The sequence below is a fragment of the Pagrus pagrus genome (assembly GCF_965226575.1).
Source record: "Pagrus pagrus genome assembly, chromosome: 2".
Classification (NCBI taxonomy): domain Eukaryota; kingdom Metazoa; phylum Chordata; class Actinopteri; order Spariformes; family Sparidae; genus Pagrus; species Pagrus pagrus.
Window position 1 is genome coordinate 32,990,492 of NC_140186.1, and position 72,089 is coordinate 33,062,580.

The following is a 72,089-nucleotide window of genomic DNA, read 5'->3' on the forward strand; positions in this document are numbered from 1 at the left end:
GTGTGTGTGATTGGTTGCAGGTGTGTTTGAGTGATTGTAGGTTGTCCAGGGAGCTGATTGGTTCCTGTCTCGAAGCCAGGAGTTTAAAGGCCGGATCTTCCAGTTCCTGTGGGCTCTCCTCTCTCAGCCAGACAGCACCATGTCTGTTTGTGTGTGAGATGTGTTTTTAAATAAAACCTTTTAAAAATGCTTCTCTGCTGGTGGTGCTTGAGGGATGGGAAGAGGGGAGTCTCATTTTCATGTTGCGCCAGGGTTTCTCCTAGGTCCTGGTCGTAACACCCATTTGTGACCAAGAATCAAGTGATTGATTTGGAAGTTATGTTACATAAATAAGTCAACATACTTAAATTATGCAACTTGCATTACATGAGTGGCATGCTTATGTCACTTACTGTATGTAACTTCTGTTACTTAAGTTACCAGAGTGAACATATATTTCAAGGAAAGGCATGGTATTTTACTTAAACCTTACCCAATCCCTAATGTTTGATGTTAATAACGGTCCAAAAGTCATAATATGTCATATGTGAAGTCACGGGCGTTGCAGCCATTTAAAATTATTAGTTTTAACAAGTTGATGCTAGAATGGATGGGCCAGAGAGACGGGGGACGGACACTCTGCTGTGAGCTCTGCTGTAATTGGTTGTTACCTCACAGTGACACAACTAATCACAACAGTGTTAAAGAGTTTGCGGCAGAGATTTCAGCAGAGAGAATTTCAATTATATCTGACTGCACTGTCGCTAAACAAATATTCTCTAGTGTTGTCTGTGATTTTGTGGCAGCTGGTTTGTATTCCAAACAGCCAGCAGTGGTGGTGATACAGTGGATTGCCAGATGTACTTTCCCCAGAAAACACCTAGTCCTCGTTGGCTTGGCGAGAGAGCTCGCTAGGCAGAGCAGACAGACTGGGTGTAATGTGCTGCAGATCACAATCCCTGTATGAGTACTGCCGCTGCTAGTTGTTAGTTTTACAAACCAACCTCAAGCAAAACATTGACATAAATTACACTTTATACATTCTCTATGCCTGACTCAAACTGTTAAATCATAAGCTTACGTTAACAACTAATCACAGCAGAGCGCACAGCAGAGTGTCCCTCCCCCATAATGTTGCCTGCTGCGCACACTCCCCCCTACGCACAACAAGCAGCGCTGTCCATGACCCTGAAAACAACAGCTAATCATTTGTATCTCTGAAAAACATTTTGTTGTTGGGGATATTTTTCTGTCAATGGTAAAGCTCAAACAGAGCCCCCTCCTGGTGCCAGGGCTGCCTGTAGTTTCCCCCTTAAACATGGTGCCTTTTTTGGCTGTCGCAGTTTCTCCTGAATGACTTGCCACTGCTCTTCTTTCGGAGCTGCTCTTCACTCCTGGAGTGTCTCTGGCCTGGAGAGAGCAGACAGGCTGGGTGTCTGAAGGGCAGGCTGCACCTCCATGAGCAGCCCAGTGGCAAAACCCACCTTGGCAAAGCCAAGTGGCATTTCCTGTGTCCAAGATTGGTGGCCTTGGTGGGGCAGTCCGTCATGCATACACCTAGTCTGTCCGCTCTGCTTAAACCAGAGACACAGCTGCAAGCGAGCTTAGTTAGTGGAAGAGGACAGTGTGTTTGTAATACAAACCAACTGCCGCAAAAACCCAGACACAACCTTTACCGCGCAGTCAGTTACAGTCTTGTCTGAACAAGTGAGTCTTGAGTCTTTTGCGGAAGGCAATTGACTTTGCTGTCCTGATATTGGTTGGGAGTTCGTTATACCACTGAGGCACCAGAACAGAGAAGAGTCGTGACTTCGCTGAGCGACCTTTGTTTGCTCTCTGCGATGGCGTTACCAGCCGGCCAGCTGATGTAGTGGAGCGTGCTCACGCTGGGGCGTGTGGTCTGACCAGTGTTTGGAGGTAGATGGGTGCAGTTCTGTTAATGGCCTTGAAGGCAACTACCATCATCTTGAATCGGATGCAGGCTGCAACAGGAAGCCAGTGGAGGTCACGGAGGAGGGGGGTCACATGGGAGAATTTGGGTAGATTAAAAGTGAGGCATGCTGCAGCTTTCTGGATACGCTACAATGGTTTGGTCGCAGAGGCTGGGAGTCCAGCCAAGAGCGAGTTTCACGGGTGTGTGTGACGATAAAACTATACAAGAACTTTATGAGGCCTCTACTGGTGAACCACTGGTCAGAAACAACAGACAGGCGGGGGTTAACAAAAGTTTCACACTATTTATTTAAAAAATGAACACAGAATAAGCTGAAATACTATAAAACAATAGCAGCAAATACTCTAAAAGGATTATTATAAAAAACAATAAAAAAAAGGTCCACTGGGGGACGATGGGTGGGAGGGGCTGGTGGAAGAGACGGGGTCCAGGTAGCAGTCCAGCTTATTAAGTCCAACACAAGTCCCTTGCCACCTTCACGCTCTCTCTCTCTCGTCTCCAGCTGCAGCCGCACCGTTCCTGCCTGTGACACCTCCAGCTAACGTGTAGAAGATACAACCAGTCAATACTCTGATCACACTGAGAGACCCCTCAGAAAATAACACTAACTAAACTAAAAAACACATGCAGTTCAACAAAAATAACCAAAAGGGAAAACTAAAAAAATATACAAAAGGCATGCAAATAAAATCCAAACAAATGATTGCAAACAAAATTAAGGGGGTTTCTTCTGTCCTTCCTCTATATCGGTCTGTATTGATATTACAGGAAGGGAGTGAATAAAAGCAGCACTTTCGGTGGAGGGGCGTAGCCTGCCTCAACCCCTCCACAATTCCCACGATGCGTCTCCCTTTATCCTTTCCACAGCTGCGGGCGCTAGCTGCGACCTCCTCCTTGGCCAGTAGCGGAAGGTGTGCCAATCGGATTCTCTCCCCGTCCGGGCATAGGCTGAACTTGACTTCCCTCTCGCCGTCCTGGTCATGTCCACTTCCTTTGTGCCGCGGCGTCTCTCGAACGTGTCTGCCTGGCTGCCATCCTCTGCTTTGTTCTTCCTCCTCGGCCTTTCTACCTGTGGGAACCCCACCTTACAACCCCCACCACCAATCACACACCTCCAGTCTCCCATCTTCTTCCGGGGCAGCACAACCCTGTGTCAAAACCTGTGGATGTAATTTTAAAAAAACAGCGCCACCACTGGTCCCACCATCAGAAATACAGTCACCCCATGACACGACTTGCAGTAGTCCAGACGGGAGATGACCAGGTCTTGGACCAGGAGTTGCGTTGCATCATTTGTGAGGAAAGACCGGATCCTGCGGATATTTTAGAGGGCAAATCTGCAAGATCGGGCCACCGTGGTGATGTTGGGGGTGCAGGACAGTCCATTGTCGAGGATTACGCCCAGGTTCCTCACAGTCGATGAAGGCAACACTGTGACGCCCTGGACAGATCTGACAGGGCCATGCGAGGGCAGCCTTTCCCTGGGATGAAGAGGAGTTCAGTTTTATGAAGGTTGAGCTTGAGGTGGTGCGCAGTTGTCCAAGCAGAGATGTCTGCCAGACATTCCGAGATGCGCGTTGCAACGTGGGTGTCTGAGGATGGAGGAAAAGAGAGAAACAGTTGGGTGTCATCTCTGTTTAATTGTGGCCATTTAATCCCTGCTTGGTATATAAGCATTCTCTTTGGGGAAGCATTGGGCTGTGTTTTGGGGGGCTTGCACAGCTTACTTTGGGGGATTCTCCTTGCTACTGCTCAGGTGAGCAGGCAGATGCCCTTTGATCACAAAATGTCCTCATGGAGTCTAAGTGCCAAAGACTTTCTGACAAGACTCATTATCACATATCATCTTCTGTAATTTATCACATATCTTCTGCTGTAATAAACATTTCTTTTTCTTCGTTCACCAGTTTTTCCTGATGAAATGAAGCTCTAGGGAAAGTACAGACCGGAAGACACTCCTTCACTGTTAGCTAATACAGTTGTTTCCCTGACTTCAGTTCATTCATGCTGCTGTTTTGTGCGCACCCTACACCTTCCAGTCACTGCCCTGTCTTCGCAGATTCACGAGCTTCATCGTTTCATCAGCCTATCTGTCTCAGAGGAGTCATCAGCCACCACCACCACTAGTGTCTGGACTCCACGGGGGGGATTTTTCTTGTCGCTGCTCATTACCACAAATCATCTGCTATAATATATCCCATATCATCTGCTGTAATAAACATTTTCTTTATTTTATTAACTAGTCTCTCCTGATTGAACTGCCTTCCCTCTTCATCACTCTGCTCTCACTGCAGTCTATGCAGTTTTCTCGCTCAACCACTCAACCACAACAAGGCACCAGTGACAACTTCCCATTTATGGCTCCCAAGGGGAGAATCTCCTATTGGCTGCAGTTTATAGGGGCCCCTTTATATAAATCTATCTATTTTATGGGTTCAAGGCTTTTTATTAAATAAAGCTTAATCAAGAAGTTGTGTCTCTCCACATTTATCATTTTCAGTACAATTGTATTTGAAAGTAACTACATAGTTTACATAATACAGGCAAGCAAACAAAACGAGACACAATAAGATTGTCAGTTAAAGTCAAATACATTACTGAAAGTATTACTGAAGAAGAAATACAATATAATGGATTGATCAGTTTAAAGTCTGCAGAGTGATGCGTCCTCTCATCTGCAGTTATAGAGGAATGAAATGAAAAAGAAACTAAGTACTCAGAACATTGTTATTTTAGGCTGTTAATATTACAGCAGATATTATTGCCTATAAAGCCAGCTGTCTGCAACAACATTGATGAATTTAAAAATGACATCAAAATTATAATTGCGCAGCCTATCTTTCTAAAACTATGTGCATAATATTTAGTACGACTTTGTCTTTGTTTTAAAGATAATACATTACCAGGTGTAAGAGCCCAAATAGACTTTTCCCCAGGTGCCTGGAAAACGCTAGAAAACTGTTCTGAGAACCCCAAAACGCTTGTGACATGATCAGAATTTGATCGTTTCAGTCCGGTAATATTTGGTCTGGAAGAGCCATACTGTTAAATCATTTAATCTTCATTCAAGTTAGAGGAGGGCTAAACTGGAAGTTTGCCGGCTTGACCGCCGGAAGTCTCTTCTCGTGGCATGCCTTCATGGCCACACAAAATGTATGCTATGTGGCAAATCCGGTTAATTTTAGACCAAGGAAGTTTAACTTTTTTGGTTTCATGCACCACTGAGAAGCTCTCATAGGAATGAATGGTGTTCTGCTGAGGAGAGTGTAAAGGAGAAAGGGGAGCCAAGCGAGGTAAAGGCCAAGAAGAGATGTTTTAATGAAAAATGGAGAACAGCAGATAAATAAAGAATATATTTGTGAGAGACTTTTCATTTTGAATATTATGGACTTTTGGAAGAAAGTGTGCTCATTCATTTATAGGCTAAATATAAATCACTATTGTATCATATTTGTCTTAAATCCAGCTCCATTATAGCAGGTAAAGCACATCCTGACAGCTTGGAATATTACTGTCAGATACTGTTCCCCCTCTGTTCAATATGAAAGGAGGCTCACACATCTTTCAAATTCATACTCCTGACTTCTTTCCCCACAACAGATAAGTCCTGTGATTTTCAGGCTGATATCATTAAATTTGACCATTTACAACAGGGGGAATGCATCCTGACAGCTTGGAATATTACTGTCAGATACTGTTCCCCCTCTGAACAGTATCTGTTCAGAAGGGAACAGAACAGTTCCCCCTCTGAACACATATCTGACAGTAATATTCCAAGCTGTCAGGATGTGCTTTACCTGCTATAATGGAGCTGGATTTAAGACAAATATGATAAAATAGAGATTTATATTTAGCCTATAAATGAATGAGCACACTTTCTTCCAAAGTCCATAATATTCAAAATGAAAAGTCTCTCACAAATATAAAATGTTTTATTGATAGAAATAACAGTAGTTGGTTGTGTTAATAAAGACATAAAAACACAAACATATGTGCTGTTGTCCCAGTTTAAAAATATAACTAGACAGTCGTGAAATTTGGATTTCACTTCTACAATACAACATCTTCAGATAAAACTTGCAAAAAAAAAGTCAGGTTTGAGCCTTAGCTCTCTCCACAGTGCCTCTGTGGTACGAGCACAACAGCTTCGGGGCGAGCTTTTTGTGAACGCGCGCCTCCTTTTCCCTTTGGGCCATTTCGGACGGGGGTGGGATTCGGGGAAACAAATCTCAATGAGGAAACAGAGCTCGATACAACACCGGTATTGGCTTGTGTACGAGGAGGAAAGTCAACTGATGTACTGCTCGGTTTGTCGTCAACATGCATCGGACACTCAAAAATCGAACAGTTGTCAAGCACATTGTCAATCAGTTCTGTTGTTGTTTGCATGTCCAATTGGTTACTTTGATCATTTTTGCCCCAAATTACCTACTTTCCGCCACAGGTTGGCTTTTTGATCTCTCTGCTTTTTGTTCTAAGTGTTATAAGTGTTATATTTTATCTATAAGTGTTGATATTTTCCTCAATTCCTAATATATACATTTAATGAAAATAAGTTAAATGTTAAATAAAACCTGATTTAACATGGTAGATCCTTTTGTATTGTTTTTCATATGCAGTTATATTGCTATATATTACTAACCTTCTAATCACCTAATGATGCAATTTCCACTTCCTTTGTGTGGGTCCAGTGCAGTTGAACATTTAAATAAGTTGAAGTAGGCTCACTGTAATTTCCTGTAGTTGCAGAGAGATATTGATATAGATTTCTAACCATCTAACCTTCATTTTGAACCACTTTGTCTATTCAGACTTCATTTCCTGTTCTTTCACGACCTAGTAGATGACCCTTGGATAGTTTTACCCCTGTAATCATTCATTGGTATCACATAATTACTGAATAATCAACTCTGGTAACAAGTACTGATTGGGAAATACTATGTCTTGTACAAGAAAAATATGTTTCTAGGCATTGTACTGTACACATCAAGGCTTAAATATAAAAGTGACTGGTAAAAATGTTGATTGGATGGTAGATTTTAGAATTTACCAGCCACAGTGGCAGGTGGACAAAAAAGTGAATTTCCATCCCTGGAGTAGACACATGCTTTTTTCTGGCAATGATATGGAAATAATATAATTCCTACATTAAACTGCTCACATCAGGCCTGTGGATTATTTTGAGTAACCACGTCATGATTTCTGGTTGAGTTTTTCTAATGCTTTTGTGTTTTGTTTTGTGTTTGGATATTTTATATGTATTTATTTGGTGTGCTTTGAGCACCACAAGCTGAGTGCCATCTAGTTATAGATGGATCCATTAGATTAGATCCATTATGTTTGAAAGGAGGTGAACACCTAGTCGATACATCCAACACTCAGCAACTTGTACCAAAACAATCTAGGTGGATAAATATATCTACAGGTAAGAGGAAAAATATATATTTTTGATTTTGTGGTGAACTGAACTTTAAAGTTGAAAAAGAAGTCCTTATACTCCTCATAAGAGGATGTGTTATCTGTTTTGTCCATTAACAGAGATAGCAGCACATTATTTTGTTTGTTATTTGTTTTATTCTAATGTCTTACAGCCTTGCAACACACACATACACAAACAATGACGCTCATGCACATATTCATCTACACAACCATGGGCATGAAATCAATCTCAATATTCATGTGTAGTTCACTACTCATAGCAAAACGTGTGCCCTGACAGATACCATCAAAGTCAGGCTCACAGGACAATAACTGTGGTGCAGGAAGAAAAGGGCTCATTTTACCTGAGACATGTCCTCTTCATTCTATGGAGCTAGGCCCTGGAGGACTCAAGGTTACCCTCTATCACTGGGAGAAATCATTACGCCCAGACGGGGAGACAAATCTACAGAACCTGCTCCCTATTCCCCCAGCATCACAGCTAACCTGTTTTATTGGTATTCTAACGATCTGAGTGCATGGATGTTGTCACAGCAAGGTAAGGCTTTTTCAGACCTCCTCTCTCCGCACAGTTGGCTATTCAGCACATTTATAACATTAAAATATGCTTGGTAGCTCCCCCGGTGCTGCCCTCTCCTGCACCACATGCACTTATCCATGGCATATCATAACAGGGTGATGTCCATCAAAATGCTCAGTGTGCTCATGTCTCTCAGCACTACTGCAATATTCACAGCAAAAAAGTTTCACATTAGCTTTTTTTCCTTCTTTCTCTATTATGAAATGCTAAATCGACAGAAAAATACAGACTATACATCCCATTCTGTGAAATACCTGACTCAGTCTGCACAGGTCTCATATGAGCCTGGGTGCATATTGCACTGCAGTGTCAGATGTCTCTTCGCTGAGGAGCCACGTTTAGTAAAGAACAGAGAAAGGGAAAAGAGTTAATTTTCAAAGGCTTTATCGAATTCTTTAACTTGATCTTTTCTCCGGCGTTGAAGCCTTTGCAATTAACAGGTAATTTGTATTTCTTTATTGCCGACTTGGTGGGTGCCTGAAGTCTGTTCATTTCCTCCTGAGAGCTGTGGCTGTGCTTGCCCTGACGCCTCCATTGATTATAGAGGCTGATAGGACTGGGCCATCAGGGAGGCCAGTCCATGAACGCAGCATGCTGTTTGCTCCCCCGTGTGCTAGCCAGGCTCTGCTCCCTCTCAACTGGAAGGTTATGTGTGGGTTTCATTGTGTATGTGTGTGTGTGTGTGTGTGTGTGTGTGTGTGTGTGTGTGTGTGTGTGTGTGTGTGTGTGATGTCTTTGGACATGTAGTGAGACAATATGAAGTAGGAAAACCAGTCAAGAATAATCTGAGGTGAAAGAAAGACGGCAGGAGAGTGAAATAAAGAGGCAGTTTCTTCGGTGTGCAGCTGCCACCAACACTGCTGGTATAAGCTCTTCAGACAAATGTTTTTCTTTCTCCTTCCCTTGCTCATCTCCCCTCTCTCTTTACTGTCCCACCTCTGCCTCCTCCCTTCTTCTTCTGTCCCCCCATCCTCCTCCCTTTCTCCTTTTATGCCATTTTTTTTTAATTCTCCATTGCCTCCCTTGTCTTCTCTCCCAGCCTCCATCCTCGCTCATGCTATTTTTACCAGCCACATTAATACCAGGTGTGTAATTGTAATGATTCTCATCTGTTTGGTAACATGGACAAGATCCTCATTATTAAGTAGGGAACATTGAAAAGTGGCAGATTTAAGTCAGCGGTCGTGATTGTGGTGAAGCTGGAAATGAAAGCATTACTGGTTTGGTTTAATGATAATAATACAGAAAAACACACATCCAAACTAAAGAACAATGAATAAATACTATTTGGTTTGTATATTGTATACATATTATATATAGTATATATTGCATACTCAAGACAATAAGAAATTAAATCAAATTAAAATAAATCCAGTAGGTCAGTCAGGACCTGTTTTCTCTGCTTACAATAATAACTTGTTTGCACTAACCAAATATTGTGTGTTTTCTAATTAATTGACTATTTATCGATTCAGAAAACTAACATTTGAACAGAGTTACAGAATACAGGTTAAATCTTTGTTAATATTGTTATCACATGATCCAAAGCTCCAGGACAGCCACCAATGAGTATTGTGGTTTAGTCAGCATCTCTTTCCAAAGTCAATTAACTTTCAATCTGAACCTCTAAATCTACATGAACAAGAAGTCCTGAAATTACTCTGAGGTACTCATTCCAGGCCGGTTACTGTCAGTATTTACTTTCAGTCAGGCAGAGACAATTGTCTTTGAAAGGATTCATTTAAAACTCATGAGTATTCTGAAAGCTGCAAGATGCGCAAGCCCCAATATGTTTTTTTTTTTTTTTTCTCAGTCCTTGTTTCCTCGAATCTCTTCAATAGGAGGTGGTGAGTGCAGTTAGTGTGATCCATAGAGCCACAACAGCTACATTTTATTGGACGTATGCCACGTTGAAAAAACACTGGAAGTTTCCTTTAAGTTGAACACTTTTACTGAGCTAAATTGGGCTTCATTTGAAATTGTGTTATAAAAATTAAAAAGAAAATATGAGAAAAAGCCAATGAAACAAGTGAATTTTGTCCAGTATTTTACTGAAAGGCGTTTCTCTCGGTGATCGTGTCTAAGATATACTGAGCAGAAATTGGACAAATGTACTTGGTAAGATTTAAAATTTTTGCAGTGAAGGTATTAGTGTCTAATAATGATATACTTGGCAAATGAATCCTATACCTGTTCGACTTGTATGACAGTTAATTGAATTTGTATCATAAATATTAATATTAAGTGAAATAAATGTAATCAAACGGAAAGTAAATAACTTTACACTTTTCCTAATTTCTTCTCAATCGAAAACAATTCCCTGAACATCACTTTTAAACAGTGAAATACTGGCAGCAAGACTAAAAAAAACAAACAAACAAAAAAATACGGAAAAAGAAAGAAAACCGGAAAAACAAAATGAAAACATAAGTTATTCCAGTATTCATGTCAACTCAAGTCAAGGTCTTTAACTTACAAGTCTCAAGTTATTTTCTGTCAAGTCAAGTTGCAAGTCATCCAGACTTGACTTGAGTCGAGTCCACATCTCCATCCAGTATTCACTCTTTAGCTCTGCTTTTGTTCCACTTTACATTAGCTAACCTGTCTGATGTGTGCCGTGTGGAAAGAATGTTATTATACTATTGGAACACAATAATACATAATGAATAAGCTAATATTTTACTGTTTTATCAATAACATGTAGTTATTTTTTGAGTAGTTGTTTATGTTGCTTGTTGTATGTTTAATCTGAATATACAATGTAACTAAAGTTTCCAAGTACTGTAAATGTAGTGAGGTGTAAATGATACCTCACTGAAGTGTAGAGTAAAATTCATTTGTAACAGTAAAATGGAGATACCAAACTATCTAATTGTAGCTCTTAATAAAATGTGCTTAGTTGCTTTCCTCCACTATTTGACTGCACTCCAGTTAAATAAAACGACACCTGATGCATTCTCAGCTCATGATGCTGTGCACAAGAGGGAGGCAGGATTAAATATCAGTGCGAGATAACATGTCATATTTCTACAGAGGTCCTGGTAGTGAGGCTGGTCCGTTTGGTTCCATCAGTGTGTATTTCTGTCTTGATATTTCCTGCCTCACTGTCATGATAGTATGGATTTACCATGACCTGAGTTGTTTGTGAGCAATTCCAATTATCTTAGCAATACATTATTTATCAGTGTTTTACAGTGCAATATACATGTGAGATTAAATGACAATGACAGCCACATTGAGAATTGTTTCTGTGCTGTAAGTAAATGCATGTCAACCCCAGTCTTAGCTTCAGGAGGTCTTGCTGCCTCCCTTGCCAAAAGGATTCAGCAGCGCTTCAGTTGTTCATCTCCGGAGTTGGTCCACTGCGCAGCTCCATTTGTAGCATCAACTGTCTGAATGCACAGCTTGTTAGCGGCTCCAGGCCAGCGAGCTCGCTGCGGTGCAGTGGGGACGCAAGCAGGGAAGCAGCAGGCCCACCGGCACCGTTGGCCCAGCCTTAATGGTCATCATATCAGACAGGTTGGATACTGGTAGGAGAGAGAGAGAGAAGAGTGGGGAGACTGAGGCGAGAGATGCACAGAGTAGGCAGAGACGGCAGCGGCAAGATGCATCTTTGATGACATTAAAAACAGAAATCACAGGGTTTTCTGTCGATCAAAATACGGCTGGGGGAACTGTCAAATTAATGTGGGCTGTGGATTAAAGGGTTCTCAAGAAAAACTGCAAATGCTACAGGATCAGAAGAATGAAAGGCTTTGTGAATAGTGAGGGTGAGGAGTGTCTGCAAGGAGTCCAAGTTGCTGTAAAGGCATATCTGTAAGATGGAGCATGACACTGGTAAAGAGACATGGGTTTTAAGAACAATCCCTATCCCTATGGGCAAAAATGGGTGAAATATTATGAGTTCATGCACCAAAGGTCAGACATGTTGTGAAGTGTATTCTGTCTGATTTTTAGACATGCTGGCACCACGCCTCTAAGGATGGCAATTTCAGTCAGTCCACCACTTTGAAATATCTCAAAGATGGATACCACCAAAAAATTTACACTTTGTACAGATTTGTATATAACTGGACAAATAGAATTAAAATGCAGTTTTTAGGAGAATTACTTGAAATGTTGGATTTTTGGCTTCGCCCGAAGAAGAAATGTTGTGTATCATCAGTTGAAAATGGTGGTCCTTTGGCCTATTCACACAGAAATAGTATTACCAGGGAACACAGTTGTCATTTACATGTCCCCCACCACTTTTTAAAATGAACATACTTTTCTAGGATTGTATAACCTGCAGCCTTATGCATAGAATCAGTCATGACTGGTTGTCCATGACTCACAAATGATTGTAAACTCTTTCTCCACTGTTAAAAAAGTATGCCTGCCACTTCCTCAACTTCTAGACTCTGCCCTATCAATGCACTGTTACACAAGATGTTTTCCACGTTAGTATCTATCTACTCGCATTTGTTAAAGACCATCTCAAAAATGTTTTTTCATCTGGGCCCTTATGACCCCACCACTATTCAATACCAAAGTGAATCCCTTGCCAGAGAACCTCATTTGATTTAGAACTTAACCCTGACATCAGTGGTTCATACAGTGCATCTGCACTGGATAAGTGAAGGTTACTCAAATTTATATCTCCTGAATATAATTTCGACACTCTGTGTAACATCAAGGTTTCAAAAGCAAAGCGTCTGTTCTTCAGCAGCCACATTAATTATATAGTTTACAGTTCTTTTACTCACTTTCTGTAGGTGCTATAAGCATAAATACACCTTTGCAGCTAATTTAGATCAAGCAACGGGTGCTCTGTGGCTGTACATGAAGATGACAACTTTGTTTTTCCTAACCCTGTTGTTCCCTCTTTGTCACTTATTTTAATAGCCAATATATCCAAGATCACAGCACAGCTGTTGACTGCTGTTCAACATTTTATGAGCTGTGATCAAATTCCTTACTTTTTCAGCGGTCTGACAGCAGAATAGAGATATTTAAAAGAAATACAACCCCAAATCACAGAGATGCTGCTGCCTGTTTTTACAGGAAACACGAAACAAATAGCATTCATGAAAACTTTAAAGAGAAAAGAAACACTTACACTTACAAAACACTTACAATCTGACATGCATCATAACTGATACAGTATTGTCTATTACAGATTGCCCACAGGAGTCATACAGTGTGACATGAAATGTACTGACAAGCCTGTGTTGTGGTTTTACACAACATTAATAGGGAATTTGAGTTAAATGTGACCACCAATAATAATGAATGATTATCAGGGATAATTATTAATTATTAATTATGATAAATAATAAGATCTAATTTACATTAGATCGCCTCTGGAGCACCACCCTAGAGTTTAATTTTGACAATTTGAAAAGACAGCATGTAGGTGTAGGTTCAAAAGTCTTGTCGTGTGTGTGTGTGTGTGTGTGTGTGTGTGTGTGTGTGTGTGTGTGTGTGTGCGCGTGTGTTTGTGTGTGTTTGTTTGGAAGAACCGAAAAAAATGGTTGCTAGGGTTCAAACTGCCATGCTGCATGCATGGCATGGACAAAGAAAAACTACAAACAAAATGGCTGACAAAAGGGGACTACAACATGGCTGAGGAGTGGTGGACTACGAAATACTGGCAGCCAGAATAAAAAACTAAAAAAATATCAAACTGAAAACATAAAAGTTATCCAAGTCATCATGTCAAGTCAGGTCAATGGTCTTTAACTTACAAGTCTCAAGTTATTTTCTGTCAAGTCAAGTCATCCAGACTTGACTTGAGTCGAGTCCACATCTCCATCCAGTATTCACTCTCTCTTTAGCTCCAGGTTAGAGAAGATGGTTGGATGCAAAGAGTCTGTGTGAAGCATAATTCAACTAACATCAACTTAGCCATGTAGCAAAGCAAACTGCCAATAACCTGACTACACAGAGATCACAATAACACCCAAACAGTGAACAAACACAAATAGATTCAGCACATGTGCATTACATCAGCCAGAAAAACAGTCCTGTGCATCTTTACTAACTTACTTCGTGTTCCTCTGATTGTGGAGTTAGCTGGCAAGCTTTTTATCACAGCTGCTGGTGCTAACTGAGCTGGGGTACTAGCAGGACTTTGTGTCGCTGCTGTGGAGAGAAGTTCTGTGGGCCTGCTGGAACTGCAGCTGGCAGCTCTTGGCAGCTGTTGAGCCCAGAAGAGCTGGGGGCAAGGCCCAGTGGGGGAGGAGAGCTGAGAAGGGAGAGAGAACAAAAGAAGGAGCTGGAGTTCTGATTACCTGGTCAGTGGGGGATCTGTCACCCTGACCAATAGCAGCTCAAAACTGGGTCTCTCAGCAGTTTGCACCCAGGTGTGAAGACTGGAGAATTCTGAGGAAGTTCAGTTCAAAGTCCATTTTGAAATGCACAATGAATGACTTCATCTGTGGATCGGAACACCTGTCCCTATCACACAGTGCATATGGCCTTTAGTCTAAATAAAATCTATCAGCACCCATCAGTCCAGACTCACATCATGTTTTGCGTGATACCGGAATGGACAATGAGTGATTGATATGCCTCTTCTGTTACTGTGTCCAGTTAGGGGTAAATATAAATGTACTAAACCTGCTTTTCTGACTTATTTTGCAAGATAATTGTATTTTTTCCACCTGCTGCAGTGGCAATGCAGCCTGCTGACCCTGTGCCCCCACCAGAGGGAATTCCATTTCTGTGGAATAAATAAAGCATACCAAAATGAAGGGGAAAAAAAATGTTGGACTGACTGGCAGAGTCAGGATGTATGAAAGACAGAGGAAAGGATGCAACAACGTTGTTTATAGACTTCAGGCTGGATCCCATCCACCTCCAGCAGGAATCGAACACTAATGAGTAAATAGAAATGACTTTTTGGAAAGGAATCTTTACCCACAACAGCCTGCAGAGACAAAAGAAAAAAAAGAAAAAGCATGTTCGTAACGTTGTGATTAACATAAAGTTGCTCAGCCATGTTGAAGTCTAAACAGCGCAGTAGGAGAAAGGGCACAGTGGTTGCCAGCGTTTGTTTTCCAAGGAAGAGCGAGACAAAGACTAAAACAAACAGCATCTGTTAACAAAGGCAAACTGTATGACCCACTTAGAGCTGGCCTCCGAAATGCAAAGGTCTTTCCCTCTATGTTCTGTGCTCTCCGCACTTCAAAGTTGCTCTCTCATTACTCCCATTTGAACCCGGCCACGAGACACTCCGCTTACTCTCCACTTCAGCTCGTCTTGTTTTCTGCGGCCCGCTCATGCTGCTCCATGTCCAGATGGAGCCAAACACAGAGCGAGCGTCTGCACTTTCTGTAGGGGTTCAGACATCTGTGCCATGCTTTGAGTTCACTTTGAGCATGCGTCCTGGCTTAAGAGGCTTTGATACTGAAAACAGCAGGCACAGAGCCACAAGTACCAACAGTTGTAAGTAGAGCAAAACAATGATAAATTCATAAAATCAACCAATTAACTGGGAAATGTAGCAGGACAACCGTTGCTCCCATTGCACTATGTGAAAAATTGAAAAACAACCCACCTGGAGATGCTCACAGCATCCAGGTGGGGCTAACAACCGCAGGAAACTCAAACAAATTAAGTCCTATTTACAGAGCCGTGATGTGGCCAAGGTGTTGCTGTGTGGAGACAAGACTGAAGAGGTGGGAGAGAGAGAGAGAGAGAGAGAGGTGTAAAATGGAACTCCCAGGGGCATGAGCATCCATATTTGCAGGGAAACCTGAACAGGCTTGAACAGGAAGAAATGTAACAGCCATTAGCTATGCAGGAAGTGGCTGCTGACAATGAAGAAAGCATTTTCCTTCAGTGTCCCACTGTCCCTCAAAAGTACATGTAATGAGCCCTGTGGAGGAAAACAGTCCAGGGTCAGTTGGGACTGTGGCTGTGTGTGTGGGGTGTGTGTGTGTGGGTGCCATGGAGAGGTCAAAACTGAATAGGAGGTCTTCAGACCTGGTTAGTTTATTTGGCCCACTAAAGTCCAGGTGCACAGTGAAATGAGGAACAGTAACAGGCAGTGAGTCTATTTTCCCTGAAAATGATCGAGTGTGGGCTCCTCTCCAGGGACCGACCAACAAATGATCTTTCTGTACATGCTAAACGTGATATAAATTTTTCCCTGAATGAGGCTATCTAAAATGTGCACAAATACAGGTAATTATGAAGAAGGTAAGCTTAGAGTACAGCATCCATCCATTATTATACAGAATGCTTTTTTTTTCTAGCATGTAACAAAGTATTTGCAAACACTACAAACCAAAAGTAACATTTAAATCAGCAAAAAAATCTTCCCCTCATTGAAGCACATGGCCTGCACTGACTCAAACATTGTGTGATGTCTCTGTGAATCCTTGAACTGGTTTAGATGATAGATTTATTTTCAAGTCTCCTGGAATTGATTCATCTTGGTGTCACACCAACAAAACACGACTTTCATTCATTTAGTCTATAATGGAGACATGACAACAGATAGAAACAGTGCCAGGCTGCCAGCCTGACTGAATCTCCAGTCAGCCGCCAGTTTGCCGGGAGACTTTGTGTGCAGTGTTAGACAGAATGGCATAGTGATAGCAAGGTTTGTAGGGAAATGGCAATGGTGTCATTCTATGTGTCATTACATTTTTTTATCAATATTTACTTCATAATAATACTTTGAAGCAAAACACTTGTCTATTTACAGTTTAGTTCAGATGTGTATGGTGATGGAGGGATTATAGAAATGTTACAAAATTTGTCCTAGTAAGATACTTTACTGATCTTTTATTGTACAAGTGACGCCAGCACTCATTTAGACTTACATGTAAAGTTGCATCAATGTTATGTAATGAGGTGCATGTCTGAAAAGTAAAAAAGCACTAAGCCCATTGTAACAGCCATGGCTTTGGTTCATAATGTACGTTGCCCCCATGTTTGTTCTGTGGTACTTGAAGGTCTGAACCGCTTTAAAGGGCAACTCCACCAATTTTATTGACCTGGGAAACCTATGATCTTAGGACAAAATACTAGAGACTTTACACAGAAATTCTATTTTCTGTGGCATTTGTTTGGTGGTATACATTTGTGGTGTCAAGTAAATTTCTGCTTGTATCTGTTACCTGTATCTGTAAATAGAAGAAATGAAGGCTATGTTCACCAGGGTTGTTCCAAGTAGAGAGTGAATCGGTTAACAAACCCTCCAGACAGGTTTTAATATGTATTTAAAATACAATATTTGAATAATAATTTAGAATGTATGAATATGTAGTTATCTTTCATCTTCAAAGTTCAACTATGGGACACAATATGTCTCCTACTTTATTGTAAAATCCATTCTCAGTGTACTGTATGTGCACTGGAGGCTTTGAGTTTCCACTTTACACTTATGTATGCTGAATATTGGACCATGATTGGCTTCCAAACTATTTATGATGTCATAAACAGACATGCTCGTAGGCCCGTCACCTAAAATCTGATTTTTAATTGAAAACACAAAATATACAATTTCAGCTATGACAGCCTTCAGGTGTCAGAATGCACATACACCATTCTACAAAGTGAAGCTCAAACATCGATTGCAGGAACAAGAAGAAAATCACATTTCTGACCAGAGAGGGACTTTAAACTTCCTGAAAATAGGGACAGTGACATGTTCCGCACATATCACCTTGATGCAACAGATGTGTAGATGAACAGAGAAAAACAGCTAGATCTGCCTGATCTGGCCAAAAACAACAATATGTCACTACTTTATTACTCAATGTGTCATTACTACAGAGCGAGTTGAGAATTAACCAAAACAGTAATGTTGTGAGGTGGACAGGCAACAATCAGCTGAAACTCTACTCTAGGTTTCTCACTACGAGCTCTTTGTCCAACACATCCTCCATAATTAAACAATTGAATGGGTTGATTGCCAATGACCATTGCAGTGACCAGTGACCAGCGACCAGCGCACACGACCTTCATCAGTTGCAATTTTGGTTAGGTTTAGGTGACAGAACTACTTGTTTAGGTTTCAGAAGAAAAAAAAAAATGTTTGTTTAAAATAAGTTTGTTACTTATGTAGTCTAACTAATGTATGTACATTACTTAGTTACCCAAATTGACCTAGAACAGCAGTTGCCTGGGTGAAAGCCCTGTGTTTGTTTGAGCCATCCATCCACTCCTACCTCATCTCTCTGCTGACTTTGTTGCTCTTTATACTACATCACCATCTCCACAACTCTACTGATTTGGTTCCATGTCATAGTTCTCATCAGCTTTCTTTCAGCAAAAACGCTACACTACCTGTCTCTTACCAACAATGGCAGACACAGTTGGAGACTAGCTAATGATTTTTTTTCTCAGGGGTTGATGAAGACCAAACCGAGTTATGAGGAGAGTCAACCATGTGTGCCATAACAACTTTATGAGGTGAAAATATGTAAATGCTGTGTTTACAGCTTTTTATGCTGCCTCCATTGGACAAAACATTAAGTAGTGCTGCTTTAACTACAGTGCAACAGCTATACTTTAAGGTTGGCTGTGATATATACCCTGAAATTGAACCAGTTGACAAGCTAAATATAAAAAAAGTCAGTAAAGCATATCTTAATGTTGCACTTTGCAAAGAAAATTGTAGAAATACAAGAAGTCCCATCATAAGCTCTAGTTGTGGGCTTCAAGCTGTTGCCATTGTATCTAAAAAGCTCCAAACACTCACTTTTAGGTTCCCATTTTCACCAGTAGGCTCTCAACCATGCCCAGTCCAGGCCTGTCATCTGTTGGACGGATGAGGACAATCTCTTCTCATCACTCTGTTGATCTTCAGATTGAGAGCAGGCAGGCAATTCCTTTGTGCTGACAGACAACGGCAGTCCCTCTGAAGAGGAAGAATCACACTTTGTAATGAGCCATCTCCCCCAAATAGGCTCAGGAGGACAGGCAGAAGAGGTAGCAGCGGGAGCTGACACAGGGGTATGATGGGAGTTAAAATACCCTGTGTACAAGAGGAACATCACAAGTATGATAATGCTTCTTAGCTTCAATGTAGTTGAGGAGCTGCCACTACTACAGACTTTTAAATTCACATTGAGGAGTTCATTTAACACCACTGGCAAATCACTTGAGGTATTTAACTTAATGATCAGTTTGTATCTGAAATCTGATGCCAGGACCTACTATCCTCCTAAGACCTGGCAATACCTTCAAGTTACTTGATTTTATTCTCCTAAATAATGTGCAGAATAGGAGAAAATCTGCTTCAACCAATGTCATTTCCGATGCCTCAGCTGGACATATACGAGTTGTGTAACATTGTGGCAAAAATTGGTGAGGACCCAAATGCAAAACACTCGGGAGGCAGGCAGAATGAGGAACAACAGGCGAGCTTTAATTAACAAAAACTGAATAATCCAAAAAAACATAAAATACAGGGTGAAAAAAACAAGAAATGCAAAAATAACACTAAATAAAGTCGCAACACCAAAAGCTGAAACAAAGTGCAACCAAAAGCAAGGTTCAAATGAGGAAAAACACAGGGAATATAGTGTTAAAACACAAACCCAGAAACATACTACAAGGATAAATGGGGAGACACAGCAACAGGCTCAGGTGAACAACATAGGTGAATCACACAGGATGAACTGACCAAGACATCAGGGAACACACACAGACTATATCGACACGCACAGGCTGATTAACAAACAATACACAGGTGAGCACAGAGAAAGGGCAGGAACCAAACAGCACCACACCACATATGAGGGCAAAACTTCAAACAGGAAATCACATAATCACAAAACAGGGACATGACACATTGTTTCATATATTTTTGGTGAGATAATGGTCCAGTCACTGTCCATTACAATCAGGGTCATTTTTATATTAATATCTTGTCACATAAAACAACTCTTATTTCTTTCAACATTAACCCACTGACCGGTCGAGGTGTGGCAAATGAAAATAATCCACACTGTCTCATTTGTTTGTGTAAATAAATGTTTGAACACAACTTAAACACGTACGGTTAACTCTCATTTCAAACAACGGAATTGCAAAATACCTAAGTCAGGGTGCATCTTTCACATCTGCGTCAGCTCAGGAAGGATTCTCAGCTATATCCAGTTTCTTATCAAGGCTGGTGGGCTGTGTGTTATGGAGAGAATTTTGTTCCTTTATTATTCAATCAAATAGAATAGATTTGGAACCAAAAAAGAGATTTGAGAGCAAAAGAGAGTAAGTGGCAATCAAATTTTTTTTTTTTGAGATCGAAACAGAACAGGTTGCAGTTGAAAAAAAAATATGAGAGAGCATATTTCTTCAACTTCAATCAAAACTCAAAACCATTTTGCTTATAAATCAGTCGTCTTTGCTTTCAAGTTAAAAGCCTTTGCTTGCAGATCAGTCCTCTTTGGTTGCAAATTCTAAAGTTTTGCTTGCGAATTCAACTGCACTTGATGGGCGGGGCCTACGCTGGTGGATGAGAGAAGAGTTTCTATTGGCTGGTTTGACCTGGCTCCAGCGCCAGCTACGCCTTCCGCATTGCACACACTTCTCCCTTTACTGGGGCAGATAACTAATAATCGTTCATTTCTGGAAACAAGCAACAAAATTGGCACACATACTCCTTGGGGATTGCTCTTTTGATAAAACCCGTTAGCCACCTAAAAATTCAAGACGGCGGCCATTTTTCAAGATGGCTGCCATTGGATATACAGTAAGATTGCATTTCGGAATACAATCGCAAAGACTTGTCCTATTTGAATGATCTTGGTGTCAAATAATACATTTTTCACTATGTAGAATCCGAATTTGGACCCATGGACTTACTCACTGGCTTCCTTGTACCATATATCAGTCCTGGAATCCTAATATTCTGCTACATCAGAGGTTCATGTTACGTCTGACTCGGCTAAAATGCATGGTAGTGTATATCGTAGTAGTGTTAGAGGTTTAGTATGTGTAGCATCTTCCTGTACTAGGGGGTTAACCCTAACCCCAACCGTATGGTATCCCATACCTTATTGTGCATGATTGCGCATTATGCAAGGTGGTAAAAGGATAACCCCTCGGGGCCTTGATTCACTGAATACAGATAATTATCATACTGTGATACCTTGATTACCATTCATCAAGATGGCAAATAAAGAGCCAGGACCGTCTAAATTCCGGACTGACTGGAGCAAGTGTTGTCTTTGCCAGAAGAAGAATAGTGAAGAGCTCAAGTCACCACGTGCACTAGTACGTACTGTAGTGTAGGAACCGTGACGTTTTGGCACCGCAGTACCATGCAACACTAAATGTTTAAATCACAGCCCTACGTTGTATACGCCTCCCTGTAATTCACTCACTCATTAGGCTACTCTGCTCAGGCCGTGACTAGCAGAGACAACCATGATGCTGCTAATCAGTGGGGCATTATAATTCATTACTTGTGTCGTTGTTGTTGTTGTTGTGAATGTGCGGCAGGCTGTAGCCAACAATATATAGCGCAAGTAATTACTTATGGGAAACATTTCAAGAGCATCAGGCTATCAACTTACCTCCAAGTAGAGCTTAGATCAGGCCCAAAAAATCAAGCCCGACCCTACCCGAACCCGTTGTGTCCGAGCCCGGCCCGGCCCGACACATTAACTGTAATTATGAGCCCGAGCCCGATTTAAACCCGACAATTTTTTAATACGTGGTGTAACAGTCAGAGTTATTCAATGTAGCCCCCTTTTGTTTAGTGGGTGATGTAACCTGTACGATGAAGAAGAGCAGGTGTACTTCCGCTCCCCGTGAGAAAGGATACTGCCGACAGAGAGAAGACTCCCCATTTTATTTTGTCTTTATTTTGTAAAGTGTTGGTGCAAGAACCTCGGCCTGGATCGTTTGCGTATGCCTGTAACATCTAGTGCCGTAGAGACCTGGCATGGTGTGGTCAGTATTATGAATAAAAGTGCCGTGTGGAAACCCCCACATGTTGCCTGCTGTCTCTTGAGTAACCGGAGGCACCGCACTAAAGTGGACCATCACCTTCCCCTTCAGCAGCCCACGTTACAGTGGGCTGTTATAACTGACGATCTCAACTACAACTCCCAGGTGTTTGAACTACAGAAGTCTGTTTACAATTATCTTAGTGAATAATGCAACAAACCAGCCAATAGAAACTCTTCACTCATCCACCAGCGTAGGCCCCGCCCATCAAGTGCAGTTGAATTCGAAGCAAAACTTTAGAATTTGCAAACAAAGAGGACTGATCTGCAAGCAAAGGCTTTTAACTTGAAAGCAAAGAAGACTGATTTATAAGCAAAATGGTTTTGAGTTTTGATTGAAGTTGAAGAAATATGCTCTCTCATATTTTTTTTTCAACTGCAACCTGTTCTGTTTCAATCTCAAAAAAAAAAAATTTGATTGCCACTTACTCTCTTTTGCTCTCAAATCTCTTTTTTGGTTTCAAATCTATTCTATTTGATTGAATAATAAAGGAACAAAATTCTCTCCATAGTGTGTCCTCCTTACCGAACAACCTTGGCTGTGCACTTTTGGTGTCCACTTTTATGTTGGACAGCTTTTTTAATTATTTCTGAGCCAGCAGCACTCACTGTGTCCATCACATGTTGCGGCTCAACAACTTTTTCCACACCATGTGTATTTTTTCTCCTGAGAAAACATTTCTTTAGAACATAGAAAATGGATCACTAGAAGAAAAAAAAAAACAGCTACAAGAAGTCATATTCAAGTTAAAATGTGGGATGCTGCTCTTTAGTTTTGTAGTACTTTGGAACAATGCTGTACCACAATAAGAGCTTACACCCTGCTGCCATGTCTGAGGATGGCTCACAGCCAAAGATCATGTCGTCACGAGCCGGGAGGAGAAAGTGTGATGTGCTGATCCAGAGATATGCTGCCAATCAGTGTGGTAGAGGGTGAGGGATTCAATGGGTTAGTTTGGTAAAGTCACCTCGAGCCTGAGTATGTCATGACATCAAGAGCTACTGTGACTTAACATATGAAAAGGACCTTGTGAAGAAGGATGATGAGCTAGAAGTCAAGATAGCTGGGGCAGAGAACATTAGCTCTGACAAGTGACTGCTGGACAGCTCTCACACAAATTAAATTAACTTCACAACTACCTGTAACTTAACCAGTTGTGACCGGGTGATGCAGTCCATTGAGATCCTTTAATTGAAAGTGAAATCCCTATCGAACACATTAACTGGTAAAAATCTGAAATTTTACAGATTTCTTAAAATACAAATTTAACTAATTTCAACTCTATTTTATTTTATTTGTTCTTCTTATTATAACATATTCTTTGAATGAGTGGTTAATCAAATAGAAAGTAAAGTAAAAGTGTCTCTTTGATTCAAGATTCAAATTGTAAAAATCTCATAAGAAAAACATTTTCATTGTCATCATTAGTGAGTAAACTGTAAGCCCACAGAAGTTACAGTCCACTGGACGACGAACAGCACGGGGAAGAACAAACTACAGGATTCAATATGAGGATGAAAAAAGCGTCCGGATGGACAGATGTGAAGAACGGCACACTAAGAGAACAATCTGCAGGACTTGTCTGTTGATTATGACAATCTGAGTTGCACATGTTCTTTTATCTGAAATCATTTAGTGTCATTATGCGCACAGTGGGTGTTTAGATAAATCCTGCGAATTATGCAGGCTTCCCCTTTAACCTTATCCCAGTTGCTATTTTTGGTTTTATATAAACAGACAGATACAAATCAGAGCTTGTGTGCTTTTTGGGGCTGAACTGCACAGAGATCCCAGTGATCTGTAATGCAGCACATTTCAGGGGTCAAAATATGATCAGGTAACTAAAACCCTGAGGAAAGTTGGTGGTCTTAGTTTATCACCTTTTCTCCTGGCACGAAGAAGAACTTTAGAAGAGGCCAATAATCTAATGGAAAAATGATGTCATAACCATGGCAGTGTTTTGGTTCCAGCTGCTGCATGCATCTTTACATTTTCCATTAGTTCAAGTAGTTCTGTTGCTCACTGTCCCTGATGGAAAAACAACTAAGTCAATGAGAACTTTGTAGGCAGAATTAAGAATGGGGAAGTCCTCTTATTGTCCAACAGACAGATCAAGTTTGATTGCATCAGCACATCTGTATGGGTTGTCCTAAGATGACCTTCAGAAATAGCTATTTTTTATAGCATTTATGTGTCATTTTACAACACCAGGTTTGCAAAACGAAACCGAGTTTGGTTAGTGTCACCACTTAGCCAAATACACAGAGTACAGCTTTTCCACATGTAGATTGACAGGTGTGGAGGAGAAGACCAAGGGACGACAAAATCAGGAAAAAACTCTTCACTTCACTTGCACATCTTAAGTCAAAATCAGGGCACATTGCAGACAGACATCTGTCAAAATCCTATCACACACACACCTGGTATAATTTCCACAGTGACTTGGTAGAGTAAAGGGTCGTATGAACATTCATCAGATCAGAAAAGTCTCCTGTCATTCTAGAGGGCATGGACAAATAATGTATTTGTTGTCCAAAACCAAGAGAGGTATTCTCTTAACAATGATATGCCACATAGAAAAGCAGCAGAACCCCACAGCGTAGAAGCTAGAAAGACTTCAAAATCAGACTGACTTGAGAGAACATGTCTGTTTAAAAAAAAGTGTTGCCATACCTCTTTGGTGTGTAGGGACCAACACAGAGTGCTGTCCACTCTCTCTGCAGCTGCAAGATCAGTGGTGAAAACATCCTTGAGGTGTCTATCAAAAAGATTATTCTGTCTGAAGTACTCATGCCTGGCAACTTACACATTCAACATGGCTCTAGTCCAACTGGGAATTTCACAACTTAGTAGACGCCTTTAAAGAGCCTGGCTTATTTTCTTTCATGTCATTGGAAGTACTGCTCTGTTGTTATGCAAGGAAAGGTGAACCACGGGTGTTGTTCCACTAACATTAACTGTATGTGGCATGTTGTCCACATCCTGCTTACCTCACAGCTTTCTCAGAAAGGCCAAGAGAGTCAGCTCTTCCGTCTTCAGCATAGAGAGATGAATGACATCCAAATACCGGTTTCTTAACAAAACTAACCAAAAAAACACTTCCGCTATCACCTGAGAAGACACATATGGTTATGGAGTCCATAATTACTGCCTAAAAGGGTGGTGTGCAGTAGGTGTCATTTGAAAAGCTTACAACACAACAGAAAATATCACCTGTGTTATAATGACTATTTTGCTCTCCACAGTCTTGGAAAGGAAAGAAGGAAGAGTCATTAGGTGGTTAGAATATTCATCAGCAACCTGACCCACAGCAAGATCCTCTCGTGGATCCCTGCCAGTCAGAAGTTGAGGGCTTGTAGTGTAGAAATACACAGTATTTATATTATTTCTTGAATAGCCAGGCCCTTTAAAGTACTGTTGAAAAGTTAGACTCCATATTGCCTACTCTTGGGCATGCACTACAAATAGCATTTATTGTTACAGCTTTAAATAAAATAAAGTGTTAACACCAGGGACCCTGGACTGCACGATGCTGTTAATAAGCCCCTCTTGTGTTTCCCTCAGCTTTTTAAAGTAAAATCAGGGACACTCTGCCGGTGCTGATGATGGGTTGCTTGTTGCCACACTGTTACACTGCTACTTGATTTATATGATACACACCTACACTTAGAGTAGCCATCTACACATCCTTAAAGATGTTACTTTAATAGTTTCAAGCTGACATCTTACGTTAAAAGTATATTCCACCTCTGTGCTGCAGGGCTTTCATCTTCTTCTCTTTTTTTCTTCTACTTCTTCTCATCTTTGCTCTATTCTCTGACTTTTGAGGTGATTTTTGGTATCACTCTTTCCTGTTTTATTAGTATCTGGGGTCTTGGATTGCAGTTCAAATTCATTTAAAAAAATGTACCTTTGCCTTTTATTGCTTTCATCTGTCTTTGAATGTCTCCCTTTCCCATATAACCAGGTTTCTTTCCTGCGTTCTAGAGCTTGAATGAGCTAAATTAGAATGACTTATATTTGATATGCTTAACTTATAGGAGTAACTATAACTACAACCATAAATGTAACAAAAAATGTATTTATGATATGTAATCTGCAGACTGTAATCTAAAGCATAACACAAACTATGTAAATTGAACATGTTATTTTAGCACTTAACACTATAGATTTGTGACGAGATGAAACCATTTTAGAATGTTGCAGGGGAAAGTATGCCCCCCATGGTGGTGCTGCCTGTGAGCCAAATGTAACAAAAACATTTATACTAATTTCTGGTATGAACTGTAAGTAATGTAACAATTGCTTAGTTTTATGCAGTATGTACCTAGTTTAACACAATTGCACAACATGCCTATTGCTGCATGAAGTTGCCATGCTTGTTCTGGAAAGTTACAAAAAAAACAAAAAAAAACATAACAAAAACTCCTCTAGTATGGAATGGTGCACTGACAAGCCATATGGTTTCCATTCTGGCTCATCCTCTGAGGAGCATGAATATCCATAGCATTGCAGAGTACCAGTTTCACCATGTTCTACATGGTATGATATGTGATGGAAATAAAGATTCTTCTTCTTAAATGCTGTGGCCCACAATATTGAACAGGCTGGCTAAAAGACAGAAAGACTCACTAACAACCATGGCCATCCTCAGGGAATGCTGCCAGAAGGAAAAACTGTACATGTGCTGTTGTATGTAAAGAATGCATTTTCTAGACTCCTGTGGAAATACACATTAAAAGGCAATAGTCAAAACAAAATGTGTGCAGGCCTCGTTCATGCAAACACCCGTGAGGAAATATGCACATATACAAATGTGTGTACAATGCTGCCGAGTGCTGCATATGAAAGCACCTACACAGGCAGACAAACACACACATTCAGTGCATGTTGTTCTCCAGCAGCTGATTCTGGTAGACACGGCTCTCTTCGCCTCAGTGAGATTAGATGAGGGGTTCTAACAGTGACCTCTTGGAACACCTCATCTAATCTCTCCTGTGAAATTTCATAAAGACTGTCGCCTGACACCTTTTGTTATGCCATATATTCATATTGTATATATTACTAAGAAATATCAATATATTTCATCAAATACAGGACAAAGCTGGGTGTTTAATCTAGATCCAGCCATCTGTCAATCAATTCTTCATTTAAGGCTTATTTTTTATACATCAATTAATAATTTGATGGCTAAGTGAGGTAAGTTCGGTTTCTACTTCGATTTGCAGGGTGCAGAATAGATGGACTGGGACTACAGTATTTCAGTTATGGATCCAAAGTTGGATAAAGGAGCACAGCAAAGTCAAAAGTGAGAGTATGAATTGGTGGATCAGCGCAAAGCCAGCCCTAATGCAGGCCTCCTGTCTGAAAGATCAATCCTGTGAGTTGAGACTCTGAGTTTTACATGCAGACTTGTGGGTGGCAACTTATTTTAAGGTTGAGAAAAAAAACTGCAAGCCTCCCCCACACCTGAGAGTAGAAGCACAGTTAGCCGTAGTTAGACAGACTTGGTATCAAAATGCGTCTCTAAGTACAGGTATGAATGCCCCCACGGTGCGTTTGAGATCCGATTACTCAGACCACATTCAGAGGTGGTCTGGGCCTGTGACCACATTCTTTTATTAGTGTGTACGCACATGTCCTGGAGGATCGCCTAGTCAACTGACATCCTCGCAAAACAAGAAGAGGATGCCACACATCATGATGAATTACACACTGACTGATTTCAATGTGAACGGTAAGGCAAATGACATGTTTGGGCTTTCTTAACCTGCAAATGCTAGCAGCAGAAGTTGAGAACACACTGTTTTAACTGATCTACACATCGAACTAGTAACCACTATATCCCCAGACTCCCTTAACAAATCACACAATTTTGAGAGTTGTTGACTAAGGAGAAACTTTGTAAAATAACCACAACAGATCCAAAATGATTCATGCCTTCTTGTAAATTCAGTATTAAATGCAATACATTAAATGTGTCCTTTCCTTGTAAAAGTGTCAGTTTGTTGCAGCACCACTGTACCAACCTAGTGCGTCTTAGTTGTCAACATTTAGCAGCTGTTTGAACACAGTTTTTCAAAAAGATTTCACCATTTAAACTAAATGACTATCACAGAAGACAACATGTTATTGACAATAAACATGTCAAATCTTCAGTGACCAATATAGGCAACTTATTTGTCTCTCATGGACAAAGTCCCAGCACTCTCTCAAAAACGCACACTTTTATGAGTTGTTAATTTAGGAGAAGCTATTGTTTATTCTGTGATTATAATTTGTGAAACACTCTCTTCAACACATTCTTAACTATTTGGGCCTTCTTGTAAATTCTGCAGATGTTAAATATTTAGATATTTATTTCTGTCCATAAAAGACATTGTGTTTTAATACCAAGTCTGAATTCCTTCGTATCATGCAGAGTCATCGACATGTAGAGACATGTCGATGACTCTGCATGATACTAAGACCATGGCATAGGGGCACTTACAATGACCTTAAATGCAGAGTTTAGTCTTATGACTTCCCTGTTTTTAAGAAGCCAAAATGTCCATCTTTCCATCGAGGCAAAGTTCTCCTCACAGCACACAGCTTTTGTAAAGGTGCAAATTAGAAATCACTTTTCTGATTTGAATAATATAAAGTGCAGTACAAAAGAAAATTTACTTTGTATTTGAAAAACCCTACACTCCCACAGTTCACTCACATTATGTAACTGAATGATTAGAAGTACTTTCAGGACTGTGTGAGAAGTGGACCCTGTAAAATGCTGTGATGTCTAAAAATCTCAGGAGGTGCCTCAAGACACATTCTATCAGATGTCAAAAGTGTAAATGCATCCATTGGAACAAGCACATGGTACACTTCACACTTGTCATTTCAAGTGTCTGGTATCCGGTATTTTATGACTCTTTTGTTTTATACCTACCCACATGTATGCATCTTTGTTTTCAAGATTTCTAGGATACATACAAATAAGGGTCAGCACTGGTCCAGTCCAGAAGAAGGTTACAATGCCCCTGAAGCTGTTTCAGGGATGCTGGAAGTCAGTGGCAGTTGGGAATGCTGAGATGTCATTCTATAGTGTGATGTCATAGTACAGTAAATGGTGTGCAACATTCATGTTTTTTGCATTAATTTGAATGGCCAGAATAACTTATGTCTAAAAGTTACTAACAACAATTTGAAACAGCCACAGCAACTCTCAACAACAGCAAGGAGATGAGGAGGGAGAAAAAATTCCCCAGACTAGCTTATAAAATTGCAGAATTTTTTGAGTTGTAGACTCAAGAAAAACTTACTTAAGAATACTGAGTATGACACATTCTTAATTATTTTGTCCTTCACGGAAATTTGGAATTCATTTTACATTAAGTTCTTTCTTTCCTTGCGTAAAAAGAATCATTTCTCAGTGAGGTATGTGTTTATTTGCATGTAGAGCAGGGAAGCAAGATCTGATCCAAGTGGTCCCTCAAGACGCATGTTGAGACACATTATTAGGCCAAATGTGAACTGATTACCTTAGAGCTGTCCACTTGGGATTGGACCCATATTACTGTCAAGGATAAACAGCCTCATAGTTTACAATAATGCAGCACAGTGAGGATACAGATGGTTCATAGACAAGAGACAAGCATATATACAGCCTGTTTGTCACAAAGAGATCCAGGCTGCAGTGCAGTGGATACACTTGACAGGTCAACCACAGAATTGTAGACAGTGGTGGAAAGAGTACTGAAAATAAGTACTCAAGTGCAAGTACAGTTACGTGACTTATATTCTTTCTTGAAAAGCCTGGCCTTTTAAAGTACTGTTGAAAAGTTAGACCCAATATTGCCTACTCATGAGCATGCACTACAAATGGCATTTGTTGTTACAGTTTTAAAAGTAACTAAGTAGATTACATGGTGTGGTTCATAAGTACATGTAAAATTACAGACTTGAAAAGGTTCAGGTACCCAAAAATTGACTTAATTACAGTAATTTGAGTTGTAGCTGTAATTAGTTACTTCTACCCCTGATTGTAGAGTAACTTTAGGATCTGCCCATTTAGTCTAAATTAGTCATCTTTCCTGTTAAAACAAGTTGCTCCAACAAGTTTTTATATCATGTTAGCAAAAAAGTGTGCTATTCGTGTTAATGTGCCTGAAGTTGTTTGGTACTTGCCAAATACACCAGAAGACGAACATCTGCACTACAGTGCAGCTGTATAGTTACAACAACAACACTTAAGCAAGCTTTAGCTAAATGCTTAAATCATATCTATGAAATGCTGCAAGAAAAAAGTTTTGTCATCTTCATAGGCTCTAGGTCACACTGCTCCCTTACTTTGATCAATGCTCATTCACCCACATAGATAATTTTGTGGTTAAACTGATCAGGGATCAGATAAAAGCTAAAGTAGCTCAGAGCACCCTGCATTTGATAGTATGTGTATAAATCATTAGAGCTGTTTTTCCTTGTTGCTTTAATGAGGCAGCAAGTTTCAGTGTCATTTGAGTAACTTTAGCTGCTGTTATCACAAGAACAGAGAAGACAGGCCAGGTAGTCATGAAGAAAATCAGACAGTGACAGACTGCTTACTTTAGGTGGAGATGCATTTATACCTTTTCAGCATCTGGCTAGAATGCTGTAGTTTGAGCAAATGGATCTGAATCCATCTACATGCTTCCTATATGCATTTACACTTACTTTTTTTTTTTTTTTAGATTGGATAGCTATCTCATCTGCTCAAGGTGCATGAAGCAACCAAGTGTATGTAAATACTGTAGGGTTCAAAATGGATTAGATTCAGATTTGTGATGTTGTATTTGTGATGTGTTTGTGATGTTGATATTTATATATATATATATATATATATATATATATATACATCCTTGTCTGATGCTTTTTGGTTGCCCTCACATTTGGCTTTTTTGATATGGAATATCTACCTTATGTCCTCAAGTTGTGGCAAAGTGTAGAGAAAATGGGAGTGTACTGAGTCAATCAGTGTAACTAACCGAATCAGTATTTGTTTTGTACATTATTCAACTGAATGCTGCCCTTTAATAACCGTATACTGTGTATTCATTGTGTTAGCAGGCTAATTAGCCCAATCATTGGTTATGTCCGTTGTGTCATTTCATTTAAAAGCTTTAACCCAGCAGGGGGAATTCACAAGAATCAAACTGACAACCTTCTCCTAAGATTAAAACGGTGCATTGTTTGTTTTTTGTTGATTGTTTGTTTGTTTTTCTTTGTTTTCCTGTACTTCTGTAATTATAATTGTGAGCTTTACACTTCACTTTTCAAATCTGGCCCTTCTAAAAAAGTAGTTGAATATTGTTGGTGCTGGGACAGATACACTGCAGGCTGATGGACTGATGAGAGGCTGGTGTACAGAGCAGGAGGAGTAACGAGCTGATTGCAGACAGGTGTGTACAATAATCAGAGGACGGAGGACCACGCCCATGCCAACACACACACACACACATAGACAAGACATAAACAAAGAGAGGGGTCAGCATTGGGGACACGGAAATGGAAAACACAAGGGACATCCACAGCTATAAAACATTGGAAGCTCCCACCACAGGTACTGAACGTGCTATTGTTAACCTTGCGTGAAAGTGAAACTGGCACCTCAGATCATTCACGTCAAAACCATCTCGAGTGTTTGGTGAGAAATTGGTGGAAACATAAAACCAACGTCAACATCTAAGTCGACACACAATGTGTTGCTGTAGGGCTGCTTGAGCACCTGTCACAGAAAGCACTCGTACATTTGTTGACCACAATCAAACAAATCCAATGAATCAGCGTAATAACAATTTATCTAATCAATGATCAGGAGCAATAGATTCTGTGGCGTGAGCGTGTGCTCTACTTTTCTAGTGTTGCTGCTGTTTGAAGATTCATTTGGAGTTGCTTTGCTCTGAAAACATCATAGATGCTAAACAGGGAAACACGGGCATGGCAAATGAGATTAAGCTAATTGTTTATTCCTTGGGGTTTATATGAATAACATTACACACAAGGTTAATTATCTCAATAAAATACGCTAACATAATCGACAAAGATCATGTCTTTGATTAGCAAACAAGAGTTCCGTTGCTTTATTCCAATTAAACACATGATAAATGGTGTGTGACAATCTGTTGGCTCTGCTCAATGTGTTTACACAGGAACCCTCTGAACCTCTTTTTAAAATCACAGTTTAGCAGTGACATACAGTATAAGTCACAGGCTTTACAACTGACAATAAAGTCACGGCTCATAAATCATTATGTCACGCTGCAGCTGTTTTGCTCTGTGCTGTGATAATGAGTTATATTCTGACAGCAGGCGAAAAAAATGTTGGCCATTTACCGACTATTCATTAACATCTCAAAATGTAGTCAACCTTCTGCCGCTGCGCTCAAAACAGATAAAACGTTCTGTCAGTTAGTGTTTGTCAGGGGAGAAACGGAGGCACATGACAGTGCAGGAGCATACCTGGATGTCACACACATCCACCGCTTCCCTGAGTCATTAGCGTCGCTTTGTCGCGACAGCACCTGACACATGACAGGCAAAGGCCTTCTCTGCTCTTCATCCCAGGAGATCTGACAACCAGCTGACTTGACTGACTCACTCACTCATACACTGACTAACTAGCTGACTGACAGACAGTCCTGCAGTCGAGGGCTGCGGCACTACACAGATGATGAGCAAAGAGGACAAACAAGCTGCAGACTGGAAGTCAAGAGTATAATAGAAGAAAGTGGCACATGGCAAACTGCTCTGTTTGTTTGGAAGTAGCCTAGGCTGCTACATACCAAAGCCGGAGCTATTTGTGACCCGAGCAGCACCCTCCCACACTGCCAGTGCTCCCTCCAAACTTGGAAAGTCAGAAATAGCAGCAGAAAGGGAAGAGAACAAAGATGCTGATAGACTCAGAGAGACTAGTGGCGCTCTGTGCTCGCCTGCCAAGTGGCACCGGTGCCCTGCACACAGAGTTAGGTGCCAAATCTTGTCAAGCACGGGGCACAAATCCAATCCAATCCAGTGGCAGAGGGGAGGGCTGGCTGCCACTCATTTCATCTATATGGGAGCCTCCACCTCTGCCAGGTCGTAAGAGCACCTGCTAGCGAAAAGGTTCCTTTGTGGAATAAAGACAAAACTTGCAGGTGTGTGTTCACATTGAGGAGAGGAGGAAATTAGATTACACTCAGACTATTAGAAGGGGCCATATGTTCTGGAAACACTGAAAAATATGAGCGCTGAACTTTCAACTTTCTACAAATTCCTTCCACACCAAACCATACGTCAAGACTGCTGCATCTGTCCTGAGCTATTAATAATAGGAAGCTTCTTGCTGAACTAGTAAATTTCATGGTGCACAAAGTTTATATGACGAATGTGTCTCGTGATTGTAAGTGGGGTTGGCTCACTCCCAAAGGTGCTTTGTTCTGGGTATTTACTGGGAAAAAACACCTGAGGGATGTGAACGAGAGTCACCTCCTGAGTCAAGGAGGTTTGTTTGTGTTCTGTTGTGTGTTTATGATTGAAGGCGTTTCTCGATTGGGTTTGGCCTGAGTCTACCTCTGCATTATGTGTGTGTTTGCATGCCTGCTCAATTGCTCAATTGCATGTATTTGCATAATCATCATCAACAGTGTTTCTCATTGTGAAAGCAAGACACTATTAACATGTACCACGCGTTAACACCCCCCACCCCCCCGATAAATAAGTGAGACGTCCGAGAGGGATCATTATCGGAGAGGCTCTAAATCGATCTATCCTAATTAATTACCTGCTTGATAGATAGGAGTGAGGCCCGTCACACTCCAACAGCCCAAGAGAGCAGACCCAGCTGTTCAAATCCCACACATAACAGACAACTCCAGACAAACTGTACTGACAAATGTGCATTGTTGATATAAAACTAAAACTGTTGGTTGCTAAATATTTTGTAAACACAGACCCATTAAGATGTGATCTGTAGCTTGATATCTGGATCTAATGCATACACCATTTACAGTCTGTAACCTGTAAAGTTTAATGACCAAATTTTACATGGTTGTGATGCTAATCTGTCCACAGACAGACAGACAGACATACAGACTGTATAAACACCTGGCAAAATACTCAAACTGCTTCTTGTTCCCACTACAATTGGTGTCTCGGGGTACTTGAGGGCTAGAGGCTTGGAATGGGGGCACCCTCTACTTCCACTCCCTTTTTTGGACCACACCCTCCTTGGAACTCAGCCTTTATTTTGATCTCAACTACACATCTGAAAAGTTTTTTGACTGTATCTTTGTGCATGGTTGTGATGCTATTGCACTCAAAAAATCTGTCACACAAACAGACAGACACACAAACAACATACTCTGCTTCTGTGTTAGTTCCCACTTCGAAAGGTGTCACCAGCACCACATTTTGCCATGATGACACACACACAGACACACATTTACGAAGTGAAAACACTACCAGCTGATGCTGTCGCAGCTGTTTAAGTTTAAGTCTGATGTTCTGTTGACCCATCTATCCACCCTGATTTTGGCACTCTTTCACGTCCCGTCTTCCTCCTTTGCTCTCATCATAATTACTATGACCCCATAGGGCTTTGTCACTGGAACATAAGCATATGTCATTTTGATTTATTATACTATTTTTAATCCCACAATGGGGAATTTCTCTTTTCAACTGACATTACACACACACACACACAGTGTATAGAGGAGAGGAGTGAAGGGGCTGCCACATGCACGGTGCCCAACGGGCAGTGTTCGGAGTCGGTGCCTTGCTCAAGGGCACCCCGGCAATGCCCAGGATGTGAGCTAGTATTCTCCATTACTAGTCCACATCACACTTTTTTTGGTCCAAGTTGGACTTGAACCGGCCACCTTTGATTCCCCAAGCCAAGTCCCTATGGACTGAGCTATTGCCGCCCAAATGGGACACTTGAAAAAATAATTTCTCTCATTCTTCTTGTATCAAATGTTCACCAATTCAAAAAGTGGTGTGCACCTATAAGTAGAAAGCTAGAGTTAGGATGTACACGTTAGGGTGCTGGATGGGCCTGTAATACATTTTTGTTTATTTGTTTTTACCCAAAGCACAATCATTTCTCATATGACCCTCACCCTGGAAATAAACATACAAAGTTAAACATAAATCCATTGTGCTGCAAATCTACCCTATATTAACTTTTTGTCAGTGAGTTGAGATAATAGCAGATGTAAATATGCTGAGAAATGAACAATGAAAACAACTTAAGATAAACTCAAGCTAGAATAAAAAATAAACAAAACTTTTACTACAACCTGGGTTTTCATTTTATTCTGCTGACTTTATAAGAGGCCAGGTGTGTACAAAAAAAGGCAGAATGATTTTAAGAAACAATTTTCAATCCCTGTCAGCTGCTCCAACATGTTAGGTTATTCATTTACTAAAGTTGGTTTAACCATGGAGTAAGCAATTCCAAAAACTGTCAGCTGAGTGTTGATTACATTGATTTTAGGTTATCTTCAAGAAACTGCATGCAGGCATTTAAAGTTTCTAAATAAGGTATTCCAGACAAATAATCAAACTTGGGCTGCAGACATGGTGACATTTTAACATCCTCTGTCATGAACCTGTGCAGCTGTGATCCAGTGACAGTAAGAACAGTTAAATCAAAAGTGAAAAAGTATTTTCACCACATACATGACCTCACTCAAGGCAAACTTAGAAGCAGTCCTGAGTGCCTTTATCAGGATGTACAAAGTGTTAAACTCAGTTTAGTGTTATGGACAAATGGTCACACTGCCTGTGTAGAGTGAAGGAACGTCCAAACCCCTTCCATAGCACACGCAGGAGTAGGGAATCCAATAACTTTTCATTTTCCTGTTAAAAAGGGCTGCCATTCTCTGTAATCCTGTCTGTGCAATGATCCCTGCCTTTTTTACCTCCTCACACTCCCTTATCCAAAGACATGTACCTAAGAAGAGGATCAGCGGGCTCATCTGAGAGATATCTGCACAACCAATGTCACATTAAAACCCTGCTAAGCTCTAATTACATAGTGTGTTAAAAAGCTGCAGATGAAATACGGCCGTGCTGTAATCTGGTGCTGAACTGGGCCACTACGTCAGCAGGAAGAGAAAGAGAAAGAGTGCAAATGTGAGACATAAACCAGCTCAAATTGGTTGAGTGAAGCACGATATATCTGTTGGCCACATCCTCTCAGTATGCCCTCTTGTGTGTGTGTGTGTGTGTGTGTGTGTGTGTGTGTCTCTTTTCTGTCTCTGGGCATTTCTCTTGGTTTCTGACTATCTCCTCGCCCTTATATGCTCCATTTCCCCCATCTCACTCTTTCCCTTCTTGGACTAAAGCAGTAGTGTGAACATTATTTTGCACTGAAAAGTTATTTTCTGCACTAGACAAAAGTTTATTTGTGATCATTAAAGATAATACAGACTAATGATTTAAGTTTGAATGAAACAAGAATTGTTACTCCATTTCATGTGAGGAAATATGAATTACAATGATACCACAGAAGTTGTGAATAAGGGAATACCACTGTTTTTGGACATTCTATGGAAAAAAAACAAAAAAAAAACATCTAAGCTTCTACCCTCAGGGTGGGTGTTTCCTTTTGCAGCTGCTGACTCTGATTTGAGAGCTGGTGTTGCTAGGAGATGTGCTCTCTCATGCTTTTCTTGATGCTCTACTAACTGGAGCACATCATCGCCCTTTAGCCTATGACTTTTGATACGACACATTTTCCCCACTTTATCTTCAAGACAACATAATGTTAATTAACAATCATTTAAGACATCTGTCTATACAAAACATTCAACATCTGGGAGGACTCATTGTGTTGTTAAGCTTATATCTCACTTAGAAAGTGGAAGCTTGTTAGCCTAGCTTGCTAACGTTACCCCTAATTCTCAGTGACTTTCTATTCTATTTCTACAGCTGAGTCATTGTCATCACTCCTGCACACTGCTGTGTTTATCCCACATTATACAAAGAAGAGGGTCTTGCTAGCATTAGCTGTCTTTTTTAATGGGTCCAGATAATGACGGCAAATCACCAAATCTCAACAATGGGTAGTCCTGTGACCTCAGCACTCTGAATATCAGATAGATAGATAGATTGATCACCCCAATGATTCAAAGCATGCCATACAGTAACACAGTGCTCAGATCAATTCGCTCTTAGCAAGAGTTAACAATAAATTCACTGAAATTGAAGAGACATAACAAACTATTCTATTGCCCGCCCACACAGACCAAAAAACTTTGTCAACTGGAACCAAAAACAAATAAAACTTCTTGCAAGGTTACAAGATTTATTTAGTTATCATTCTACAGCACAGGGTTGTATAACAAAATCCAATTTGAAGTCTCTTTATCCTAGTCAGAAAACAAAAAATTACTTAAATGGACAAATAAATAATAAGTCACAAATATAAACTATTGTTTATGGTGGAGTGCAGAGGATGAATCTAGTCTCACAGGCCTCTGTGGTACGGCAGTGGATATTTCTGTATTGCTTGGCAGACTGCATCAAAGTGAACAGACTGTTGCTGAGGTGGGAGTTGTCTTTTAGCTCTTGAGGCTCTGTGCAGACATCTCACTTCACAGATATCCCTGATACTTGATGTGTACCAGTTTCTGATGTTTTCATTCAGGATATCATCAGCTGACAAAAACTTGGATCCTGAATTTAGCCTTCTTAGTTTTCTTGAGAAGTACAGTTAAGTCTGAACTTTATTCACCAAGGTGGAGATGTGTAATGAGCATGATAGGTTCTCTGTGATGCTGATTCCCAGGAACCTAAAACTGTTCACCTGCTCCACCTTAGCTCCACTGATATAGACAGGGGTGTGCCTCTGCCTCCTTTATTTTAAAATCAACAATGAGCTCTTAGTTGACGTTGAGCAGTAGATTCTTCAGGGTGCTCAACCATGCCACATTATTGTTTTCCTCCCGATATGAACTTGTTGTTAGTAACCCAACAAATGATGGTGGTGTTGTCTGCAAACCTCATACAGAGGTGTCTCCATGTCTGGGAGTGCACTCATAGGTATGCAGTATGAACAGGAGGGGGCTGAGCACACAGCCCTGGGGTGCTCTGGTGTTGAGTACTAGAGTGGAGGAGGTGTAGGCAAAACAGTATCCGAATTCCCATCGCTGAGATAGTCTAATTTTATACATTTATTTTTTGCTGAGAACAGACATTAGCCAAAAGACTGTATAGAAATGGCCTTACAGATGTTTCTCCTTTCAGATGATGCCATTGCTGCGGTGTCAAAGGTGCCGCTACACAGCAAAAGAGGAGGGGCCAGCTAATTTTGCATCAGCTGCAGTGCGCCCCAACAACCACCAGATGGCACATGTGAACAGTCCAGACTACAGTGAACACATCAGGCCCCTGAGTTTCTCTCTCCTCCCTCTGGAACCAGACATGCTGTTTTTTTTTTCATTGACTCAGTCCGTAACTGGAGCTCCTCTAGGGTCACATGGTAGAAAAGAAAAAAAACTGGATGTGGAAATCCGTGCAAACAGACTTGTAAACCGTGCTCTCGGACTCACAATCTGTGCGCACAGATTTCCTCTTCTCACTGATCAGCACAGCGATAGTGATACTGAGATATTGATAGTGATCAATAAACAACAAAGATCTCTCTTCATCTTCATCACCTTCCGCTTTGTCCGGCAGGCTCAGTAGGGAGCTCCAGACCTCCTTCTCCCCAGCGACACATTCCAGCTCATCCGGGAGGATCCCGAGGCGTTCCGAGGCCAGATGAGATATGTAATCTCTCCAGCGGGTTCTGGGTCAACAACAAAGATGATGCTAACAACTCTGTTTGACTGTATATAAGCAAAACGCTCTAGTTAACTGGAGGAGGAGGAGTCGTGTGTCTCTGTGTGCGTAATGTGGAGCATGGATCTCAGTCCTCTGATTGGACCGGACAGGTCATAATCATTCTGATTAATAGGGGATTGGGTGTGGGTGGGTGAAATAAATCATCCTTGATGAGGCACATATTAATAACATTAGTTTGCAGTTAGATTGTCAAAATTAGATAAAACACAACAGCTTAAATCTCTGAGGAGCTACATTAGCATTAGTGACGGTTCCATCCACAAGTATGCAGTTACCTAATGTTCCCTCAAACAATGTAACGAAGAGGCGCATCAGAGGGGATTTAGAAGTGGGTATATGCAATGCTGACTTAAAAATATGTAGTTACACATCTTTAGTTTATTTAACTTAGTTCACAGGAGAGCTGTTAAAGTTAAATATTAGCCGAAGCAGTCATATTGACATAGCGTTAGACTACATACATCAGCTTCCTGTGGAGTCAACCAGCTGAAATACAGACAGAGCCACTCTGCCATTGCTGAGCACATTGTGGTCAAACGGAGTATTAAGTAAAATCCTGTCATCAGGATTCAAGCACTCTGCTGCCACCTAGTGTCTACAGTTATCAAGTGCAGCCCCCCCTTTACCGCTGCAGCGTCACCTGGTAACGCAGCAGCAACCATGTCATATGAAAGCACAGACATCTGTAGGTCCAAGCAGGGTCAGTTGAGCTTTAAAGGATAACTACCGTTTTTTACAACCTGGACCTTATTTCTAGCATAAAATACGATGATTTACTCACCCAGATAACTTTGGTGTCATTTGGCGTCGTTCGGACGAAATTAGATCCAGTGTAGCGCCGATATATCCATATAATGCGAGTGTTCGGGGCACTGAAGCGCAGCCTCTATATAACACATTATCTACCACGAAACTAGTTCATTTCACCAATATTTTGTTATGATACGCTAGTGCTATTCCCCTCTGAGTCCGGGCTTGTCTGTTGTCAATGTAGCAGCAGAATGCTTTTGTACCACGTCATTAATTGAGCACCAGTGGTAGCCACTCATTGTAGGCAGAACTGAGTATAAATGTGGCAGCTCTCCCCGGCACTTTCTCTTTGCGCTCCTGTCTGACACGTCACTTCCGGTCCGGATGTATTGACTCTCGGCAGGTAGGATTGCACGCTGCTCGTCATTTCCATGTTATCAGGTGTTGAGCCCTTTTGTTCTCATAGCGCATATATGTTTTACTGCAGAGCGGCTGAGCTGATGTGTCCAGCTTGGTGTGCGCTGGTCCCGTTAAGCGGTAGTGGTAAGTGTCCTCTCTGTCTGCACGATCTTGGTCGATACATTTTTAAGCTAACGTTAGCATGGTTACAGGTAAATGCTGGTAGCTGCGTGTGTCTCTCCCTCTCACCACTCTGTGTGTATTCAATCCGGCCACAAAGGTATGTTGTAGTTTTACTGCGGCGCTTGAAACAGGAATGGTAGGCTCATTTTAATAGTGTTAATTTTGTTGTTTGTTTTTAGATGAGATACAGCCATTGGGCCTAACGATCCATGTGACATAAGAGTCACGATCAGCTGACCGCTGCTGCTTTGTCTGCTGCTTTGTCGCAGTTTCGCCGCTGCTGCGTCGCAGCTTTATCTGCTGCAGCGCCGCCACTCTGTTGCAGCTTCGCCGCTGCTCTGTCGGCTGCTGTGTCGCAGCTTAGAGACTCTTTTAAGTCTGCCTTCATGGCCATGTGTTTAGTTTCATTTTGACACCTTAATTTGGTTTTTGTTTATTTGTTTTCTTTACCCCACCTGTCTTGACTTTTGATATCCGTTTGGTTAATTTGATTTAATTAACTTGTGTAATTTATTTGTTTAGGGCAGGTGGTGTTTATTTTTGTTTGTATACAATTTGTGCTATTTGCTTTCTTTTTTTATGGTTGGTTTATTCTGGTTAATAGATATTTTTGTTTGGTGTGATAATAATTTGACCAGTTTCTATTTTATACTAGTTTTGTTTCACTGTGTGACTATTCTCTCTGTTCATTTCCTTTGCAGAGGCCGGTGGTGGTGGTGGTGCTGGTGACCTGGGTGGTGGTGTCCCCTTCCTCCTTGTGTGCTGTGCTCCCCTGGGATTATTTCAGTTATTCACAAAGTGTGAGTGTGTGTGTGTGATTGTCACGTGCCCGGGTGACCTATGATATTTTGTTTGGACCCCTTCCCTCACTAGTTTCTCCACGCCAACGAGCCTCAGCTTTGAATAGTCCTCTTCATAATTTGTGTCGATGCTGCAGTGTTTTAATATTAAATAATAAAGTGTATTAATTGTGAACCACGTCTCATGCCTAATGAATTGAGCTTACTTGCGTGTCCTTAGATCAAGTGATGTAATTAAATCTTTGGGTGAAAGCCCCAAGGTGGCGTTGTCTGCAGTTGGTAGGTTACGAGTGGGATCCCGTTAGCCCTACTACCCTCCTGAACACAGGCCAATTGACATTGCTGTGTTTGGTGTCCTCCTTACGCTCGCCACATCAACATCCGGGGTCTGTAGGTTGACCTACTACCTCTGACCTGGAAGATGTCATCTCTGAGCTGCGCGCGCACCCGCGACAGCCCGGCTTGTTTACCTGTAGCTGCTACTGCTAGTTTGACCCCGGATGTTGATAACAGATGAGCCCGGACTCAGAGGGGAATAGCACTAGCGTATCATGACAAAATATTGGTGAAATGAACTAGTTTCGTGGCAGATAATGCGTTATATACTCGCATTATATGGATATAGCGCTACACTGGATCTAATTTCGTCCGAACAACTTCAAATGACACCAAAGTTATCTGGGTGAGTAAATGATCATATTTTATGCTAGAAATAAGGTCCAGGTTGTAAAAAACGGTAGTTCCCCTTTAATTCTGGCTCTCTTGCCCCTCTTCCTGGGGGGGTCTGTTGAACTTAATCCAATTTCTGTGCTTTCATTTCCAGTGTGAGTGTATTTCTGTACTGCATGCTACTACTGGTAAAACTACTGGCCAAAAAACCTGCATGCCACAGAAGCACTGAGGAAAATGTGAGAATTTTTTTTTTCTGGTGATCCATTTTCTAAATTCTAAAATAAATGTCTTTCATGGGTGAAACAGAGTGATTTTTGTTTTTATCATGAGATTTTTTTTTCCCTCAGGATTTTTTTCTTTTTTCATTGTGTGGGACCGAGTGAACAGAGACATTTTTCAAGAGGAAAGTAAGGCTAATTTGTGTTTGTTTTATTTTCAAGTGGTTGTTTTTGTAATACTCATTTTGACCACAAGAGGCTGAAGCGCGCGACTACTCATGTCCTGGATAAGATGAAAAGCATCCATGTTCCTCCAGGGGAGTTTTAATTTCTCTCTGCACTCTAAACACAAGATGCATCTGTTACAGTTATGTTAGTGTCACAGGAGGAATACTATGAATTATTAGCCTTCTCATCAATCAGAGTCTACAGTGGAGATTGAATTACGGCCACAACTAAGATGAAGACGAAGAAAGTGCATATTTCTAGCACAGAAAACGAGTTGTATGTGTCTGAGGTGGAGGCTGGTAAACACTTATTAATTCTTCCATTCACGTTTAGTGTTGAGGACAGTGAATGTCCCTGCATCCATCAGCATTACACATGAGTGCCACCGCAGAATTTATTTGTTTAGAGAGATCAGACTGATTGCTTCACGTGCCCAAATTATGCACGACAATCAGTGGTATCCCTCAGCCTGGAATATCATTTGAAAATGGAAGTTTGATGAAGTTCATCACTAGTGTTGACTGACACTAGTTCACTCACAATGAGGATATGGAGTGAAACAATTCTATAATCAAGTATAGAGTATAGTAAGATCATCCATATGAGCAGGAGGCATGCTTTTACTTTCTCCAACTGCAAAAATGTGATGTTTTTATAGACTTATTGTATCTATCTAAATATATGTATATATATATATATATATATATATATATATATATATATATATATATATATATATATACATACATATATATATTAGGGTTGTCAATCAATTAAAAATTTAAATAGTTCATCGCAATTAATCGCATGATTGTCCATAGTTAACTCACATTTTGATCTGTTCTACATGTACCTCTTCAAGTTTTTAATTCTCTTATCAACATGAGAGTAGTCAAATATGCTTGCTTTATGCAAATGTGTGTTTATTATTATTGCAACAATCCAGAAAAAGTCATCCAAAACACAAATACTGTCCAGAATATTCTCGAATAACCTAACATAGCAAACTCAAGCCCTAAAAGCAATAACAGGTGGACATACTGACCTGAATGTAATATTCCTTAGTAATACTAACACAATGCAGTGTCCAACTTTACACTTGTAAAGGTTAACTATACAATGTTAATCAGCCTGCAAGCTGTAACCACCCATTTAGCTATCGCTGTTGGAAGTTTGTCTCATGTAGAGTTGTTCAGGCGTCTCCGTTGCAAACTCCCCACCGTGGTCTGCCTTTGGAGAAGAGGACGGCTCTCTGCATCAGCTGTGTACTTGGCCAGCAAGTCGTATATGAGACTCGATGTAGTCCGGTGGTGACTCAGTTCACATCGACAGTAAATGCAAATAAGTTTGTTCTTGTCGAGAGAACCATCTTGGCAGGGCTTTGAAGCTGAACTTGTCATTCAAAAGACTCTTTTCTTTATCCATTTCTGCTGAAGGAGGATTGTTTCTGCTGCCAACCACAAGGTTACTGCTGCATCACTCCCTGATTTCCCAAACTAATGTGCATGCATTAATTGTGTGTCAAAAAAAATTAACGGTGTTAAGAGGAATTTGCATTAACACGTTATTATCGCATTTACTTTGATAGCCCTAACATATATATATATATATATATATTTATATACAGTACAGACCAAAAGTTTGGACACACCTTCTCATTCAATGAGTTTCCTTTCTTTTCATGACTATTGACATTGTAGATTCACACTGAAGGCATCAAAACTATGAATTAATACATGTGGAAATATGTACTTAACAAAAAAGTGTAAAACAACTGAAAATACGCCTTATATTCTAGTTTCTTCAAAGTAGCCACCTTTTGCTCTGATTACTGCTTTGCACACACTCTGCATTCTCTTGATGAGCTTCAAGCGGTAGTCACCTGAAATGGTTTTCACTTCACAGGTGTGCCCTGTCAGGTTTAATAAGTGGGATTTCTTGCCTTATAAATGGGGTTGGGACCATCAGTTGTGTTGTGCAGAAGTCAGGTGGATACACAGCTGATAGTCCTACTGAATAGACTGTTAGAATTTGTATTATGGCAAGAAAAAAGCAGCTAAGTAAAGAAAAACGAGTGGCCATCATTACTTTAAGAAATGAAGGTCAGTCAGTCCGAAAAATTGGGAAAACTTTGAAAGTGTCCCCAAGTGCAGTCGCAAAAACCATCAAGCGCTACAAAGAAACTGGCTCACATGAGGACCGCCCCAGGAAAGAAAGACCAAGAGTCACCTCTGCTGCGGAGGATAAGTTCATCCGAGTCACCAGCCTCAGAAATCGCAGGTTAACAGCAGCTCAGATTAGAGACCAGGTCAATGCCACACAGAGTTCTAGCAGCAGACACATCTCTAGAACAACTGTTAAGAGGAGACTGTGTGAATCAGGCCTTCATGGTAGAATAGCTGCTAGGAAACCACTGCTAAGGACAGGCAACAAGCAGAAGAGACTTGTTTGGGCTAAAGAACACAAGGAATGGACATTAGACCAGTGGAAATCTGTGCTTTGGTCTGATGAGTCCAAATTTGAGATCTTTGGTTCCAACCACCGTGTCTTTGTGCGACGCAGAAAAGGTGAACGGATGGACTCTACATGCCTGGTTCCCACCGTGAAGCATGGAGGAGGAGGTGTGATGGTGTGGGGGTGCTTTGCTGGTGACACTGTTGGGGATTTATTCAAAATTGAAGGCATACTGAACCAGCATGGCTACCACAGCATCTTGCAGCGGCATGCTATTCCATCCGGTTTGCGTTTAGTTGGACCATCATTTATTTTTCAACAGGACAATGACCCCAAACACACCTCCAGGCTGTGTAAGGGCTATTTGACCAAGAAGGAGAGTGATGGGGTGCTGCGCCAGATGACCTGGCCTCCACAGTCACCGGACCTGAACCCAATCGAGATGGTTTGGGGTGAGCTGGACCGCAGAGTGAAGGCAAAACAGGGCCAACAAGTGCTAAGCATCTCTGGGAACTCCTTCAAGACTGTTGGAAGACCATTTCAGGTGACTACCTCTTGAAGCTCATCGAGAGAATGCCAAGAGTGTGCGAAGCAGTAATCAAAGCAAAAGGTGGCTACTTTGAAGAACCTAGAATAAAAGACATATTTTCAGTTGTTTCACACTTTATTGTTAAGTATATAATTCCACATGTGTTAATTCATAGTTTTGATGCTTTCAGTGTGAATCTACAATTTTCATAGTCATGAAAATAAAGAAAACTCTTTGAATGAGAAGGTGTGTCCAAACTTTTGGTCTGTACTGTATATATATATATATATATATACATAGAGAGAGAGAGAGAGAGAGGTCTATTTCTATGGTTTCAACATGGCACATCTCCTGAACTGCAAATCATCATCTATCATCATTGACTTGAGTGAATACAGAATTGATCAGAGCTGATTATTCTTGACAGTCTCACCCAGTTTATTTAAGGATCAGCATTGTTGCAGCACAACGCAGCATGTTGCAATGACATGCAGACAGTGCGCAGATGGTTGGAAATGGTGACCAGTGGATTTTTTTTTTGACACCTAGTTTTCTGAACACACGCATTTTAATCAGACAGGTCACAAAGGTAAAAATGAGATGAATTTAAAAAGGGGGGGAGGAGAAGAGAAAAGTTAGGGTGTGTGTGTGTGTGTGTGTGTGTGTGTGTGTGTGTATTGTAATAATAATGCATGGATGGACGAACATCCCACAGCACACCCACAACAGAGGTGTAGTAGTAGTAGTAATAGTGTTTGCAGGCTTATAATACTCACCGCCTGTCTGGTGTTTTTCAATTTTGAAGCCTGTGATGTAGAGCATGGTTTTCAGAGCAGGCTGTATCAGCTGACATACAGCAGCCCCATGGCTGATAAAGGGACATAGTCAGGATTTTTTTTCTCACTTTAACAATGTGAGATGCCTTTTGACATTTTTGTTAATTTCTCAGGAAAGAAGGCATGGAAGAAAAAAATCACGTTAGCACAAAATGACACTTTTGAGACCTTGGTGGAGGTATGTGTTCGACTGAGTGCATAGTTTTAACTTCAGTTCCTCTTAAAGCAACATTATGTGACTTTTTCACCTCAAAATAACAGCCTTAAATCATTTTGATGGTACTGTGTCTTGTAATAGGGTGAATGGTATCACTGTCACAGCCACCCCGCCCCCTATCACTTGTGTCTGCACTATGTAACTTCAGTGATAGGGGAGGATCACAGCGTCACATACATGTTTACTTAAAGACACAAGTTTTCAAGACAAAACATTATTATGATATAATGAGTTTGAAAATTGTTGCAGACCTGGGATTTTTTATTTTACAAAAAGAGATGCTGTATTCAGAAACTTTGGGGGTGTCAACAAAATGCCAATTTCTACATAATGTTGCTTTAAAGGCTCAAATGAAAGACCAAAGAGAAAATATGTTCACAAACAAATGTACATGTCATCCCGCATTATTCAAACCCCACTGAGTGTCTGACTATTGTGAGTGTGGATGTCAGAGGGGCCAGACAGGGTGAATCTGGAGGTTCTGGAGAGGTTAGAGAGGCCGACGGAAAGACCATGCAGCGGCGCCACACTGTGTATGCCACGCCTGATCAACTCTTATTACAGCTGTGCTTGCACGGCAGGCTCATAAACATGACCACAGAGGCAGGATCACAAACACACCCACGCACTCACAGACACCTGAACACTCACCGGCAGATGTAATAACCTGTGGCCTCATTTGCATACATTTTTACTGCAGACTTGTCAGCCTTCTGCTCAACACCTCCTGCCTCGTCCACTTTACATGAGAATTGGCGTCAAGCTGCGATCGCTCATCGCACATCATCAGAACGACCAGAAGTACCGCAACACACACACACACACACACACACACACACTTGTAGATACTGTATACTGAGAAACCAAGGACCAATGAGTCAGAAATAAATCACTGATTTCTAGAGAAAAGAAGTAAAAGAAAATTATTACTTTCATGATAAAATGAGTTACATAAAGTGTCTTAATAGACAACATAATTCCTTTTTCTTCATGTTTCTTCATGCTCTTTTTCATAAACAGGCATAAAAATGAGTTCTGTGTTGAGGATACATGCTCCACAGAGAGCAAGATGCAATCTTGATCCATGATTTTCACGGCTGATGTATTTTAAAATGTCAATTTGCACCCGTTATCAAGATAAACACAGCGAGCTCGCAGTATCGCTAAATGATTTAATTTCATGGTCTAATCCGTGTGGATTTCATGGACAACACCAGATCCATATCTGAACACATCTTCTTACAAATATGCCCGCTCAGATCAGCCAATTGCTGTTTGAATATTCTTAATTGATTTCATTGATTTTCTGATTGTCATGGGTGGCTCAACAAGCGTGAACTATGCCAATTGATGACCTTCATTCGAAAATGAAGAAAACGTTAGATAACAGGAAAGCATGGAGGTTAGACTGCCAACAATCAAACAGACGTAGAAAGTAATAGAAGCTTATTACTGACTAGAGTTAAAGGTGCTCGCACCTCTGTTGAATCTGACAGATCCTCCAAAAATGTCAAGGATGAGTTTCTTTTTCCAAGGTTCTTGTTGAGCTTTTTGATGTGAGCATTAGCATTCAGGTGCTGCAGCTGTAATAATGTCAAAGGTCTACATCTGAAGTGCATGACTAATTTAACAGAGGTGGGATTACACTAAAAGAAATGAAGGTGTTATAATAGCTTTCAGTCAATTTGCTCAAAAGAGACATTGATCTACATTTGATCTACACTGCTGGTGGCCCCAAGGACTTGATTCCTCCTCAGTCACTTTGCGCTGATGAATCTTCTACCTGTGACATCGTTGACCCCAGACTCTATTAACAGGCTCCTGAACCCAGCACTGAGCAGACAAAACCTTTCCTGAGACTCTGAGGGAAACAGAGGATGAAAATCAAAACTGCTCTCCTCCAGGAGGGATCAGAGTGCTATAGAAACAAAGACGCTGCAGTCAGCTGTTGTGTTGCTTCTCATTTCAGTATTGAGACTTTCACTTTTGGAAATAAGCCAAAGGAGTCTCCCATGGCATTAAGAACAGGTGGAGAAACAGTCAGCACACACACACACAAGCCTTCCTTACTATCCCCATTTCTCCGCCACTGCCACCTCTGTGAAAAGGACAAGAGACGCGACAAGAAGGGTAATGGAGGGATTGATGAGGAGGGAGAGCAGAGGGCAGGAAGAAGATGGGAAAGCAGAGTGAGGGAGAAAAATGTCAATCAGGAATCGTGGGGGGTAAGAAAAGTGAGAAATGAAGGTAGACTTACTGAAATAGTTTCTCCTGCTACTTTTTCTTTTTCCTGCAAGGTAGTGTTATAGCATAATGCCCTGGATTATCAAGTTAAAAACACCACCGAGAGTCAAAAGAGGACAATGAGCTGTGTGTAACTGTTCAGCACTTCAAACACCCCAGAGTACTAGAAACAATCTGTCAACCTGAAGGCCACTGAATGCCTTCAGCTAGTGTTCCATAGCGTGTCAGTGTGAGCCGACATAATGGCATCAGTTTAGTTTGTGCTCTGGCTGCCAAATGAGATTTGAAATTTAAATCAGCTTTAGGTCTGCGTGACCCACAGTCCTTTGCACTGGAGGTTACTCAGAACAATATAATTCCAGCGGATATTTCTTTATGTGCTCAGTAGGTAAAGTTTCAACATGTTCTTACTCCAAACTCGTCAAATAAGGCAGCTTGGTTAGTTGCCTTAGGGCCCAGACACACCAAACTGACATTGTTGGTGACAAAAGGCGGCTGTTGTGTTGTCTCACACTGTCTCCCAAAAAGCTTCATTTGAATACACCACAAAGACTACAGCCGACAGCATTTGCCTTTCATTGTCACACCAATCTCGCTTATATAGCTACTTTCAATCAAGAATGTGTCTGATAAAAAGTTGCAAACAGGACTGGCGAATGCCAAAGAGGGAGAGGTGAATGCATGTAGCAAACAACAAAACAAAACAACGGGCTGAAAGGTAGTGTAGAGTTAAATGGAACTGAGGAGTGAATAATTTCATGTAAGTTTTTGCAACAAGCAATACCTTCATGGTACACAGCCATTAAATCCATTGTTGTGTTACTGGTGACAGACTCCTGCTAGTTATGACAAAATTTGCAACAGATGTTTAATAGGATAAAATGAGGTGATGACATTGTATATTCAAAGGATGAAAGGTCAACTCACTGTGACAGCATAATGTCCTGTTACAACACATTTCTGTCCACTATTCAACACCATTACTCAGAAACAGAAGGGAGATTGTGACCATATTTTACATTTGGTCAGATACAAGTCAGACAAGAATTCCCCAATAGTGCCGCAACAAAGGTTGGCCTCTATACCACCTTTGTATTTTTGCCACTCCGGTGTGCTTTTTTATACAGCATGCTGGTGTTGTGGAACCAAAAGAGGCTTGATGTACACATCATTATGTTGAGCTCTTTGTTTTGTTTTTTTTAGTTGTTTCCAACCAGTTTCCACCTTTGACTCTAAAAGTCTCAGCAAACTGTTTGTAAACATGCTGTTATATTGTGTTTTGACTCTGAGATCCTGACCCACCATGCATCGTGCAAAGCGACAAAGATACTTTTTTTGCTCTAAATTACGTCACATAATCACCTTCAGTATATAGTGGTCCCTGTATGGCTCTCAGTCCCTGAGAGGAATGCGTTTTTCCGGGGGGAAGTTCACCGAAGAGTCGGTCGTGGTGTCTTTTTACACATTAAATTTGACAGTAACTACAGCAATAGAGGAAAGTGACAGAGACATTGTGAGTTAATGTTGTTTGCTTGAAGTCACATAATCACCGCCAGTAATCGCTGCTGGGGACAGATGCTGTTTTCCAGGCGAAAGTGTGACAAAGAGAGGGAAAGAGAAACAGGGTGACAGCTACTTTTCCATGTATAAATTCTCCTTTTTTTTAAGTTGCCAAAGAAATTGCTTGCTACCACATTACTATTGTTTGGTCTTGTAACGTTGCTTTGTGGGTTAAAGTGTGGGATATTTCTCTTTTATTTTGAGTGATATCCAGTGAAGGATCTGTTAAGCTGTCAGACTGTGAATGCCATCAGAACATTACATTCGACCGAATCTGTCCCCCCATCCTGCCTCTGTAACTATAGCGAGGCAGAATAACGGCGTAATATTATAATATCTTGACGAGGCAGTATGAAAGGGGCTACTGAATGGACACTTATCTTGGGTGTCCACCTTGAAACTATGCTGATTGTAGAGATCTTCTGAGATTCTTCTGAAGGATCTCAAGATTTATCTGGAGGGCGGCTGCTTCACACCAAAATGTTTTACTGTATGAATCTGGACTGTGCGTGTGACCTTTTGATGTGTAGAAGAAGACAGAACATTAATTAATTTAAAAATACTAACCGATCCTGCCGGCGGTTCAGGACTTTAAATAGTCAATGTGTGATAATCATGGACTTAGTGTGGTGTTTTTTCTGTGTTTTTGCCTGTGTGTGCTTGAGGCATTTTTTCAGCGGCTGGGCATGGCCTTCCAGCAGCTCCACCTTCATTGCCACTCACCAGTGCCTCAGCCTCTACCTCTACTGCCTAGTGCCGGGAGCCCCAGCTGCACCACCAGGCTTGCCAATCACCTGAGCCACCACCTGCTTCCTTTTCACCTGAACAAAATCACTAAATTCCTTTTATCCATTTGCCCTGTCTCAGTGTCTGCTCTTGGGTCCTAGTTCAACCTCACAACCGTAACACAATGACGTGTATCCATTATTCCTTGTGCGCAAATGCGCATGTTGAGGGAGAGTTACACAAAACGTCTCTGCTGCTGGAGGATCGCTGTAATGTAGTCATTAATACGTTCCACCTACCTGCATCCCAGTTTAATTCAGTTAAAAAAGTAAATCAGTTTAATTTATGTTACGCCCAAAACACTAACTAACTAATTCAGAGTGAAAATACAACCCAGTTTCTGCTGTGCGCCTTACTTTATGCCTAGATTATCAGCTGTTTAATTTGCAAAAGGGAGTTGAACACGCCCTAAGTGCACTTGAGCCTGCATTTACCACCCAAACGCAACAAAGGCCACAAACGTAGAAAAGTATGCTAAAGTATACTAAAATATACTGTGAATTTGGAAAAGCTGGTTGATAATTAACTTAATAACTACAACCAAAATACCCTGTCAACAGCTAGTGAAAATCCAAAGGATCCAGAAGAATCCAGAGTAGAGGTTGGCAACATTTACGCTGTACAATATTAAATAGACAACATGTAGGTTCAAGGCCTTTTATTTCACACAAACAATGAATACACACAATCTTACAGTTAACAGGTGTGTGTGAGTGTCCGTGTGTGTTTCTAGAAGGACCTAATAAAATGGTGGCTAGCATGGACAGCCTGGCATGGACAAAGAAAAATGACTGACCAAAAGGAACTACAACATGGCTGGCGAGGGTTGGACTCAGGTCTAAGATGACCAGAATAGGCCAAATACATTCAAGACATTGCTTAACATTAACCAAAGTTAAACAGTCCTGTGCCCAGCCGTGCTACACTATGTTAAACAGTGCTGTCCTCAGGTTTTGTTCCTATTGCTCTTGAAGTTAGCTGGAGAGCTTTGTGTCACAGCTGCTGGTGCTAACTGGGCTTGGGTACTAGCAGGACCTCGCATCACAGCCATGTTGAGAGTTGTCCTATTACTCAGTTGACTTACAGTTCAATGCTCAAATCTAATTGAGAAGACACAGTTCAGAGACAGCAATATTCATCTTAATGTTATTCACTTCTTCGTCTTCTGACTCTGGCAAGCTGATTGTGACATGTCACCTACGTGGTGATCCTTGCTAGGTTGAGATGGGATTATGGAGATGTAGTTCGAGGTAATATTCTGCTTACTACCAATCGAATACAATGGCTCACAGCTTCCGCAGCATCAAGAGAAGAGAAGAAAGAAGAAGGGAAAATTCCTTTCTTGCTTTTAGTGATAGAACAGGCCATATGCTTCATGAGCACAGACGATGGGGGAGGAGTGAAGTAAGAGGAAAAAATGTGTTGCCATGATTATTAATTAAATTAATAATTAAATTCATCTTATCTAATTCAAGACAGAGTGAAAATAAACTAATGTTAATGTGTGATCTCTTTGTTATTTCACAATTCTCACCTCTAATTGTCTCAGCTGTGCTAATAAAGCTGTCTAGACACTTTAACACCATGAGTGGAATTAGCATCCAGTGCATTGCACACACAACAGATTCGAGCGAATGCAAGTATTGTCTGCCAGAGCCATGCTGAGAGAGCGCTCGGCTGAAGGGACACCACAGGGTGAACGTCCCGACATAAGCATGGCTGGATCTGGTGCATCAAACCTCTGTGGCACAGTAATGGAGACAGCGCCCCAGTCTGCGTGCGGCATCCAGAGAAGAAGCACTCTGAAATGGAAGCTCTGGCTTTTGGATGCCATTAATTTGCAGTGACAGTTTGGTTTCGGTCGGCCACTGTGCTGCATAAGAGAGGTCGACCTTAAGACTGAGCTCAACCTCTTTTTTATGTGCTTGAAGAAAGGAGAGGAGGGGAGTGTCTCTCTTTACATACATTTGGTTAAACAGCAGCTGGCAGTCAGCCGTAATTATACACCTAAGCCGTTGCATTATTTATGCCACCTTTTAAAATCCATTAAAAGTCATTTGGTCTCCTCTAAAACCTATCATTATCGATTGACTTTACTGTAATTGCTGCTTTAAGCCCTCAAAGATTTTCTGCCAGGTGATTAAGGGTGTAGGCATGGCTAGTGTGCAGCGAATATGCACTTATCAAAGGACTGTAAAACTTGCAAGACCAAGTAGTATTTCACCTGGTGGTCAGCAGCTGAGGCAGGAGCCTGGAGTCAGTCTCTGACTGGAGTGGACAGAGGTTTACAACTCAGACCTCTCAGCTGCTCCTCCTCAGCTGATGATTTGTACACTAATAGCACCGTGGTGTGTTCCCACAGTAGCAGCTACTAAATTTGAATTTTCACACACTGAAAAGAGAAAAAAAAAATACAGTTCTGATTTCGCACTGTCTTGCTGACCTGAATGAGGCAGCATTTTCTAAGTGGCAACCATCTAACTTGATCTGACCAGTAAGCTCATGCTGCTCCTCAAAACCTTCAAAACAACACTAGCAACTCAGGGCTCACTCTCTCTCTCTCACTCTCTCTCTCTCTCTCTCCCTCCATTAAAGACCTGCAGAAGTGCTTAAGTGAGTTAGAGCAATCAATATACGGACATCATTAGCATGGCCTGGCCAGAGTGGCTGTCTCAACAGTCATTGTTTAACATTTAACGTCATGAGCCACTGGAAATGTTTCTGGGGGGCTTATTAATTCAAAAGCAGAGCGTGTGAGGCCAGCAGCTCAGTGAGCTAAAGCTAAATGGGCTCTCAATTGATTTAGTATATGTTTTAATTGTCAAATGATTCAGTCTGAGCTAAGTGTGGTGATGTTTTGAGGACAGGTGTACAGGACGATTATTATAATATGTTATTATGTTATTATAATGATATGATAACATCAGACCACTGCATAGTGACTGTTTATATAGGTTTAGCAAGGTATCAATGTATCAGTCATGTTTATTTAAATATCACAAATCACAGAGTTGCCTCAAGGGACTTTACAGTCTGCAGAGCATATGACACCTTCTGTCTTAAGTTCCTCAGTTTCAGATGAGGAAAAACTCTGTCATACTTTAATGAGGGAAAATGGAAGAAACCCCAGGCTACAGGATACACTTACTCTATACAGCTTGTCCATCTTAATCAAATTTTGTGTATGCGGCACCACAATGCATTGTATCTCGTCAGACTGTCCGAGGGAGGACTGCAAGGTAGTCAGCTCAGCACCACACTGGAGTTTCATGTAGAATTTCTGTGAGCTACTTCATCTCTACCTTCACTTCTGAGAATATTTAACATGAGAAATTTACTGTGTAGGTTTCAAATATGGATTTTTACGAGAACTGAAGGTGAATCAAAAATATGCTCATATGTGTTCCAGTAGCTCCACAAGTACCCCTGAGGTAGCTTGAGAGCCATCGAGCTAACAGGTACCTCTTACCCCTGGTCAAACAGACCAACGCAGTGGACGACTTCAGCAACATTTGTGTCAACTGTTATTCTGTTTATTTTCCATTATTAAAGTTAAGTGCTGCTTTAGGTAAACTTTATAAGACAATGTAGCCAGAGACAAATCCTCCTCCTTTCAGCTTTTTCACCGTCAGTCACCTCCTCAGCTCAGCATCCTGCTCTTCTGCTTCTCACTGAAGCATACCGACAGTAGCTGCTAACATCACTTTGTCCATCTTTGATAGTTATTTTACCTCAATTCTTTATACTTTAAAACAGACGTGAACCACTAACCTTTACCATTTCTCTTTACCCTTTTTCTCTGGTTCGCTTTATAATATATAATACTGGGAAATATTACACTCAGTGGCAGACATAATGTTGATTAACATTTGTAATAAACAACTTTCATTCAACAGTAGCTGGCACATGGGTGTATAGAGAAGACTGGCAATGTGCATGCAATATACTGTTTGACTACGCAGTATGTTAGTATGCGATTTTGAACACAGTTAAAGTCTCCAGAAGCCCTGAGATCCCAAATCTTTGACTGCTTTGAAAAAACATCATTTACACCCTTTTTAAAGTCGTTAGCCTGCCGCACACCTTGTCTGAAGCGTGTGCACAAGCTTGATGTGCATTTGTTTCTTGCACACATCTAACATGTTTTGTGAGTGTTGAGTGAATTGCAAAATGTCACCCAACTTTACATCGACATGGGGGTGAATAAAACATGACTACATTTTCACTTTTGGATGAACTATTCCTTTAAAGTGTCACCAAACAGACCTGAGTCACATGACCTCTCCACCATGGATACAAGAGGACAGACTACACAGACACACAAGAATAAAACTCGAGCACACCAGTCACAGAGAGGAGAAAGAAGCTTCCACTGCATCACTGTACTTTAGCACTGTAGAATGATGTCACAAGGAATAATATCTGGTTCATTATTGCAATCAGCAAATACAGGTGTTCACATATATTTTGGCTCTGGTAACTGACAAACTCTACAGCCATGAAAGCAGTCGTGTGAGGATGCATGCTTGTAAAGAAAACTTAGTCTTGCATAGCGACAGGCATTATCATTCTGCATCAAGGGAAAAATGCTCTGGCTTGTTTGTATTTCCTTAAACCCCTATAACAATCGTCTCGGGAGGCACTAAGCCCAGGATGCAGCGAAGTTGTTGCGGCAAAATAGTGTCAGGAAAATTGCTGAAAATTTGCACGTGAGGAGGCAGGACCTGGAGTCCCTGCAAGAGGTGAGATAACAGCTGCTAGCTTTGTTAACGTTAGTACTGTTAGCAACCAGGTTAGTGTTAGATTTAGAGAAGGGGATTTTGAAAATGGTGACATGCAGATAGTGGAAGGAACGAGAACGCTGACTGTAATAGTTAGCCAATGGCAGGCTGGTGCCCCCAGTCTACATACATTACAGTGAGTCAGACTAAAGAAAACCACATTGTGAAAGGAAAAATGTTGCTTTTGGTCCTTTAAAGCCAAGTAACTGTAATAAATTGCCAAGAAGTTAGTGACATAAAGAAGTATTTGGTGACTTATATCAGAAGAACTATGCCAAATGTTCAATCCATCTAGTTGCTGAGACATGAACCAAAAATGTTTATTTTTACTATGTGTAAATGGCCCCAGATTTACACATAGTATAAATAAACATTTTTGTGTATGCATTTTTGTGTATGCATTTTTTTGTGTATGCATTTTTGTGTATATTTTTGTGTATGCATTTTTTTGTGTATGCATTTTTGTGACTGTGTATGCATGGCCCATGCATACAAAGTCTTTTCATCAGATGTATAAAACACCATGTTCTTCTGTTCCCACGTGTCTTTTCCTCATACATCTCAATCATCCTGACATTCTACACATGAGCTGTCTGAACATCCCCACAATTCACTGTAAATGTCTCTAAACACGCCCCAATTACATGGTTTGCATATAAAGGGCCAGAATGTAGTTTAGTGTTGAGGAGAAATGTTAGAAGCAAACAAGCAGTTGAAGAACGCCGCGAGTTCAGAGTCACGGACGAGGAGTTAAAAAAAAGTGGTTTGATTTCAAGCGAGAGGCCAAGAGACGCATCTCTGCGCACAGTGAGAGTGTGAGAGCTACTGTAGGAGGATGAGCGGTCATCATCTTGGGTCAGAACATCAGTACAGTCCCTGAAGACTCACTCTAGCCAAATCTGTGCATCGGAAATGTCCTTTAGCATCCAAAGCAGCTATTGTATCATGTGGCACGGCCATTACGCACAGCTACAGCCCTGATATGGTGCCGGTTACACCTGAAGGATTCTTACTCCCCAATAATACAGGAAAATGATGTTTATGTATACAAAGATCATGTATTTATTTGTTTATTTACATAAGGATCATTATCATTATAATTATCATAATGCACACTGACAAACATATTTACAGAAGACAGTCAAAACAAGGGTAACAACTCATGCATCACTGTTTGATCATAGCAGTTGTAGTTTTTAAACTACAGATGTAATCCTGACTTAATTTAGTGAAAAAACCACCATCTCTAAATGAAACGTCTGTCATGATGGGATCTGTGTTATCCTGTGGTGTCCCCTTAATCCTCCCTTTTGCAGTGTGAGTGTGTGTGTGGCGGAGGCGTGGTTTCATCTGAGGGCAGTACCAGGTGCACCTCATTATCCTCATTCCCTGGCTGTATTTGAACCCCGGCTTCCCTTCAATCCTCGCCAGAGTATTCAGTCGTCATACGCGGTATCGCTTCTGTCTCGGCCACACCAGTGTGTATCTTCTCTCGTGCCAACTAGCTTGTAGCTAATGTTTTTGTGTTTTTGCCTGCCTCCAGATCCCAGTGTGTTCTCCCCGGTCCCTGCCTGCCTGTCCGCCTTCCGCCTGCCTGCTTCCTCACCTGCCGTTTTGTGTATTCTGGATCAAGATCCCCCTCAGCACGTGAGGTGGCTTCCACGTGTTCGCTTTTTGTTCCCCTTTGAGCCAATAAACATTCATTGTTCTTTTTTGGCAAACTCCGAGTCTGTGTCTGCTTCTGGGTCCAGCTCCGTATTCTAGTGAACCATAACAGAATACTCTGGCCATAAAACATGGACCCAGCGGACACGGATCCGAAGCCTCAGCTGGAGTTTCTGCGTCAAGCGGTTTCCAGTCAGGGGATCCTGCTCGGACAACATGCCACCGCTCTTCATGGGATAATGGGAGCTCTGCAGGACCTCACCGCCAGCTTCACTCGCTTGGAGGAGCAGCTTCAACCCGCTCCGCCGGTGGCTCTTCCTCCCGCTCCAGCTCCTCAGCCTCCTCTTCATCAACCCAGAGAACCTTTCGTTCCCGCTCCGGAACGGTATGAGGGAAAGTTGGGGGAGTGTGGGTCATTTTTACTACAGTGTTCATTAGTGTTTGAGCTACAGCCGGCTACGTATGCTAGCGACAGGGCGAGGATAGCATATGTGCTAGGTCTGCTAACGGGAAGGGCTAGAGCTTGGGGAGCTGCTTTTTGGAATAACTCTGCTAACGCTTTTGCCACATATGACCAGCTTGCTACTGAACTTAAGACTGTGTTTGACTATCCTGTTAGCAGTAGTGACGTTAGCAGTCGTCTGCTCAGCCTCAGTCAGGGTCCGCTCAGTGCGGTGGAGTATTCAGTGGAGTTTAGGACTCTGGCTATGGAGCTAGGCTGGGATGACAAGGCGCTGCAGGGCATTTTTCTTAAAGGACTGAACGAAGTAGTTAAGGATAACCTGGTAGGAAGAGCTGAGGTGGAATCACTTCAGGAGCTGATCTCCTTAGCCATTAAGATTGACAACCGGCTCAGAGATAGGCGCAGGGAGAGACCGAGGCTTCAACCACTACGACCCATCCTCCAGCAGACCCGCCCTGAACCCCCGAGGCATTCAGGGACCGTTGGTAACCCCAGTGCATCTCAAGTCACTGCTTCACCAGACAGGGTGGAACCCATGCAGCTAGGAAGACAGCGGCTCTCTCCAGCAGAAAGGAACAGACGCTTTCGTGAACATCTATGCATCTACTGCGGAGAGGCTGGACATCAACTATCCACCTGCCAGCTGCGGTTAAACGCCGAGACTCATCAGTCACAGACGGGGTTCTGGTGAGTCCTGCTATGATGCCTTCTATGCCCCGAAAACGTGTTAATATTGAGGCTAATATCCTTATTAATGGTAAATCCCTTTCTTTATTGGCCTTAGTTGACTCTGGTTCAGACTCTAACATCTTAGACCTTGAGTTGGTTAAACAGGCTAAATTATCTGTCTCTCAGCTGGCTACGCCCTTGGCTGTAACCGCCTTGAACGGCGACGTGTTAGCCCACATAGTTAGTCAGACAGATACTTTACCATTATTGGTGGCAGGTAACCACCGTGAACGAGTCGCATTTCATGTTTTGCCTTCCGCTAATGCTCCTCTTGTTTTGGGTCTTCCGTGGTTACAAAAACATAATCCTGTAATTGATTGGGCAGCTGGTAAGATAACTAGCTGGAGTTCCTTTTGTCACTCTGTTTGTTTAACTCATGCTCATCTGTGCAAAAGCAGTGTGTCTAGCTCGGCTCCACCAGAACCTCCTAACCTCACCTCAGTGCCTCCGGAGTACCATGACCTTGCTGAGGTATTCAGTAAGGAGAAAGCTCTCTCCCTGCCCCCGCACCGGCCATACGACTGCGCCATTGACCTGCTGCCAGGCGCTCCTCTACCATCCAGCCGCTTGTACAGCCTCTCTGCTCCGGAGAGGGTGTCCATGGAGATATACATCAACGAGTCACTCAACTCAGGTATAATCCGCTCTTCGTCATCTCCCCTGGGGGCTGGTTTTTTCTTTGTGGAAAAGAAAAATAAAACCCTTTGACCATGCATTGACTTTCGTGGGCTAAATAACATAACCATCAAGAACAAGTACCCTTTGCCACTCATTAACTCTGCTTTCGAACCCCTACATGGAGCCACCATCTTCACCAAGCTCGACCTGAGAAGTGCATACCACCTAGTCCGGATAAAGGAGGGAGACGAGTGGAAGACCGCGTTCAACACCCCACTAGGACATTTTGAGTATCTGGTAATGCCTTTTGGACTCACCAACGCACCTGCCATCTTCCAAGCTCTGGTGAATGACGTCCTCCGCGACATGCTCAACAGGTCAGTTTTTGTTTACATTGATGACATTTTGATTTTTTCCCGGAACCTGGATGAGCATGTTACTCATGTCCGTCAAGTCTTACAGAGGCTCTATGACAACAAGTTGTTTGTGAAAGCAGAGAAATGCGAGTTTCACTCATCCTCAGTGACATTCCTGGGCTACATTCTGGAGAGCGGACAGGTGAAGACCGATCCAGCTAAGGTGCAGGCCGTGGTAGAGTGGGAGACACCGACCACAAGGAAGCAACTACAACGCTTCCTCGGCTTTGCTAACTTCTACAGACGGTTTGTGCGCAACTATAGCCAGGTTGCCTCGCCATTAACTCGTCTCACCTCTCTTTCTGTACCTTTTGTTTGGTCCCCAGATGCCCAAGCGGCCTTTCAGGAACTAAAGAAACGGTTTTCCTCGGCACCCATTTTGATTCAAACGGACCCAGCATTGCAGTTTATTGTGGAGGTGGACGCCTCTGATATAGGAGTTGGAGCAGTTCTGTCTCAGCGGTCGCCAGGGGATGATAAGGTTCACCCATGTGCCTTTTTCTCTCGCAAACTCTCATCTGCAGAACGAAATTATGACGTGGGGAACCGCGAGCTGTTGGCAGTCAAGATGGCCCTCGAGGAATGGAGACCTTGGTCCCACATAGCCCTGAACTTCGTGACTGGTTTGCCTGCTTCTCAAGGTAACACCACCATACTCACCATTGTGGACAGATTTTCCAAGTCTGTTCACTTTGTTGCTCTACCTAAACTGCCTTCAGCCTCAGAAACAGCAGAGCTTCTCGTCTCAAATGTGTTCCGGATTCACGGCATCCCTCTGGACATCGTTTCAGACCGAGGACCCCAGTTCACCTCACAGGTATGGAGGGCGTTCTGTCGGGCACTGGGGGCAACAGTTAGCTTGTCTTCTGGTTATCATCCGCAGTCCAACGGTCAGACGGAGAGGGCCAATCAGGACTTGGAGGCAGCGTTAAGATGCGTCTGTGCTCAGGACCCCACTGCTTGGAGCAGGAATCTCGCCTGGATCGAATACGCCCACAATTCCTTAACCTGCTCCGCTACAGGTATGTCCCCATTTCAGTGCTGCCTCGGTTACTCACCACCCCTTTTTCCCAGCCAGGAGGAGGAGTTGGCTGTCCCTTCTGTCCAGGACAATCTGAGGAGGATCAGGAAGGTTTGGAGGGAGGCCAGAGCTTCCCTTCTACGTACTCGGGAGCATAATCAGCGGCTCGCCGACCGCCGGAGGGTTCCGGCACCTGACTACGTCCCGGGACAAAGGGTCTGGCTCTGTACAAGGGACATTCCACTCAACGTCCCTTCCAAGAAATTGGCCCCCCGTTTTATTGGTCCCTATGAGATCGAGACCGTCATTAACCCCTCTGCAGTCCGTTTGAGACTCCCCTCGGCTCTCAGGATTCATCCCACTTTCCACGTCTCCCAGTTGAAGCCAGTGTCCAGTAGTGACTTGTGCCCTCCGGCCATCGCCCCGCCACCCCCCCGGCTCATTGATGGCCATCCAGCCTACACGGTCCGGAGAATTCTGGACGTGCGGCGTAGGGGCCGGGGATTCCAGTTCCTCGTGGACTGGGAGGGATACGGTCCAGAGGAGAGGAGTTGGATCTCCCGGTCCCTGATCCTGGATCCTGGTCTCCTCCAGGACTTTTACAGAGACCACCCTGGCAAACCAGGTAGACCGCCTGGAGTCGGTCTTTGATGGGGGGGTACTGTCATGATGTGATCTGTGTTATCCTGTGGTGTCCCCTTAATCCTCCCTTTTGCAGTGTGAGTGTGTGTGTGGCGGAGGCGTGGTTTCATCTGAGGGCAGTACCAGGTGCACCTCATTATCCTCATTCCCTGGCTGTATTTGAACGCCGGCTTCCCTTCAATCCTCGCCAGAGTATTCAGTCGTCATATGCGGTATCGCTTCTGTCTCGGCCACACCAGTGTGTATCTTCTCTCGTGCCAACTAGCTTGTAGCTAATGTTTTTGTGTTTTTGCCTGCCTCCAGATCCCAGTGTGTTCTCCCCGGTCCCTGCCTGCCTGTCCGCCTTCCTCCTGCCTGCTTCCTCACCTGCCGTTTTGTGTATTCTGGATCAAGATCCCCCTCAGCACGTGAGGTGGCTTCCACGTGTTCGCTTTTTGTTCCCCTTTGAGCCAATAAACATTCATTGTTCTTTTTTGGCAAACTCCGAGTCTGTGTCTGCTTCTGGGTCCAGCTCCGTATTCTAGTGAACCATAACAACGTCACCCTAATTCACACTTTTCTTATAATTTTTTAGCCAACTTGCAACATCACAATAATCAGACTAAACAGACTACATGCATGGTAGGCATATAGTGAATTCTCACGCTCTGTGGATTTTTATACATTTAGTAAATCTGCGTGAAAAGTTGCATAAATACATTTTTCGTGTGTACGCATGGTTTATACATTTGGCCCCAGGTGTGGAAATATTCAGCAGGAATAACCAACTACATCAACTCTTATTTCAACATTTAGGCCTTGTCTCATTTCCTGTGGAGTAAATTACCTTAGATAACCACGGGATTAACAGGCACCAGGTGCAAACTTGATTAAGAAAATTAAATCAATTGTGTATTTAACACTTAATTCATTGAAGAAACCTGCCTCTTGGTACATTTTTATGTGATTTTTTTTTTTCAATTGTTTATAATGCACCTTTCAAACAAAGCAAAATGCAACTGAAATTGCTTTAAAAGTGATTGAAAATAAAATGGGATATTAATGTACAATACAGGATTTAGAGACTAATGCACATCGACACAGCAATAAAATATTGGTTATATTACTAAAATTTAATACAAGTGATACAAATAACAGTAAAGATAAAATGATAGTCTTACACATACTGTGAAAATAGATTATAAGAAAAATGTTAGTAAGTAGAATCTAATAATAATAATGAACGATGATAAAACAGAATAAATAGTAATGATGAAGAACATGCATTAATCAAAATAAGTATAAACATTAAAACCATAATGTTTTAAGACACTACACCAAAACTAACAGGTGATAACCAGTGTAACATTAAAATAGGGGCCGTGTGCTCCCATTCTGGTCTAAGTCAGCACTCGTGCAGCAGATTTTAATTTAATTGTAGCTGATTTATTGAATTCTTTGGGAGACCAGAAAGGAGAGTGTTTAACAATAGTACTGCTACAGTATTTATAAAAGCATGCATTAGTCTCTCTTTGTTGCTCAAAGAGAGAAAAGGCCTCACTTTGGAGATGTTCTTTACATAATAAAATGCCCTTTTTGTGACACCCCATGCATGAGCCTTTTAGGCTATGAGTGTTGGTGCTTGGCTTGGGTTCAGTCCTAGTACATTCAGTTTTCTCTCTCTGAGCCAAATTAACTTCTGTTTTGTCCTAGTTAAGCTGTGAAAAGTTCTGACATCCAGGCCTTTGTATCTAAAACACATTGAACAAGAGAGTCAATCAGAACAGTTCAAGATATGATCAAATGGTTAAATCATTACCTGCTGGTCATTTTATCAACCAAGGCATAAAAACATACATCATCCAAAACAAGCCACATGAAGCATTCATGACGTCAACATTTGTAAAAACCTGGCTATGGTCCTATGCAGTTAGCTTTACTAGGAAATACAGGATAGTTTCAACTCTCCATAGCTGTAGAGTTGCATGTGACCCCTCAGACCTCACACGTATCAGTCACTCCAATGTCATGCTGCTCCTACTAGCAAACTCTCTACATCAACCTTCACCCTCCATTTCCCTTCGTCTTGCTGCTTTAGTTCAAACTGCTACACTCTACAACTGTGAATCAAACTGTGCTTTGTTTCAGGCCATAAACATATCAGATGAAGTGTAATTGGGCACCGGTTCAGAGATGACAGCATATGTAGCAGCCACCTGAACAGAGTCCAGGCCAGGCCTGGGCAGGGGCCGCTCCAGTGGGGTGTCTCTACCCAGACTCCCATGGTACCAGCAGATGGCTGAAGGGCTGACCAAGTATGGCGATTCAATCTGCTGCTATTATCCAAGGTGGGCCAACTTCCTCCTGCAAGCAGGTCGTCTCTGTCATCATGCGCTCGCTCTCCAAAACTAATGTCTCCTGTGAGTATCAGCTGTGATGTTGTATAGCTCTGCTCTGCAGTTGGAGATGATGAATCTAATATGCTGAAAGGAAATACAATAATGATTAAATCATATGTGCAAAGGGGCTGCATGTGTATCCAGTTGTTTGTGGTTACTAGTGAAGCTGTATAACTGTGTGCGTGTGTGTGTGTTTGTGTGTGTGTCTGCAAAGGTGTTGATTAAATTGGACAAAAACAACAGAAAAACCTTTCAATTACATTTCACAGGCCAAACATTGGGTTTCCTGGCATTGCTGGCACAGAGATATAAATCAATATTTGGGTAAACAAGTACCTACAAACTCCCTCCTGTCAGGCAAGGCCTGAAAACACAGCACTGTGGAGGTTAGCCTTCAATTTAATTACTTAAAATCTGATAAAGATTCCCATGGAAGGAGCCACAGATGGAACACACGCAAACGCAATTCAACCGGACATCTTCAGCAGCACGTTTGTCTCAGTAAGAGTTTGTAATGAGGGCCAGCCACATATCACGGTTTAATCTTCCATGCTGCAGTTTCTATTAGAAGCCAGACAAATGATGGTAGGCACGGAAAAGGAAAGGTCAGCTGATTCTCCGCCTCATTGATTGTCTGATTTTCTACCTAAGTTGCCCGTGTGTTCCTTCGTCGGATTTTACGATCTGAAGTAGCGTTTGCCACATGGCAGCAGCCAACACTGACAGCTGCTGATCCTGAAGGTCATCTGCAGGTACAAACGCAAGACGGAAGGTACACCAAGCAGAAACACATACATACATACATAATTACACTGAGACAGAAAACACACAGTGATTGTTACAGTGAACTAATACACAGCACTACATGTTCTGCCTCTCCCCTCTCTACTTGGCACATTCCTTCCTACTCAGACGTCTCACAGTTCAGGCCTCTCCTAGGGGGCACAAGCACTAACCTACTACAGAATTCTCATTTTTCTGCTGTTTTTCACTTCAATTTCTTTCTCATGATCTGCAGCTCATTGGCCAACCTTTTTCACTCTTTTTCATACTGCTTCAGGTAAAAGCCCACCATGTTCAGCTCTGTCGTTTCTCTGCCCGCAGGACTAAATATAAGGTCGTCACTTCACACTTAAGTAGTCAGCATGTTGGAAGCTCAATGCAGTTTCAGAATATTTTAGCATGGATGTCGGCCCACTCTTTTACAGTACATTTGCAATTAACATTGCAACATTATTAGCATTAAATAAAATTAGCATTGAGGCAGGATAATAGAAGTATTAATGATAAGCATTTGTGGTCATTTGGGTCAGTAAAATCCAATACAATGTTTGGTTAAGATAGACCGATACCAAAAGTTTAAATAATAATTTATTACTGTGACCTGTAGACACCCATATGTATTTGTATGGTGTAAACGTTTGCTGAAAGACAGTTAGCTGACTTGGACCTATTATCTTGTGTAGAGGTAGCTAGGTTGGAAAGCTAGCATCATTGTATTACCCACCTGGCCAGCAAATGTAAGCAAGCAACGGAGCAAATGTATAGATGAAACATGATGTTCCTCCTTTTGTGTAATTTGCCGCCCTTTTTCTATGTCCGCCTATGTCTTGTTTCTAATTAGCCCTTGTGTGTATAGTCTGTGTGCTCCCTTGTCAGTTCATCCTGTGTTACTCACCTGTGCTATTTCCTGAGCCTTCCAGCGTCTCCTGTGGTATGTTTTCTGTTTTTTTGTTCCTGGCTTTTCGTTCCTGTTTGCTCCTATCATTATTGATTTGTACTTTGCTCTTGGTTGGTACTTTGTTTTAGCTTTTGTGTTGTTACTTTGTATTTTTTGCATTTTGCACTTGGTTTTTGGATTATGTAATACTTTGGATTTTGGCTGTTGGAGTATAAAGTTTCTCAAAATGGAAGTGAGTACAAGTAGCTCAAATTTATACTGAAGTACAATGCTTGAAGAAATGAACTTAGAAATTTACATTCCACCACTAATAGGCACACAGAAAAAAACTATATTACAGAAACAGTACAGAGCAGACAGATCTGTCAAATCTGAACAGTCATTCTTTGTAGTCTTCATTTTTCCTTCTCACTTCCCTCTCCGTCCTCTCCAATCAATAACAATAAACAGTAGGCTACACTATTTAGAAAAATACTTTGGCTTACAGAGTCCCAGACTTGCCTCAGTTTTGTAATGTATCTAAAAAAAATAGTTCGGAATAATTAATTTGCAGGCTCTGTAATCGTATCTTTAGCTGTCCTCCTCTACCTCATTCACTCTTCTTCCTACCAAGTCTTCCCTCTCTCCTTCCTCTCTGCACTATCTGACTTAAAAAGATATTTTTGACAATGTTGTGGATACATTTCTGGTGAGTGTTTTCCCATAAAATATTTTATCAATAAAATAGTGCTAGAAAGTGATGAGAAGGTATTGTAGCAAGCAGCCCCCTCTGTTGGCCCAAATAAGCACAACATTATTGAGATGTTAATTGGTAGGCTCTGCAACCAAGTCTGTTTTTTGACACAAAAAGTATTATTTCACTTTACGGTCTGTCTGTTTTTAAGACACAGCAATAAACATTCTTGGGGCAGGACACCAAAAACGGGTACTGTCCCTGGAAAACTGCAACGTCTAGTCACCTTAATGTTTTAAACAGTTTGCAACAAATGCACTTTTAGGCAATGCAATGTGGGGATCACATGAGCTCGGGGAAGATGATTACGTAAGAAACTGCATTGGATGTTAACGCTGCTGTAGGCGTTGGTGTTCTAGCTAACTTCCTGCCCGTTTTGCAGTAAGCAATCCCATCCCTTCTCTCCACGTCACAACATGAACTTAGAGCAGTCAGACATAGCAGTAAACGGGAGGATGTTGCTCTCTCCACATTCACGAGCAGACACGACTTTATGGAGTTCTGGATAGTGGGTAGGGATACCAGATAATGTATGTTCTTTTTACTGCATGAGCAGGGGGAGGAGAGACCTGGGTTACTGACCAAACACTGTTGGAATATGAAACTATTTAACACATATTTTAAAGCAAGACTTCATGAGTCAACTTCAACCAGTCATGACTCATTCTAAGGATAAAGTGTTAAAATAGTATCTAGTAGTGAGAACATAATTCAACTGGAGCAGGGATGAATCCATATTAACTTTAAAACAAACACAATTAATTGATTTTTTAATTATTCTTTTAAAATTATTTAATTCACATAATTCATTTACACATTTCAGTTAAATACCATGTCTGTCAATCTCCTTCACCAGGGGCTGCCACAAGATGATAAATCTGCAAAGAACAGTAGCTAGCTACACATTTACACATTTGCTGCAAAAAAGTACAGTAGCCTAATTTACAGCGACAAAGGTGCACAATGTCCAAAAGAAGAAAGGGAAGAAAAATGATAAAGTATTCGAAGGAGCCATATTTTGATATCGATTAGAGCAGTACGTTCCAGAGTGCTCAGTCATTATTTTGTAACTATCTTTTACTTCAAATATAACATTTAAACTTTGCAGTTTCTCTACATCACAGTAGCGACTGTATGTCTGCTGACTGACTGGAGTGTATATATTTTACAATATATCTATCTAAATATATTATAGCCTCTTAACGCCGCTACTTTTTTGATGGACGATTAACGCATGCATGTTATGACCCTCGGCCTGCCCCGTAGTTTGGGAAATCAGGGAGTGATGCAGCAGTAACCTTGTGGATGGCAGCAGAAACAATCCTCCTTCAGCAGAAATGGATAAAAAAAAGGTCTTTTGAATGGCAAGTTCAGCTTCAAAGCCCTGCCAAGAAGGTTCTCTCGACAAGAACAAAGTCATATACATTTACTGTCGATGTGAACTGAGTTACCACCGTAGTATGTCCAGTCTCAAATTCCAACTTGCTGGCCTAGCCCACAGCTAATGCATAGAGCCGTCCTCTTCTCCAAAGGCAGACCACGGTGGAGAGTTTGCAACGCAGACACCTGAACAACTCTACATGACACAAACTTTAGCTAAATGGGTGGTTTACAGGCCGATTAACATTGTATAGTTAACGTTTACAAGTGTAAAGTTGGACACTGCATTGTGTTAGTATTACTAAGGAATATTACATTCAGGTCAGTATGTCCACCTGTTATTGTTTGTTGGACTTGAGTTTGCCATGTTATGCTTTCAGCAAATTTTTTGAGCATGCAGCACCTTTGAGGTTATTTTGGAGAATATTCTGGACAGTATTTGTCCTTGTTTTGGGTTGTTTATTTTTGTAATTATAATAAACATACATTTGCAAAAACAAAGGACATTCGTCCAATCTCATGTGCTTGAAAAAATATCCTTTTAAGGTACATTTAAACAGATCAAAAATGTGCGATTAATTGTGATGAAATATTTTAATCGATTGACAGCCCTAAAAGTTAGTGACGCCCATAAGCTACAGAAGTAAAGGCTGGGCTCCAAACCAGGTGTTTCAGGCAGTGCAGGAGCAGTGTTTTCTGTTGTAGAGAGTAACTCGCTTTGGTGTGGACTTTGGGCTTTTTCACTTTGCAGACCTTTTACATGCACACAAATGCTTCATAACACAATAAAGGAAAGACAAAAACCCAGCTTTAAAGAAACAATAATCATAATAAGTTTGCAAACCTTATGGCTATCTTAGCTAAATATAGCCTAGCAGGCTAGCCAACTAATCAGTTCAATTCATATATTACATTCTGAGTTTAAGGTATATGCTGATTACATCTATTTTCCAATAAAGAATAACAGTATTTCTGCACATGCTGTAGGCTGTTGCTTAATTTAGTTATTTAAGCCTGTTTCAACTGCAGCGTCCCCAGTGTAAATAACACATTTGGTTCCATATGTTTGTTTGTTTTTTAGGATTTTTGTGTTTTCAATTTTGATTGTGTGTACAGTATATGCATGAATGTGAATGTTTCCTGTTATTTTGTTTGAAGTGAAGTCCTCTAAAAGGTTTACATAAGAAACAGGTTAAGGTGGCTGCTGCCCTGTTCACATTCTAAAACAGTTACAGAGCTGGTGCACATAGAGTCCAATTCTAACTAATCATTAATATGTTTATAGGTTTATCGACGGTGATATGTTGTGGTTTCTTTCTTGTGACAAATGTACTTATTGTACGTCACTTTGAACAAAAGCGTCTGCTAAATGCCCTGAATGTAAATGAAAATGTAAAAAAACTTGTTATTAAATGTGTAGCACCAGTCTATAACCAGCATTTCCTTCTGAGGCTTTAACAAAGCTAAGCTTTGTTTTTTTATTTTCATTTTAATGTTTATTCAAATTTTATCTATATTAAGACAACCTCGCATTTCGTCATATGAGCAGGTTAACAGTGACTCCCCTTTATTTACAGTACTATTGATGGTCTGCTATTCTGAATCCCTTTTAGCACATTGTTAAGGGGACATTTCACCATTGATGATGTGATAGTCCACTAAGCCTGCCTGTCTATGTAGTCCATTAAAATTACAACCCCATTGGTGCAATTTGCAATAACAGATTATCACAGTCTTGCAAAAAGAGTCTTTCACAGTCCACCATGTTCCTTTATGCTTCGCCTATGTTCGATGTTACATCAGCCTACTGACAGGCGGTCTTCTGCTTGTCAGACAAATTAATACACATTTGTCACTGTATGTTTGTTTTTGCGATAGATTGATACCGTGTCACTGATACTGAAACAAGCAGTTATAACACATTGTAGCTCTAATGCTTATTGTCAGCAGCTATATCGAACAAAACATAATTTAAAAAATACAGATTAAAGAAACTCAGTAATAGACTGTCCTCTTCTGATCTGCCCTGTTTGTTCTGTTTCACACAAGCTTGCACTTTATAGGAGTTTCATAGGCCTCAGTGAGTCATGGGCGCGTCTACATGAACTGAAATGTTCAACAGCTGGATGAACCTGCTCAATTGTCTGTGGGGCTACTGTGACACTTCTCCACCCTGCCAGTTTGGATCCTCTGCATTTTGTGGCCCAGCACCAAGTTCACCACCAGCTTGAGGAATAACAAGCTAGAGAGTGACAACAGCCAGGCTGTCCTTATAGGGAGATGATGGTATAGCACTATCATTATTTCCAGCACATCTCCCATTGAGAGTTGAGCAAAATGAACAGTCAAAATGAGTGTGGTAGTAGCTCTTTAATTCACCACCACTCTACATTTCACCTGCAGTGGCTTCACTACTGTTTAGTTTCTCTCCCACCACACAGCACTTGGGCAGCACTTAATCAGCACATGTCGAGCCACACCAACGCATACTGCATGGGCTGTTGCATTTCAGTGGAACATGTCTAGGAGTGATTTTAGCCTCTCTTCTCTTTGTTGAAGGAGAAAACCTTCATTCAGTACAGTTTTACAGAATATCATTGCCACATACATTACAACTGTATTTTGCTAATGGCATGCCCACTTCCACACCTTCCCTCTTAGTCTGATCACCAAACCAGGAAAGGGAAAATCATCATTTTGTAGAGAAAATTGCCATTTTATCAAGGATAAGCTGTGCTATGTGTGTGAAAACACTAGTCATGTTGCTGTTATCACAGGAGATGCAGAGATTTACCATTTAAGCCATTAAAGCCTGTTAGAGGGATGACTATAGAGACAACTTTTGTGATCATGAGTAACTGAAGCCACCTCACAGTCCCAATGGCTATTGAAGAGTTACTGAGCTGAGCCCTCTTTCATAGGCAGTGGCCCCTAATGTAGACATAGGCTACTGATGATATGAACTGGCAAATCTCAGTGCAAATATGAAGCGCAGCGTAAGGTCAATCAGAAAGACTATCTTTTCATTCACCTCTCTCCCTGCGCCCTCCATTCACCTAACATGGGCGTTTCTTCATGTACTCTCTCTCCATTTAACCAACCAGATTCTACCACAAGCACTATCAGCCAATCACGTCTCTGCTGTCAAACTTAAAACCGCTCTCCTCTCTGCTGTCAGCTGTCATTTCATATATCGCAAGTCTTTCTGCTCCGATGAAAACATCACAAAGCAACGGTTGCTCTCTCTCCTTGGCCATCTTAACTTTGAAATGCATGTCATTCCCCAAGGGCACTCCTTCATCTCCCGATTACTGAACATGGCATCTTCCGTGCCAAATCTCCTCGATCTCATATCGCTAGATGAAGGCTGCAGCTCTAATTTGTGCTTCTGGTCACTTCCGCTTGATCACTGGACTGATTCACTCTCCTGTTCCAGTCATTATAGTCTACATCTCAAACATTCCAAGTGTGGAGGCGCTTGCTCCGTAGTTGTGGCTCACACCGATTCCACCTTCTGTCCCTTCAAATCCATGATTAACTACCTGCTAATTAGACCTTGCACTAGCCCCCTCTCCCCATTATTCCTTACTCCAGGGAATACCCCTTTATAAAAAAAAATGTTTAATCATCATTTATAGCAAGTCCATATCCCCCTTAGGGCCAAACCTTATCAAAAGCAACCTTCCCCCCTCAGCTTTATTCAACCAAGACATTTGACCAACGTCCCTGCAAAATCTGGGACGTTGGTCATCATCTGCCTACACATCCTACATTCGCCCTGACATCAACTATGTTCTCTCAAATCAAAGATCGCTGAAGCCCTAATCCTCTGGCAAGACAAGCATACAACTGGTGGTGGTGTTCACGGTATTCATACACTAACAATGTTCATGATGGTTTGTCTGGCTTTCACTGAAATTCACTGCACAAATCATTAAGTATCACTAAGTATCATATTTTGATTTCTTTAGGGGTGTCATCCTGATAACATTCAGTCTGGGTTTCATGGCTTCATTTATTTATCTTGTTTTGTATCATGATTTACATGACTGAAGCATCATCACATTAATTTATGTTTGGTCGTTTGACCTGAAATTTTGTTTAAATAATATTTTGTTTGCCTGTTGGCCTTAATTTTTGTTGTCAAATGACGTTCATTTCTGTTTGGTCCTTTCATTGAACATTTAATCGTAATCATATTCATGGTCTTCATCAACTCATGCATCTTTCATGGTATTTTCCGACTGGTCGTCAGACCTTAATTTCTGTTTGTCACTCATCTGACTTCATTTCTGTTTGGTCACCGGACCTTTCATTTCTGTTTGCATGTTATTTTCGTTGCCCTGCCGGTCTTAATTTCTGTTAGTCTTACGACTTGTTTTTCTGTTTGGTCTTTATATATACCGTTTATTTCTCTGTTCATATTCATGGTCTTCGTGACCCCATGCATCATTCATGACATTTGCAGTTTATTTCTGTTTGTCATTGTCCTAATTTTCATTTGGTCGTATGACCTTTTATTTCAGTTGTATCCTCGTCGACATTTAATCATGTCATAAGTATTAAGTTCTATGCAATCTGTTCAGGGGGGCAGATCATAATATTTACATCTTTCTTCCCAGCAATACATTTCTCTATCTAATACTGTTATGCTTCTTCTGCCAGAAATATGTCCCTGCGGTAAGGTAATTATTGATATTCATCAAAAATTATGTCCTGTCATTCATTTCTATTCTAGACTTTCTTATTCTTTTTGTACACATGGAAATAAATCTTCATGTTCACTCAAAAAATTACGATTCTCTCCTGACTGAACTGAAGCGCAGCGTAAGTTCAGTCAGGACGACTATCTTTTCACTCACCTCTCTCCCTGCGCCCTCCATTCACCTAACATGGACGTTTCTTCATGTACTCTCTCGCCATTTAACCAACCAGATTCTGCCACGAACACTATCA

At 41.4% G+C, this 72,089-nt stretch overlaps 1 protein-coding gene and 1 long non-coding RNA gene across 2 annotated transcripts; one reads left to right on the forward strand and one right to left on the reverse strand.

The window, feature by feature from the left end:
• Window positions 1-11,173: 11,173 nt before the first annotated feature.
• LOC311270577 lies at window positions 11,174-19,568 on the reverse strand. Its single transcript, XR_014624274.1, has 3 exons — window positions 19,502-19,568; window positions 18,649-18,807; window positions 11,174-11,479 (listed from the first exon to the last, which is right to left on the reverse strand). It is a non-coding gene; the product is annotated as an uncharacterized lncRNA (long non-coding RNA).
• Window positions 19,569-59,924: 40,356 nt separating this feature from the next.
• Window positions 59,925-61,351, forward strand: LOC311267291 (uncharacterized protein). The gene is made up of 2 exons (XM_084370273.1): window positions 59,925-61,173; window positions 61,265-61,351. The coding sequence occupies exon 1, from the start codon at window positions 60,323-60,325 to the stop codon at window positions 60,968-60,970; it is 648 nt and encodes a 215-aa protein (XP_084226399.1). The 5' UTR covers window positions 59,925-60,322; the 3' UTR covers window positions 60,971-61,173; window positions 61,265-61,351.
• Window positions 61,352-72,089: the final 10,738 nt, after the last annotated feature.

Excerpts from the sequence above, each read along its gene's own strand:
- LOC311267291 (XM_084370273.1), top strand. The coding sequence starts at position 60,323 with ATGTCCCCATTTCAGTGCTGCCTCGGTTACTCACCACCCCTTTTTCCC.